This window comes from Hordeum vulgare, chromosome 7H (genome assembly GCF_904849725.1).
Source record: "Hordeum vulgare subsp. vulgare chromosome 7H, MorexV3_pseudomolecules_assembly, whole genome shotgun sequence".
In the NCBI taxonomy this organism is placed as follows: Eukaryota; Viridiplantae; Streptophyta; class Magnoliopsida; order Poales; family Poaceae; genus Hordeum; species Hordeum vulgare.
In genome coordinates, this window is record NC_058524.1 from 620,008,765 (window position 1) to 620,080,853 (window position 72,089).

The 72,089-nt window shown below is 43.8% G+C and overlaps 1 protein-coding gene across 1 annotated transcript; it reads right to left on the reverse strand.

The window, feature by feature from the left end:
- Window positions 1-7,956: 7,956 nt before the first annotated feature.
- LOC123406983 (GDSL esterase/lipase At5g03600-like) lies at window positions 7,957-9,614 on the reverse strand. Its single transcript, XM_045100004.1, has 5 exons — window positions 9,560-9,614; window positions 9,120-9,353; window positions 8,673-8,965; window positions 8,293-8,569; window positions 7,957-8,192 (listed from the first exon to the last, which is right to left on the reverse strand). The coding sequence occupies exons 1-5, from the start codon at window positions 9,612-9,614 to the stop codon at window positions 7,957-7,959; spliced, it is 1,095 nt and encodes a 364-aa protein (XP_044955939.1).
- Window positions 9,615-72,089: the final 62,475 nt, after the last annotated feature.

Below are 72,089 nucleotides of genomic sequence, written 5' to 3' on the forward strand. Positions count from 1 at the left end.
TTCTTATACATTTAAAAGTAAACTTTGACATATTATAAAACGAGGAATTGAGAGACTAGACTTGCTATGAACGATAAACTAAAATTGCCATTGTTACTTAGTTTTTTAACATTGTACAGACGCAATCGTTTATACATACGCGCATGCACTCACTTGATAAATTACTTAAATTTGCCATAATACATGCACTTAAATTTGTCATGGTTCATATAAAATATATTTTCCATGGGCAAAGTACTGGAATTGTCATGGTCAAAATACTAAAATTGTCAAGATCTATAAAATAAATTTGCCATGATGGATTACTAAAAATTATCCATGCATTAAATTTACCATGGTTAATGACTTAAGATCTTCATGATCAATTAATAAAAATTTCCTTCAAAAGTAATTGAAAATATATGGGTAGCTATAAATCTATGACAACTTCAGTGTAAACACTATTGCAACTACTCTCTAAACATCATGGCAACTTTTGGCCAAACAAAAATTTCATCGAAACATATCAACATGGATATAGTTTTGAAGATATCGTCGAGACAGATTTAATATTGAAAACATATTTTTACTTAGGATATAAAACATTTTTAACCAAAAAACCAAAAACATTTTCGCTGATGTCATCTATTTTAACGTGGCAAAATGGATGGTAATGAAAGCGTTTGGCCCATGTTACTTCGTGCCACACGTGTGGGCATTACCTTTTTCATATTTTTTTTCCTTTCATTTTACATTTTATTTTTCAACAAATCCATAGAAATTTAACAAATGTTGACATTTTAAAAACTTGGTTCACAAATTCCTGTTTCCAAATTCAGAAATTAGAATTTTTTAATTTTTTTTCCTGTTTTGAAATGAAGAAAATGTTCCTATTTTGAAATTTTGTTCACAAATTCCAAAGAAAATTGAGTTTGAAAATATGTATTTTCCAATTTGTAAGAAATTTTCGACAATTCAAAATATATAGCATTTCAAATTTAAAAAACTATTTGCATTTTCACTATAGTTCAAAAATTCAGATTTTTTTTGGGAATTTCAAAAGATGTACCCACTTCCAAAATTTGCTCGCCAATTCAAAAAATATTCATGTTTTCTAAATTTGTTCTCAAAATAACAGTATATTCCGTGGATCTCACAAATTTAAAAAATGTTTTATAATTTCACTTTGCAAATATGTTCACGAATAACAAACGCCGTGTTTTCCAAATGTTTTCATTAATTAAAAAGAATTTCAGGAGTTTTCACAAAATTTGAAATACTTGTCCATTTTCTTCGAAATAACTCAAAAAATTAAAACTTGTTCAACACATTCAAAAATTGATCAAAAATTCACGAAATTGTACGCATTTACAAAACTATTCGAAATTTTTGAAAATTTTAATATTGTCAAAATAAATTCAGAGTTCAAAATTGTTTTCAAGTTTTCCAGAAATTGTTTACAATTTAGAAAAATGATGAAATATCAAAATGGATTCAATTTCTTAATTAAGTTCATGTTTGCAAATTGATATTAAATTTCAAAAAATGTTCTTGCTTTAAAAATTGTTTCAAATTAAAAAAAAATCATTTTTGAACGTTTTTCATAAATTCAAAAAATGCTCTTGAATTTCCAAAAATGTTCTTGGTTTTTCAAAAAGTGTTGCAAATGCTGTTGCTTAAAATTTCATCAAACTGTTGAAAATCCTGGTCATAATAAATATTTTGCCCTTTTCATAAATTGTTCACAAATTGGAGTTCGAAAAAATGTTCCCTTTGTCACAAAAATTAAAACGTGCACAAATTATGAAATTTGGAAGTTTTTTTGGAAGACATGTACATTTTCAAAAATATGATTAAATTGAGAAAAAAATATTCCAGGCATTTTTTCTAAAGAAAGAACATATTTTGAAACTTGCGGAACATTTTATGAAAACGAACAAATTGCTGAAAATAGTGCACAAACACATGCTAAGTTTTCGAAAGTTCCTAAACAATTTTTAAACATGAATATTTTTTGAAACACGAACATTTTTCTAAACTTGTGAGAAAATTTGAAAAGAGGAATTGTTGCTAAATTTCTTGAACTTTTCTGAAACAAGAATAACTCTGAAATTTATGTAAAAATATTCAAAACAAATACATTTTCGAATATATTTTATAAATTTAAAACTAGAATTGATTTTGAAATTCCTAAAGTTTGTTAAAGCATGATTTTTTTTAAATTATTTAGTAAAAAATTATTATGATAAATATATATTTGAATTTGAAAATATTTGAAATTTTCGAACAGAAAAAATGGAAAACTGAAAAAGGAAAAAGGAAAGAACAAAAAATGTAAACAGAAAAGAAAAAGAAAAAATCATTGAGAAAAAACCCAGTTAAGGAAACCTTTCTAACTTTTTTTTTGGTTTTGGAAACATTCTAGAAGATTCCTGAACCAGTTTTTCTGTTTATACTTCTTTTCCCTTTTCTATTAACTAGCAAAAGGGCCCGTGCGTTGCAACGGGAGAAAAAATACCACACGCTTTTAGTTTTTTATAATTATTTTGATTTATTAAAATAATAAGCTAACTAACTAATGTAATCAGTCCTATCCTATTTTGTTGAGAAAATCAACCCATCCATTGTTAATTCCACCATGATGAGAAATTGAGCGGGACAAGCAAAGCAAAACAAAGAGGCTACATGAATTGATCAATGGACTGTTATCTTATTTCACTCATGGGGTAGAGAATGTGGGATCAGATGACAAACTGAAGGTGGTGTTTCATTCTCTGTCTCTACAACAATACAATCTTACATTCAATACATTCATTCATCAGCAAACAAATCCCCACAAAACAAAATTTCTTGCCGGTGCTTGGCACACGGTTGGAGGCATGGGGAGGGGATCTCACCAGATGATGAGTTCCTGCCGGAGGAGGGGATACGATGAGGGGAGCAAGGGTTAGGCGCCTCTATCTGGCCATAAGGAGTCACCGTTGCCGCACCATAATCTCGGAGTTCCCCGTGTGAGCCATGGAGGCCCGCCTCCACCTGCAAGTACTTCGCTCCGCCGCCGTTCTGCATCGAGCACACGCATCATCCCCAGTCACTGTAACTCTCGCGTTGATTTGATCCAGAAGCTGTGCTCGAGCGCCGAAACGGGGGCAGCAAGCGGGCAGAGGTACGGCCGCGGAGGCGGGTGGGTTGAGATCGACAACAATGGTGGTTGAGGTCGGCCGCGGCGGCGAGTGGTGTGGCAGCGGCCTGGGCACACGCCAGGGTGGACCAGGGTCGACGCGATGCGCTCGAGCGCCGCAACGGGGGCAGTGAGCGGGGAGAGGTACGGCCGCGGAGGCGGGTGGGTTGAGATCGGCAGCGGTGGCGGTTGAGGTCGGCCGCGGCGGCGAGTGGTGTGGCGGCGGCCTGGGCACAGGCCAGGGTGGCCCGGGGTCGACGGGAGGAGGCGATGCGTACGGGTATAATTTTTGCAGCAAATCGTTTTTTTCCTTTTGCGTTGCAGAAAAATGATGGAGCGTGGGTTGAATGACAAAAATTACACGGGCTTCCCTATAAAAATGACGCGGTGGGTTTTCCGACGGAAGCAATAGCCTCTTTATTATTAGGTATAGATTTTCATGTTCTTTTTCATTTCATCTTTCTTTTTATATATTTTTTCTTTCTTCTTGCCCTTTTCTTTTTGATTTTTTTCTATTTTCAACTAATGTTTCAGAATTTTTTTAAACATTAAATTGTATGTTTTCTTCGTTTTCTGGTAAAATGTTTGGATTTTCATGTTTTGGTTCATAAATTTCATCAAAGTTCAGAATTTGAAAAATTGTGCTCTTATTTTCAAATAATTTTTAATATTTCAAAACATATTCATCTTTTTAAATTTGTTCACAAACTAAAAAATGTTCGGTTCTTGGAAATATGTTCATGTTTTCAAATTTTGTTCAAAAATTGAAAACGTATTCATATTTCAAATTTTGTTCAAAATAGAAAAATTGTTCCCATTTTTAAATTTTATTCACGAATTCGAAACTGCATAGGAATTGTTGAAAATGTTCCCATCATCTAAAATTCTTCACAAAATTCCAAAAATGTTCCAATTTTCAAAATTTGTTTGCAATTCCAGAAAACTTTTGCATTTTTCAATTTTGTTCACATATAAAAAACTGGGATTTTAAGAAAATGTTCCTATATTCCAAATTACTCATATATTTCAGAAAATGTTGTCATTTTCAAATGTTCTCGCGCATACAATTTTTTGAAAAGTTGTAACTCTTTTCAAATTTTAATAGAAAATTATAAAATGTTTGATTTTTCAAAAAATGTTCTGAATTTTTTTCGTGTTTAAAAAATGTTTAAGGAAATGTTTGCATTTATATTATTTTCACATATATATAAAATCTTTGTCATTTTTAATTTTTTGCTCTGGTTGAAACTTTTGTTCTTCATTTCAAAAATTCTACCTATTTTTAAAATTAGTTCACCAATTAAAATATGTTTCTGTTTTCTAAAATTTGTTCACCAAGTTTTAAGAAAATTCATTCACGTTTTAGAAAAAATGATTCCATGTTCATTTTTTGTTCACGTGTACATAACAAATTATTCACGTTTTATTTGGAAAATGTTCGAAAAAAATGTTCGGGAATTTATTATTCGTATAGAAAATTGTTTCTGTTTTGGAGTTTAAATGTTCGGAAAAAAAATGCATATTATAGGTTGGTGGTTGTAAATTCTATGAATCGGCTGATCCAAAAATGCACGAGTTCTTGAAGCAGGACTTGATTGATTTGCATGGCATGGTGTGTTAGGTCAAAAGAGATAAGGATCGCTAAGTTCTTACTGAATTACAATCCTACAAAGCATGGAATCAAGAGTTGCTGCAGAAGAAGACTTGGACAGATAATTTGATCAAGAGGAAGGATATGCAAATTGAGGTGTAATTAAAGAAAGATGCTGAAAAGTTTTGTTGCTATTATTCAGTTTAGGGTTAGGCAGGAGAAAATGGAGGGGATATTTGGATGCAAGAAAGATTTGAAGTGGACCTCATATACCATGATATTTTCAATTCCTTAAATTTCCAATTTGTTGACACCAAATATCAAATGATTTGTATTGAAATTGGATATCATGTGAACGCCTTATATAAAGAAAGGGCATCTTTCGCGAGAAACTTCTACAAAACAAAGATGCATATCCGCTGACTAAATTCCATGGGGTTAAAAATATGTCACATCTTGACCAGATTCCATGGGTACAAACTTGCTCAATAACCCATCATATTTGGAGGTCTCTACATTATTTTATATCAATTTACCTTAACTACATATTAAATAGCTAGTAAAGAGATGACAACTATGATAAGTGCCACCATGTATCTGTTTTTCTTGTCCGCCTTCACTTCAAGTCCTTGTATGATTCTTTGTTTCTTGACTCTATCCATTGGCAGCTCCTCTACCACATGATCAAATATGGCTAGATCAGTCTCTAGTTTCAACTCATCGTTGCGAGAAGTTCTCCTTTCTCTTCCGCAATAGTACGCTTCAGCTCAACAATCAATTTGTTTTTACTAGCTAATTCACACTCAAATTAGCCACCGCCTCCTTTGATGCCATCTTATCGCTGATTGACTCATCTTGGTATGCAATATACCAAGGGTCATCAACCTTCATGTTAAACTGTAATAATGCATCCAAAAGTTCATAAAAACTATAAATTAATCAAGAGATCATCCAGATAGGCCGCGAGCACTAACTACGTAAACCTCCTCCGAATCTGGTGTAGGTGAGGGTGGCCAAGACATGATCGAATCTCCACCCTCGCCGTTGTAGCCGCTGCAGCGGGACATTTACCTCGATGGCACCTCTGAAATTGGGTGTTCAAATGAGATTAAGGGAAAGGGTCCAGAAGCGCATGAATAAGGAGGATCATGATCCAAAATCTTATTAAGAAATGCCACATGGCAGTCGGTGGCTATCCTTGACGCGAGAGAGCAAATCCAGTTGGTGGGGAGAGGGTGTGGGGTGGCGGCTCTATGTGCGGTATGTGGGTATGGAGGGACAATGCGGAAAGAGAAATAATGTTGGTGTCGTGGCGGACGTGCAATGTCACAGGCCACTCGTCGGCACCGGAATCAGATCCAGCGATGCGGGCAAGCTTCGGCCATGGCCATGGCTGCTCTGTGAGGAAGGTGTTCGGGGCTGTGCGTGGTCGGCCGTCGACAAATCACTGAAAGAATATACCCACTTGTCATATGCAACACCAGCCCACCTGTCATAAGCTGCATCAGCCCCACGTGTCATAAGTTGCCTTGGCCCCACCTACCATAAGCTGCCTCGGCCCCACAAGTCCGGATCTTAACGCTTTAGCACTGTGGGGAGATAGTGGCTAGACCCCACCTACCAGGGTTTTAAGCGGACCCACATATCTTATGTTGCCTCGACCCCACATGTCAGGATTCTACTGCATTGGCATTGTGATGAGAGAGAGTGGAGAAATCCTACATGTCAGGATTCTACAGTGTCAGCACTATGGTGAGAGAGAGTGGAGCGATCCCGCATGTCAGGATTGTACAGTGTGAACACTATGGTGAGAGAGAGTGGAGTGACCCCGCATGTTAGAATATCACGCGGCCCCATTAGTCAGAAGGTAACAGTCAAAGGCTTTGACCGGACGGAAGAGCTCCTTTGGGCCTTTGTGAGCAGCTGGTAGAGTAGGGAGGGCAAAATGAGCAACGTTAGTTGTCGGGGGCAAAACTAAGCATCATAAAGCAACAAGGGGCACGAAAATAGAAAGCCCAATTCTCCTTAATCAGTAGGTACATATTCTTGCAAGAAAGCGATCAATGTGGGGTTGAGGGTTGATACCAATCAGTTGGGAAAGGGCGTCACCATAATTGTGGGATATACAGAACTTTAAGTGAGATTTAAGAAAAACACGGAGACAAGATGTAGTTCATACAAAAGCAACACTAGTGCGTGTATAAACTAAATAGCTCAATCTAGCGTTTGCATGCATGGTGAAGATGTGCAGGCCGGTCCCTAGCAAACACATGAGCGAAGATCGATCATTTGGAAACGTTACATCTCAGTCTTTGAAACCTGAATATTTACCGGGACCTTGTGCTAGCTAGCAAACCATGTGCGCAAGGTCTACGCAAGTGGTCAATCAAACACCTTTCATCAACCTTCTTTTCTGGTTCATTGAGCAGTGTCCGGCGGCTTCGCCTCGACGGACATGCCCTTGGTTAACCCATGCACAGTGCCGTATAATAGCAACCCCAACATGCATGACGCCATGGGAAGACGAACGACCATGCGTACCGATTAGTAGAGTCTAAGAGGGTGTTTGGATACGTTTTAGTTCCATGATTAAAAGTAATGAGACTAAAACTTGCTAGCCTCATCCATGTTTGGATCCAAATACTAAAAAGACTAAAATCAAGTTAATGACCATTTATTATCCCCCAATCCCTTCAATCCAGAACTTGCATGATGAGTTAAATGAGGAGAGAGAGCACTAATGCATATTTTAGTAGGGGTACCCCTGACTAAAAGATTTTAACGTCAAGACTAGTTTTAGCCTCTCTTTAGTCAGGGGTGCTTGAAACTTTAGCCTCTTAAAGAGACTAGTTTTAGTCAGACTAGTTTGAGTCCCTTGGATCCAAGCACCCTCTAATCTTACTGACCCTATCATGTGCTCAGCTCAAACCCATGCATATGCATGCACGCTCTCATTTGCTGCTAGATATTCACCCAAATATACGACCAACTTTTCAATTTCAGCTAATATATAGAGGAGAAATCAATTTGCAAATTAACACCTGTTCATGTTTAATATGATATATACTAAAGAGTACTGTACTAGACTAAAACTCAATGAAAACACAAGGTAAAAAACTGACAATCTTCCTCCTAAACACGCATGCTATTTATAAAGCTAACCTAAAAGATATTGCACAAACTAGCTAGCCATCAAGGTGCTGCATCATGCAACGTATTCTTCATCGAGAAACTCCATCAAAGGCTGTTGCAGCGCCTTCATTACAGCCTCCCACCCAGCATCCGTCGGGTGTGTCTGGTCCCAATAGAACATCTTGTCAGGATTTCCGCATAGCTCGTACAAGCGCTTCCCTGAATGGCTACGCTCTCCACAGTACCCTCCATCATAGGTACTCTCACAGCACGGGGTCAGATTGAGCTTGAAATCCTTGGACCCTCCACCTGCATGCACATAAAAATGTATGTATAGTTACATAACCGAATTAGCATAATAGAAACCAGATTCGACTTGCAACATCCACAGAGATATTTGTGTATTTACCAGGGGCATGATTGACGATGTCAGTGAAGGCAGTGTAGAGGTCCAGTATGTGAACGTTGTCCCTATCTTCGAGCATTTGCTTTAGATACTTGTTGTGCACGGATGCACCGTAATTGCCGAGAAGGTCGCATGTGGTGTAGTTGCTCGAACTAGTATGCAAAGGCATGCAACCAATGGGATGCAAGTTGTTTACTAGCACCTTCCTCACACCAAGCTTCTGTAGTTGCGCCACATTATCTAGGATCTCAGTCGCCACGTTTCCAACGTAAGTATCGAGCTGCATGCACGCAGGAGAAGTTAATTAGCAAGGTGGAGATTGATATATTAATTGATGCTTTAATTAATATATATGTGTGAGTATGGTACTAGCTACAACTCACATCATCAAAGCTTGAGTAGAAGCCATTATTGGCGTCAGAGCCGCTCATGTAGTCATTGCCGGAGATGGCGATGAGCGCGACGGAGTGGTGAAGCTGCCGTGTTGGGATGACCCCATCGTTCACCAGACTCTTGAAAGCTTGTACCTGTGCAGCAAGGGTCGGCACTTTTCTCTTCGCTGTCACCTTGAAGACACCAGCGCCGCCAGAAGCGAATGTCATGCCAGATGAGTCACAAGATTGATCTGATGTGAGCGCATAGGCTGGAGGGGCTTCATGGAGACCCAACATCCTTGCTGCAAGGACAAGGCAATAGTTAGGAACGATTATATTGGATGCAACTAATAGATGTATACGTACATAGCACACTAGCACTAGCCTAAAACTAAAATTTGCAAGCTAGGTAAATACTTGAATAATACTCTAGCTATATGAGTAGAGCGTACGTACCGATAAAATCTGATTGCATCCTGTAGTTGGAGAAGCGTCCGGTCAAAACAGGAGACGTGGGATAATGAGAGTTGAGATAGGAGCCGTATGGGTAGCTCCATTGGCGCGATGTCTTTTCACCGGTGATGTTGGGACGGTTGCCGTTGTCCACAAAGTCGTCGCCGAAGACGAACATGCTGGACCATTGGTTCCTCGACCCCCGAGCAGGAGTGCCTCGGCCCTCCACACGAGCAGCTGCAAAATAGATCGATCATGTCAGTACGTGCGTGCGTGCATGCATGCATGCTGGAAGAACATGAAGAGCCCGACAGATTGAACTTCAAGTGACCGCAAGCAACAGATATGATATAAAAGGAACACATGGCGGCACTCTAGCAACAAGCATCCACAAGAAAGACATGCATGGTGGATGGTAGGAGTAGTATGTCACGCGTGCATACCATCAAAGAAGACGAGGACGAGGAGAAGACAGACAACAGCCGGAGGAAGCTTCATGGCTGCCGAGCCTGCGGGGGCAGCCGTCCGGCGCCCGGGGAGGAAGCAGATGATGGAGAGGGTGCCGCGGAGGGAGGAAGATGGGGATGGGATGGGATGGGATCATGGTGTGGACGTAGGGCTATATTTATAGGAGGGAGAATGGACGTGTCCTGCTCCTGTTAACTTTCATTCAACTTCTTACCTCGGATGATCAACTTGCAGGGTAAGGCGCTGGCGCATCTCTAGTAGATGTTCCATATGCATCCTCAAGATTCCGCCGTCCCTACGCTTCGCTTCCCCCTCCTCACGTACTCATCACGGTCTTCTTTTCTCCCGCGATACCAAATTTTCTGTCCAATTAATGTCCCTTAGGGATGGGAACTGGGTCCCATTTAATCCCATTTAAACCCATTTATTATCTAGTAGTTCAAAAAAAAATCAAGGAAAATGAATTATAAAGCTATAAAAAGCTAAATAAATGGGACTTGTGGCTGCCATTTATTTGTCATTTACATCCCTAATGTCCCGTCTAGATAGTCGCCCTCTTTGCAACAAACACGACGGGAGATGCCCTCGTCTAGGTTCTTGGCTGGCCCCAATTCATCCACAACCTTTTTTTTAAAGAAGGTTAAAACCCCTCACCTCTGCATAAATCGATGCATAAATAAGTTGCTTTCACCATTATCATCAAGTAAAGTATTTTCCAAGCAAGAGTCATAATTTCTTCAAAGGAAACAAAGAAACTTGCAGGTTGAAAATGACTTAGTTGCCTGTAGTGGGCAAAAGGGATTAACATCCACATAGTTGAAATGAACAGCAAGCTAAACATTGCCTACATGGTGAAGTTGAAAAAAAAACAAGATGAAATGTCTGAAACATATGCATGAATTAACTGCATGCATGCTTGACAAAAAGTAGTCTGAAACTAGGGGCTAGATTGCCCAAAAAACTGCCGTTCGCTATGCTATTAGTGGGCAGTAAAGTTCAATATTCTCATAGTTGAAAATGAACAACAGGTTAAAAAATGCCTAAATGGAGTTGAAAAGAAACAGGATCAAAACTTGGCATGGTATCATAATTTCACCCACATTGAATGGGCTAAAAAGTTAAGAGGGGTACGGCAAAAAATGGATGCACTTCGTGTACAAAGGTGACAGTTTGTTTCAAAGTATCACGGTTTCGGACGAAAACTCATCTATTACAAAGAGATTTCATTTTTTAACATATTTTAACTCCAAACTTTTTGTGCTTCAATATGCACCATTCAAAGCCACATCATCAATTCTCAACCCTTTTCTGACTTCATTTGTTATTTTTCATGCATTTAATGATTTTTTTAGCTAAATGACCCTGAAAATGAAAAGCACTACAAATGAACTCTACAAAGGTTGAAACTTGGCATGGTATCATAATTTCACCCACATAGCATCTGCTAAAAAGTTGAGACGGGTACGACAAAAACTGGATGCACTCCGTGTATAAACTGGACAATCTCTGTCGAAGTATGAGGGTTTGAGACGAAAACTCATCTATTACAAAGGGATTTCATTTTTTGACAAGTAACTGCAGTGATATTGTAGATCAAAGCTTGGATAATCTTATTGATTATTGCGCCGTAACCATGAATAATCTTCACCGTTTAATAGGATGCTTGGGTCAGCCTTCACTTAGAAGGGAGGAATTTCATGAAACTTTTCATAATATTTTGACATGTGTGTCTTGTCCTCCACTCTCACGATATTTCTTTTCCCTGAAAGAAATATGTGGCGCTTTGGCTCATTGTATGATGCATTCGCTTCCTTATCTTTTCTTTTTCTCGGTTTGGTAGACATGTCCTTCACATACAAAACTTGCACCACATCATTGGCTAGGACGAATGGTTCGTCTATGTATCCAAGATTGTTGAGATCCACTGTTGTCATCCCGTACTGCGGGTTTATCTATGCCCCGCCTCCTGATAGATTGACACATTTGCACCAAAATAAATGGACCTTAAAATCATGTCCATAGTCAAGTTCTCATATGTCCACTATGTAACCATAATATGTGTCCTTTTCCCTATTGATGTTTGCTGCATGAAAGCGTACACCACTGTTTTGGTTGGTGCTCTTTTTATCTTGGATGATCGTGTAAAATGTATTCTTATTTATATCGTACCCTTGGAAAGTCAAGACAGTCGAAGATGGTGTTCTGGCCAACAAGTACATGCCATCTCCAACAATGTTGTTACCCATGAGATGTGTTTGCAACCAACCGCCAAAAGTCCCGATGTGTTCACGTGTAATCCATTTGTCAGAATGCTCCGGGTGTTCGGAGCGTAGAATATGCTTGTGTTCATTGTATACGGGGTCACCAAGGTAGAATTATGTAGAATTGTGTAGTGTGCTTGCGTCCAAGAATGCGTGTCCCTACATATTGTTGAGTTTGGTCCTAGCATTCCTTTTCCACTCATTCACCCCTCATTTCGCGATTGTGGGACACCAATCGAATTAATGTTAGGAATAAAGTCAACAGAAAACCCAATGACCTCCTCTGTTTCATGGCCCTTGGAGATGCTTCCTTCTGGCCTAGCATGGATACAGACATATTTATTTAAGACTCCCATGAACCTCTCAAAGGGGAACATATTGTGTAGAAATACAGGATCCAGAATGGCAATCTCGTCGACTAGGTGAACGAGGACGTGCATCATAATATTGAAGAAGGATGGTGGAAACTCCAACTCGAAACTTACAAGACATTGGACCAAATCATTCTGTAACCTTGGTAGGATTTCTGGATCCTTCTAAGAAATTGAATTGAGGAATGCACATAGCTTCATAATAGCTAATCTAACATTTTCTGGTAGAAGCCGCCTCAATGCAACTAGAAGCACTTGCGCCATAATCACGTGACAATCATGAGACTTTAGGTTTAAACAAAAATTATCTGTCATATTTATTATTACCTTTATATTCGACGAGAAGCCAGACGAGACCTTGCATTCAAAAAAGATCTCCTTCTCTGCTTTGGTAAGAGCATAGCTGGCAGGACCTTGATACTGCTTTGGATGCATGTCGTCTTTTTGTTCATACGTTGTTGGTCCTCCCGTGCCTACGGTGTATATTTTGTCTTCCCATACACGCTCAAGAAGCCTAGCAGGTTCAAACAAACATTCTTTGTCACGTGCATCACGTCGATTGCAGAGCGTACCTCTAGGTATCTCCAATAAGGTAGGTCCCAAAATATAGGTTTCTTCTTCCACGTGGGTGCATGTCCCTCAGTTTCATTCGAAACAGATTGTACGCCAGGACCCTTTCCAAAGATTACTTGTAAATCCTTGACCATATCAAATATAACACCACCTGTACGAAGGACAGGCTTCTTCCAATGATATGCCTCACCTTTGAAATGCTTGCCTTTATTTCTTAAGTGATGCCTGCTCGGAAGAAATCGACGATCTCCCAGGTACACATTCTTCTTACATTTTTCCAAATATATACTTTCAGTCTCATCTAAACAGCGCGTGGATACGTTGTATCCCTTGTTTTTCTGTCCTGAAAGGTTACTAAGAGCAGGCCAATCATTGATGGTTACAAACAGCAACGCTCGTAGGTCAAATTCCTGTTGTTTTTGCTCATCTCACACACATACACCTTTTTTATCCCACAACTGTTAAAGTTCTTCAACTAATGACCTTAGGTATATGATACGTCTCCAACGTATCTATAATTTTTTATGGTTCCATGCTATTATCTTGTCAAACTTTGGATGTTTTGTATGCCTTTTATATATTTTTTGGGACTAACTTATTAACTCAGTGCCAAGTCCCAGTTCCTGTTTTTCCATGTTTTTGACCCCTTTCAGAGGATGATTTTGAACGGAGTCCAAACGGAATAAAACTTCCGAAAAGATTTTTTCCGGAACGGAAGAAGATCGGGAGACTTGAGAGCCAAGGCAGGGGGTCCTCAGGGACCCCACAAGCCCTCATGGCGCGGCTAGGGGGGAGCCCGCGCCGTCCAGGCTTGTGGGCTCCCTGGGCCACCTCTGCCCTAGGTTTTGCGCCTATATATTCCCTAAAATCCAAGAAAAAATCAGGAGATCATCGAAAGTACTTTTCTGCCGCCGCAAGCTTCTGTCTCCGCAAGATCCCATCCGGGGCACGTTCTGGTGCCCTGCCGGAGGGCGGATTTGGACACGGAGGAATTCTTCATCAACACCATGACCTCTCCGATGATGCGTGAGTAGTTCACCATAGACCTATGGGTCCATAGCTAGTAACTAGATGGCTTCTTCTCTCTCTTGGATCTTCAATACAAAGTTCTTCATGATCTTCATGGAGATCTATCCGATGTAATCTTCTTTTGCGGTGTGTCTATCGAGATACGATGAATTGTGGATTTATGATCAGATTATCTATGAATCTTGTTTGAGTTTCTTCTGATCTCTCTTATGCATGATTTCATATCCTTGTAATTCTCTTCGAGTTGTGGGTTTTGTCTGGCCAATTAGATCTATGATTCTTGCAATGGGAGAAGTGCTTGGTTTTGGGTTCATACCGTGCGATGACCTCACCTAGTGATAAAAGGGGTAGCGAGGCACGCATCGTGTTGTTTCCATCAAGGGTAAAAAGATGGGCTTTTCATCATTGGTTTGAGATTATCCCTCTACATCATGTCATCTTGCTTAAGGCGTTACTCTATTCGTCATGAACTCAATACACTAGATGCATGCTGGATAGCGGTCGATGTGTGGAGTAATAGTAGTAGATGCAGAAAGTATCGGTCTACTTGTCTCAGACGTGATGCCTATATGTATGATCATTGCCTTAGATATCGTCATTACTTTGCGCGGTTCTATCAATTGCTCGAAAGTAATTTGTTCACCCACCGTGATATTTGCTATTTTGAGAGAAGCCTCTAGTGAACACTATGGCCCCCGGGTCTACTCCACACCATATTTTCAGCCTTACACTTTTTACTTCGTTGCACTTTCCGCCTTTAGATCTCACTTTGCAATCAATCTTGAAGGAATTGACAACCCCTTTAAAGCGTTGGGTGCAAGCTCTTTTGTGTTTGCGCAGGTACTCTGGACTTGACGAGATTCTCCTACTGGATTGATACCTTGGTTCTCAAACTGAGGGAAATACTTACTGCTCCTGTGCTGCATCACCCTTTCCTCTTCAAGGGAAAAACCAACGCAAGCCCAGTCTCCATCAACGTGTCAATTTCTGGCGCTGTTGTCTGTTGTCGTAGTAGAAGAATTTCTGGCGCCGTTGCCGGGGAGGATCAAGTCAAGAACTCATCCAAGTAAGTGTCGCAAACTCATCTCTTGCATTTACTTTGTTTGCCACTTGCCTCTCGTTTTCCTCTCCCCCACTTCACCTATTTGCCTTTTTTCATTTGCCTTTTTCGTTCGCCCTTTTCTCTTGCTTGCTTTCTGTTCGCTTGTGTGCCATGTGCCTTCAATATGCTTGCATCTTCGCTTGCTGAAAATCTAGTGATATGGATCCTCATCCAATTATGTTGATCCAATTGCTAGTGAGTTGAGTGCACTTGACTATCTTTATGGAGTTTTGCTTGAGATGCGTGAATCTGAAAATTTTGAGGAAGAAATTTATGAAGTGATTCACGAGGGCTCCTTGGATGAAAAGCATGATTGCAATGGTTTCACTATAAATTCTATTAGTGACAATCATGCAAAAAATATGCAAAACCCTAAGCTTGGGGATGCTAGTTTTGCTATGTCCACTACTTGTTGCAATGATCATGAGTGGGGCGATGATTTTTCTTATGATCTTGAAAATTTGTTTAAGCTCATGATGAATATGATATTTGCAATATTATTGAAAGTGGGTTTGGAGAAGTCATGACTTTAGTTGATGACAATACCACTATTTTTGAAGAGCGTCAACTTTGCATGCATGTGCATCATGAAAAGAATATCCTATGTGATAGTTACATTGTTGAATTCGAATATGATCCCACATGTAATTATTATGAGAGAGGAAAATATGGTGGTAGAAACTTCCATATCACTAATTCACCTCTCGTTATGTTGAGTTGCTATTGTCTTTTTCTTATTCCTTGCATATGGTAACTATTGGTTGTCTTGACAATCTGTTTTCCTATAAAATTCCTATGCATAGGAAGTATGTTAGATTTAGATTCTATCGCTTTATGCCTAGCTAAGGGCTTTAAACAATAGCGCTTGTTGGGAGGCAACCCAATGAATTTATCTTTTTCTTTCTGTTTTGTTGCGTCCACACCATCATAATTCTGTTGTGATTGTGTTTTTTGTGTTTCTTTTTGTGTTTGAGCCAAGCAAAACCTTTATGACTAGTCTTGGTAATGGTTGTTTGATCCTGCTGGAAAAAGACAGAAACTTTTCGCTCACGAGATGATTTTTCATTTTTATTCAGAAAGAGCTTTTGAGTTGATTCTTTTTGCTTCTGGTTGATATGCCTTTTGCCCAGGCAGTTGTAAGTTTTCAGAATTGTTGAGGTACCAGAAGTATACAAAGTATACAGATTGCTACAGACTGGTCTGTTTTTTAACAGATTCTGTTTTTGTTGAGTTGGTTGCTTGTTTTGATGAAACTATGGTTAGTATCGGGGGGTATTAGCCATGGAAAAGTGAGAATACAATAGCCCAATACCAATATAGATAGAATTCAAGTTTGCTATGGTACCAAAAGAGGTGGTAGTTTGTTTTCTTGTGCTAATGATATCACGAGTTTCTGTTTAAGTTTTGTGTTGTGAAGTTTTCAAGTTTTGGGTGATGTTCTCATGGAAAAAGAGATAAGGAGTGGAAAGAGCTCAAGCTTGGGGATGCCCAAGGCATCCCAAACCAAATTCAAGGACACCAAAAAGCCTAAGCTTGGGGATGCCCCGGGAAGGCATCCCCTCTTTCGTCTTCAATCCATCGGTAACATTACTTGGAGCTATATTTTTATTCATCACATGATATATGTTTTGCTTGAAGCATCTTGTATCTTAGGAGTCTTTTTTTTGTTGTGTCACAATAATCCTTGCCGCACACCTTTTTGAGAGGGAGAGACATGCACTCATCGTGATTTTGCTAGAATGCTCATAGTGCTTCACTTATATCTTTTGAGCGAGATAATTTTGCTCTATGTGCTTCACTTATATATTTTAGAGCACGGCGGTGCGTGACTTGGTAGTTGGCTTATGCTATGAAAGTAGTTCCAAATGCGATAGGTACCCAAAGAGGATACAAAACCTCCATCTTCATGTGCATTGAGTAGAAAGAGAAGTTTCGATTCCTCTCAATTAGTTTTGAGACGTGGATTTGGTAATATTAAGAGTTATGTTAGTAAGGTGTTGTGAATCTAGAAATACTTGTGTTGAAGTTAGTGATTCCCGTAGCATGCACGTATGGTGAACCGCTATGTTAGGAAGTCGGAGCATGATTGATCTATTGATTGTCATCCTTTGTGTTGAGGTCGGGATCGTGCGATGGTTTACACCTACCAACCCTTCCCCCTGGAGTATGCGTTTAGCACTTTGTTTTAATTACTAATAAAAACTTTCGCAACAAGTATGTGAGTTCTTCATGACTAATGTGAGTCCATGGTATAGATGCACTTTCACCTTTCACTAGTGTCGCGCAATTCTCGCCGGTACACAAACCCACCAAATGCCTTCCTCAAAACAGCCACCATACCTACCTACTATGGCATTTTCATAGCCATTCCGAGATATATTGCCATGCAACTCCCACCGTTCCGTCTCATGACTTGTGCTGTCACTCTCATATTGCCATTGCATGATCGTAAGATATATCGCCTTTATCTTGGCTAACGTCATATGCTTGGGAAAGATCTATATTCATATGTCAACTTGGAAGTAAGTATTCATGAATTATTATTATTGATATTACCCTTGAGGTAAGCGGTTGGGAGGCAAAACTGTAAGCCCATATCTTTCTCTGTGTCCAGCTGAAACTTTGATCTCATGAGTACCACGTGACTTGTAGCAATTGTAGAGAACGAAAGAATGATTGAGTATGTGGATTTGCTTTACAAGCTCTTATTTGACTCTTTCTGATGTTGTGATAAATTGGAATTGCTTCAATGACTAAAGGCTATCGGTTGTTACTTCTCGGTAAGGTTCTTGATCCATGCTTTACTTTGTGAAGGAATTATCACTTTAGCATGAGAGATTATATGTTGGTATGGCTGTTCTGATCATGATCATGATGCATGCATGTTCGTATCTTGTTTTGTCGACACCTCTCTCCTTAAACATGTGGACATATTTATTGAGCTAGGCTTTCGCTTGAGGACAAGCGAGGCCTAAGCTTGGGGGAGTTGATATGTCTAGTTTGCATCATGCTTTCTTGTTGATATTTATCGCTTCTTGGGCTGTTATTTCACTTCACGGTATAATACTTATGCCATTTCTCTCTTATTTTGCAAGGTTTACATGAAGAGGGAGAATGCCGACAGCTGGAATTCTGGCCTGAAGAGGAGCAAAGTTGATATGCCTATTCTGCGCAACTCCAAACGCCGTAAAAATCAACGAGGATTTTTTTCCGTATTTATAAAAAATATTGGGCCAAAGAAGCACCAGAGGGGCGCCAGCAGGTGGCCACAAGCCTGCTTGGTGCGGCCACCCCCCTAGCCGCGCCAAGGGGGCTTGTGGGCAGCCTGCTGGCCCACTGGCCCCCCTCTTCTGCTATATGAAGGGTTTCGTCCAGAAAAAAAAATCAAGGAGGAGCTTTTTCGTGGATTCGCCGCCGCCACGAGGCGGAACTTGAGCAGAACCAATCTAGAGCTCCGGCAGGACGATCCTGTCGGGGAAACTTCCCTCCCGAAGGGGGAAATCATCACCATCGTCATCACCAACACTCCTCTCATCGGAGGGGACTCGTCACCATCAACATCTTCATCAACACCATCTCATCTCCAAACCCTAGTTCATCACTTGTAACCAATCTCCGTCTCGCGACTCGGATTGGTACTTGTAAGGTTGCTAGTAGTGTTGATTACTCTTTGTAGTTGATGCTAGTTGGATTACTTGGTGGAAGTGTTTATGTTCAGATCCTTGATGCTACTCATTACCTCTCTGGTCATGAATATGATTATGCTTTGTGAGTAGTTACTTTTGTTCCTAAGGACATGGGATAAGTCATGCTAATAGTAGTCATGTGAATTTGGTATTCGTTCGGTAATTTGATGTGTTGTATGTTGTTTTCCTCTAGTGGTGTTATGTGAACGTTGACTACATAACACTTCACCATTACTTGGGCCTAGAGGAAGGCATTGGGAAGTAGTAAGTAGATGATGGGTTGCTAGAGTGACAGAAGTTTAAACCCTAGTTTATGCGTTGCATCGTAAGGGGCTCATTTGGATACACTAGTTTAATGCTATGGTTAGACTTTATCTTAATTCTTCTTTCGTAGTTGCGGATGCTTGCGAGAGGGGTTAATCATAACTGGGATGCTTGTCCAAGTAAGGGCAGTACCCAAGCGCCGGTCCACCCACATATCAAACTATCAAAGTAACGAACGCGAATCATATGAACATGATGAAACTAGCATGATAGAAATTCCCGTGTGTCCTCGGGAGCGTTTTTCCTCCTATAAGACTTTGTCCAGGCTTGTCCCTTGCTACAAAAGGGATTGGGACACTTTGCTGCACCGTTGCTACTTCTGTTACTTGTTGCTTGCTACGAATCATCTCACCACACAATCACTTGTTACCGACAATTCCAGTGCCTGCAGATTTCACCTTGCCGAAAGCCACTTGTTAGTTCCTTCTGCTCCTCATTGGGTTCGACACTCTTACTTATCGAAAGGACTACGATTGATCCCCTATACTTGTGGGTCATCAAGCATCTATATACGTACAAAGCAATTAAGCACATAAGCATGTCGACAATCGATCAAGAGAGGAGAGGAGAGAGGCTCACCGGCGGCAGGGGATGTTGGATCAAGGAGGACGGCAGAGGCGGGGAGGAGCGCGACACCGGCGACGGGGAGGAAGGCGCACGAGGAGCGAGGTCCAGCGCCGGCGAGCAGGACGGAAGTAGGGCGTCGATGACGGGGAGGAGGGCGCGCGAGGAGGTCTGGCGCCGGCGAGGAGGACATCAGGGCGACGACGACGACGCGCAGCCTGGCGGCGTCGAGTAGTTCGACCGGTGCTGCAGGCGAGCGGGAGGAGGAAGAAAGATCGAACCGGCGATTTGGGTTGGAAATTTTCAACTCCCTCTTATATAGGCAGAGCTTTAGTCCCAGGTCGGGGCGCGAACCAGGAGTAAAGACCACCTTTAGTCCCGGGTGGAGCCCCGACCCGGGACTAAAGACCCTTTTTCGGCAGCCCAAAAGGCGGGAAGCACGGGCCTTTAGTCCCGGGTCGTGGCTCCACCCGGGACTAAAGGGTGTCTTTAGTCCCGGTTCGAGCCCCGACCCGGGACTAAAGGCTGGGCTTGCTCCGGCGTGGCGCAAGGCAATATTTAGTCCCACCTTGCCGAGCGAGGTGCGCTTGCACTGCTTTATAAGCACTCCCGCGCCAGCTCATTTGAGCTTCTCTCTATTGCAGGCCTATGGGCCTAACTCTCCTCTCGTTGCCTGTTGGGCCTATTGGGCCCGCGGGCCTGCATACTCACCCATTTGTCGGGTAGGGTTTCTAGTCGTATGCACGCCATGATGGCCCAATAGGCGGCATTTTTTTAATTCTTTGCTATTAAAGATTATTATTTTTAATTCTTTTCTATTAAATATTTTTTCTCTCTTTTATTTTAGTTTTCTATTTAAGATTTTAACAAAAAAACTTTATGAAGATTCTTTTGAGTTGATATTTTTTTGTTTCTTTTTAGTTAATGTTTTACTTGATTCTTTTTAACAAATAAAACACTTTGATAATTTTAGTTCATTCTTTTTAGTTAATGTTTTAGTTGATTCTTTTTAGTTGACATCACAAATTTTCAACAATTTCTAACCTCATTGGATATTTTTCGTGCATTTACTTATTAGTTTTTTAGCTAATTGACCCTAAAATTGAAAAGCACTACAAATGAACTCTGGAATGTTGAAAGTTGGCATGGTATCATCATTTCACCCACATATCATGTGCTAAAAAGTTGAGAGGGTTACGACAAAAACTGGATGCACCTCGTGTATAAAACGGACAATCTCTTTTGAAGTATCACGGTTTCGAACGAGAACTCATCTGTTACAAAGGGATTTCATTTTTTTGAACTTATTTGAACTCCATACTTTTTGTGTGTTCAAAATGCACCAAAGGCACATCACAAATTTTCAACAATTTCTGGCTTAATTTGGTATTTTTCGTGAATTTACTTGTTTGTTTTTGAGCTAATTGACCCTGAAATTGAAAAGCACTATAAATGAACTCTGAAAATGTTGAAAGTCGGCATGGTATGATCATTTCACCAACATAGCATGTGCTAAAAAGTAGAGGGTTAGGACAAAAACTGGATGCACTTTGTGTACAAAACGAACAATCTCTTTTGAAGTATGAGAGTTTTGAACGAGAACTCATCTGTTACAAAGGGATTTCATTTTTTTGAAATTATTTGAACTCCATACTTTTTGTGTGTTCAAAATGCACCATTCAAAGGCACATCACAATTTTTCAACAATTTCTGACTTAATTTGGTATTTTTCATCCATTTACTTATTTGTTTTTGAGCTTATTGACCCTGAAATAGAAAAGCACTACAAATGAACTCTGAAAATGTTGAAAGTTGGCATGGTATCATCATTTCACCCACATAGCATGTGCTAAAAAGTTTAGAGGGTTACGAGAAAGACCGGATGCACTTCGTGTACAAAACGGACAATGTCTTTCGAAGTATCACTATTTCGAACGAGAACTCATCTGCTACAAAGGGATTTCATTTTTTGAACATATTTGAACTCCATACTTTTTGTGTGTTAAAAATGCACCATTCAAAGGCACATCACAAATTTTCAACAATTTCCAACTTAATTTGGTATTTTTCGTGCATTTAGTTATTTGTTTTTGAGCTTATTGACCCTGAAATAAAAAAGCACTACAAATGAACTCTGAAAATGTTAAAAGTTGGCATGGTATGATCATTTCACCCACATAGCATGTTCTAAAAAGTTTAGAGGTTTACGAGAAAGACCAGATGCACTTCGTGTACAAAACGGACAATATCTTTCGAAGTATCACTGTTTCGAACGAGAACTCATCTGTTACAAAGGGATTTCATTTTTTGAACATATTTGAACTCCATACATTTTGTGTGTTAAAAATGCCAATTCAAAGGCACATCACAAATTTTTAACAATTTTTGACTTAACTTAGTATTTTTCGTGCATTTACTTATTTGTTTTTTAGCTAATTTACCCTGAAATTGAAAAGCACTACAAATGAACTCTCAAAATGTTGAAAGTTGGCATGGTATCATCATTTCACCCACATAGCATGTGCTAAAAAGTTGAGAGGGTTGCGACAAAAACTGGATGCACTTCGTGTACAAAACGGACAATCTCTTTCGAAGTATCATCTGTTACAAATGGATTTCATTTATTTGAACTTATTTGAAATCTATACTTTTTGTATGTTCAAAATGCACCATGCAAAGGCAGATCTCAAATTTTCAAAAATTTGTGACTTAATTTGGTATTTTTTGTGCATTTATTTATTTGTTTTTGAGCTAATTGACCCTGAAATTGAAAAGCACTACAAATGAACTCTCAAAATATTAAAAGTTGGCATGGTATCAGAATTTCACCCTTATATCATGTGCTAAAAAGTTGAGAGGGTTACGAAAAAAACGGGATGCCATTCGTATACAAAACGGACAATCTCTTTCGAAGTATTAGGGTTTCGAACGAGAACTCATGTGTTACAAGGAGATTTCATTTTTCTGAACTTATTTGAACTCCATACTTTTTGTGTGTTCAAAATGCACCATTAAAAGGCACATCACAAATTTTCAACAGTTTCTGACTTAATTTGGTATTTTTCATGCATTTACTTATTTGTTTTTGAGTTAATTGACCCTAAAATTGAAATGCACTACAAATGGACTCTGAAAATGTTAAAGTTGGCATGGTATCACCATTTCACACACATAGCATGTGCTAAAAAGTTGAAAGGGTTACGACAAAAACTGGATGCAGTTCGTTTACAAAACGGACAATCTCTTTCGAAGTATCACGGTTTCGAACGAGAACTCATGTGTTACAAAGGGATTTCATTTTTTTGAACTTATTTGAAATCCATAATTTTTGTGTGTTCACAATGCACCATTCAAAGGAACATCACAAATTTTCAACAATTTTTAACTTAATTTTTATTTTTCGTGCATTTACTTATTTATTTTTGAGCTATTTGACCCTGAAATTGGAAAGCACTACAAATGAACTATGAAAATGTTAAAAGTTGGCATGGTATCATCATTTCACCCACATAGCATGTGCTAAAAAGTTGAGAGTTACGACAAAAAATGGATGCACTTTGTGTACAAAATGGACAATCTTTTTCGAAGTATCACGGTTTCGAACGAGAACTCATCTGTTATAAAGGGATTTCATGTTTTTGAACTTATTTGAACTCCATACTTTTTGTGTGTTCAAAATGCACCATTAAAAGGCACATCACAAATTTTCAACAATTTCTGACTTAATTTGACATTTTTCGTGCATTTACTTATTTGTTTTTGAGCTAATTGACCCTGAAATTGAAAAGCACTACAAATGAACTCTGAAAATGTTGAAAGTTGGCATGGTATAATCATTTCACCCACATAGCATGTGCTAAAAAGTTGAGACGGTTACGCCAAAAACTGAATGCACTTCGTGTAAAAAACGGACAATCTTTTTCGAAGTATCAGGGTTTCGAACGAGAACTCATCTGTTACAAAGGGATTTCATTTATTTGAACTTATTTGAAATCCATACTTTTGTGTGTGTTCAAAATGCACCATGCAAAGGCACATCACAAATTTTCAAAAAAATGTGACTTAATTTGGTATTTTTTTGTGCATTTATTTATTTGTTTTTGAGCTAATTGACCCTGAAATTGAAAAGCACTACAAATGAACTCTGAAAATATTGAAAGTTGGCATGGTATCATAATTTCACCCACATAGCATGTGCTAAAAAGTTGAGAGGGTTACGACAAAACTGGATGCACTTCGTGTACAAAACGGACAATCTCTTTTGAAGTATGAGAGTTTCGAACGAGAACTCATTTGTTACAAAGGGATTTCATTTTTGTGAACTTATTTGAACTCCATACTTTTTGTGTGTTCAAAATGCATCGTTCAAAGGCACATGACAAATTTTCAACAATTTCTGACTTAATTTGGTATTTTTCGTGCATTTACTTATTTGTTTTTGAGCCAATTGACCCTAGAATTGAAAAACACTACAAATGAAATGTGAAAATGTTGATAGTTGGCATGGTATCATCATTTCACCCACATAGCATGTGCTAAAAAGTTGAGAGGGTTACGAGAAAAACTGGATGCACTTTGTGTACAAAACGGACAATCTCTTTCGAAGTATTAGGGTTTGGAACGTGAACTCATCTGTTACAAAGGGATTTCATTTTTTTTAACTTATTTGAACTCCATACTTTTGGTGTGTTCAAAATGCACCATTCAAAGGCACATCACAAATTTTCAACAATTTCTTACGGGATGATTGGTCGGAAGAAATTGACGACACCCGAGGTAGACAACCTTCTTAGTTTTTTTTTCAAATATCTACCTTTAGTCTCATCTAAACAACGCGTGCTTGCATTGTATCCCTTGTTTGACTATCTTGTAATATTACTAAGAGCAGGCGAATCACTGATGGTTACGAACAACAATGCTCGTAGGTCAAATTCTTGCTGTTTGAGCTCATCCCACACACGTACACCTGGTTTGGCCCACAACTGCAAAAGTTCATCAACTAATGGCCTTAGATACACATCAATGTCGTTGTCGGGTTGCTTCAGTCCTTGGATGAGCACTGACATCATAATGAACTTCCGCTTCATGCACAACCAAGGAGGAAAGTTGTAGATACATAGAGTCACGGGCCAGGTGTTGTGACTGCAGCTTTGCTCCCCAAAAGGATTCATGTCGTCTGTACTTAGACCAAGCCATAAGTTCCTTGGGGCATCTGCAAAAGTCCGGCCACTCCCTCTCGATTTTCCTCCACTACGACCCATCTGCGAGGTGTATCAACCTTTTCCCGTCTTTCTTACGCTCGTCTTTGTGCCATTGCATCAACTTGACATGCTCATTGTTTCTGAACAAACATTTCAACCGTGGTATTATAGGAGCATACCACATAACCTTAGCAGGAACCTTCTTCCTGAGGGGCTCGTCATCACCCTCAACATCACCAGGGTCATCTTGTCTGATCTTGTACCGACATGCAGTGCACACCGGGCATTTATCCATATTCTCGTACTTCTCACTGCGATACAAGATGCAATCATTAATGCATGCACGTATCTTCTGCACATCTAATCCGAGAGGGCAGATAGCCTTCTTTGCTTCGTACGTAGTCTCGGGCAATTTGTTATCCTTTGGAAGCTTCGGCTTCAGTATTTTCAGTAAGTTATCAAATCCCTTTTCAGATAAACCAGTTTCTGCCTTCCATTTCAACAGTTCCAGTGTGGTATCAAGCTTTGTGCTGCCATCTTCGCAATTTGGGTACAACAACTTTTTATGATCCTTTAGCATGCCTCCAACTTCAGCTTCTCCTTATCTGTATCGCATTCTCTCTTTGCATCAGAAATGACCCGACCAAGACCATCAGCGGGGCTCATCTGATGCCGGTTGTTCTTCACCTCCTTCTCCTTCATTGTCTTCCATTGCAGTATCACCGTATTCTTCACTGAACATAGGATAGTTGTCATCATCATCTTCTTCTTCATTGTCTTCCATCATAACCCCTCTTTCTCCGTGCATGGTCCAACAAATATATGTGGGCATGAAACCTCTCTGAAGCACGTGGCCTTTAATGGTTTTCGAGCTAGAGTACTCCTTCACGTTTCGACAGTCAACACATGGACAAGGCATAAAATTATCCACTTTATTTGCCTCAGCCACATCGATAAATTTATGCAGGCCTGCAATAAATACGGAACCGTGTCATTCGCCGTACATCCATCGCTTTCGTGCATCGATCTGCATCATACATGAATAGTGAAATGACCACCGTACATGGACACGTGCAATATTTTTGTATCAATTACAGATGAAAAGGATAATGATGCTAACCTCGGTCTAGGATACCATTTGGTGTGAACTTAAGTGTGACTCGGGCATTAGTCCCGGTTCATAATATACTCTGAAGTGCGTTGGTCACCATACATCCATTGGCGTTTCATATGTATTATGAAATTAAGTATATCAAAAAACCATTGCAGAACATCATGAATAGAGAAATGATCAAATTAATACAAGTTCATCATCACATTAAAACCAAAGCACAGTAGTGATCAAATGTTATTATTGCAAAAATAATTACATAAAGTTCTCTCATAAAACAACATACAACTATGTAAAACATTTAAATGCAACAACAAGTGCGATCAAAATCGCAACTAAGGTAACAATTGACCCAAGAGCATAATGATACCAAGCCTCTTTATCAGTGGCATATTTTCTAATATTCCTAATCTTCAAGCGCATTTCATCCATCTTCAAGCGCATTGCATCCATCTTCAACCGCCTCGCATCCATCTTCATCTTGCGATCATCGACGACATCGGCAACATGCAACTCCAGCTCCATATTCTTCTCCTTAATTATTTTCAATTTTTCTTCAAGTAATTGTTTTCTTTTTCAACCAAATTTAACTTATCGACCAGAATTTCTATGTGGGTTGGAATTTCCGGTTCACATACCTCCTAGATTAAAAAATATATGCCACATTAGTCGTCATAATTGTCATGAACACTAAATAAAACAAATAGTTATAAAAGATAATATATGCCACATACGAATCATAGACAGGACGAGGGCCGACGGAGGTGGATACCAAAACCATCGCACTATATAATAACAAAAAATAATGAAAGTAAGTAATTTATACAAGTATCTATCTAAATCATACAAGTAAGAAATGTTTTTTTCTTTTAAAAGAAGACAAGAACAAGAGGCTCACCACGGTGGTGCTCGCGACGAGATCGGCGCGGGCGATCGACAACGGTGAGGACGGGCACCGAACGGCATCCTACATATGTGCAGACTCTAAGAAGTTAATTTGAGCTCAAATTTTGCATCTAAATCAAAATAACTCCCACATACACTCTAGTGCGGCAACAGAAGTCCTTCCCTGACGCTTAGCAATTCTTCTTGTTACTTCTCTGGTTTGCGTCGGTTTTTCCCTTGAAGAGGAAAGGGTGATGCAACACAGGAGCAGTAAGTATTTTCCTCAGTTTGAGAACCAAGGTATCGATCCAGAAGGAGGGACTCGTCAAGTCCAAAGTTCATGCGCAAACACAAGAAAGCTTGCACCCAACGCTTCAAAGGGGTTGTCAATCCCTTCAAGATTGTTTGCAAAGTGAGATCTGAAGGCGGAAAGAGCAACGAAGTAAAAAGTGTAAGGCTGAAAATATGGTGTGGAGTAGACCCTAGGGGCCATAGTGTTCACTAGAGGCTTATCTCAAAATAGCAAGTATTACAGTGGGTGAACGAATTACTGTCGAGCAATTGATAGAACCGCGCAAAGTCATGATGATATCTAAGGCAATGATCATACATATAGGCATCACGTCCAAGACAAGTAGACTGATACTTTCTGCATCTACTACTATTACTCCACACATCGACCGCTATCCAACATGCATCTAGTGTATTGAGTTCATGACGAACACAGTAATGCTTTAAGCAAGATGACATGATGTAGAGGGATAATCTCAAACCAATGATGAAAACCCCATCTTTTTTACCCTTGATGGCAACAACACGATGCGTGCATCGCTACCCCTTCTGTCACTGGGTGAGGTCACCGCACGGTATGAACCCAAAGCCAAGCACTTCTCCCATTGCAAGAAGCATAGATCTAGTTGGCCAGACAAAACCCACAACTCGAAGAGAACTACAAGGATATGAAATCATGCATAAGGGAGATCAGAAGAAACTAAAATAAGATTCATAGATAATCTGATCATAAATCCACAATTCATCGGATCTCGACAAACACACCGCAAAAGAAGATTACACTTCAAGAAATATGTCAACTAACAACCTTTTGTCAGTGACGCTCGAAGGAATGGTCATAAATTTATGACCATTTGACATCATTTGGTCGTAAGCTGTCTGGAGGGGTCCTAGCCCCAAAAACCAACGACCATTTTCATCCGAAAGGTCATCACTTGCTTACTGGAAAATGTCATAAAGCGGACAGCACCTGGCACTGCCTTATTTCTAGGTGATAATGACCAATATGAATGGTCGTTACTAAATGGTTCGAATGCACTAGGATGGTTACGCAGCCACCTCAGCAGCCTCGCTTACTTGTCACTAAGGTAGGACCCATTTGACAGGCAGGTGAGGGGTCGGCGACCGAGCGGGGACATGCGCGAGCCTCGCTTAATTCCCGAAAAACAAACATGCGCGAGCCTCGCTTAATTCCCGTGGGACTCGAACCCACGACCGAGCGCTTCCGCTAAGTGTTTGCTACCGCTGGGCTAGAGAGGGACTGTTGCTCAGGTATCGGTATTTGGGGGTATATTATATTAAATTGCCGGTCTCTCGTATCATTGATAAGTGGGACCGACGGGGACGGCCAACACTTGGCCAATTTCCGACAGGGGCCAACACTTAGCCAATTTCCAATAAGGGACGAGCAAATCTATATCTCGGGGGCGGCGACGACCGACGGGGACGGGGCGGCGGCGATCGACGGGGATGGGGGCGGCGGCGACCGACGGGGATGGGGGCGGCGACCGACGGGGGCGGTGACCAGCGGTGGTGGTGTTGACGCCACGGCCACCTCACCCATCGGCAGTTGTTGCTATTGCTGTTGCTAACTACATCAGAGAGCTGTTGCTGTTGCTATCTACATCAGAGAGCTGAATTGAGATGTTACCTGTTGCTAACCAGTCGACCCACTCTTTATGATCAATGAAGCAAAATAGAAGCAGCTACCGTGATCGTTGCAACACATAAACTCATAATACACATTCCAACATCAAAGGTAGAACATTCCAACAGTTCACAACAACCTGCCATAACATTCCAATAGTTCACAACAACCTGTCATTTGCGCAAAAGTAAAACAGTTCACAACGACATCGATATACCGCGTAGGATCATGGAGGGTGACTAAATAGGACCTAGAGCCTTCAGGAGGGCTGCATGCACTGCCCTGGTCCTGATGTCTGCAGCACTCGTCGATAAACCGCGTGCATGCGACATAAGGTGTTCATAAATCCCATCCTTTGGCTTTGGCTTTGTGGTGCAGTATGGGCATCTGAACATTCCCCTCTTGAAGTACGCCGCCTTCCCCTTCTCCCTAATCTTCTGAGCTTCCTTCTCAATGAAGGACTCTTTGTTGCCGTCCTCCACGTCATCTCCAGAGTTATACTCCACACACAAATTAATTGCAGGAACACATTATGCATTCATACAGGCATTATGGAGCGAGAACACACACTTCTGATTCAGAATGATGCAATGAACAAACATCAGATAATTCTCATTTACCAAATTTTAATGAACAAACAAAGAAAAAAGTCATGTACAGTAATCGAATTAAACAAACAACATTAAAACACTCTCTACATCAATTTCATTAAAAAGCCCACCAACATGCATTCATATAGTGCTTACGCTGAACTAAAATAGTTGGGATTACCTCATACGGGTCGTCGTCGTCGTCGTAGTCAGAGTCATACGGGCTCTTGAACCCAGTCTTAGCGAGCTTCCTCTTCATGCCTGCAGCTTCCTTTTCCTACAATATAAGTAATTCAATTATTACAAACTATGTAACACAGTATTCAAAAGGTCAAGCATTCAACAATGTGCTTCTAATTACATTCATAGTGCTGCTGCATCAGCCATCCTATTCTCTGCACTGGGTCTGTCCTTTGTGCATTTCACTTATACAATCTTTCGATCCTTCATACAAAGATTTAAATTTCCTTTCAAAAAATCAAACTGTGGTTTGAAACTTGGATATCCAGCATAGGCATGAAAGAAAAACCCGTCAGACCTGGTTTGCCCCCGTCTTTATTTGATAAACCATTTAATGTAGTTATTGAAGCGCGGAAAACATCATTGGGTGCGATACTGTGAATTATATCTTCACATGAAGTGCCTTGGGTGTGTGAAATCTGCCATTGCTGTCAAAAGAAAATAACAAAGATACCTGGTAAAAGAAACAAGAGAGTGTGTATAATTTGTTTCTTAAAGAATGCCAGGAGAATATTGTGTTGGTCCAGAACACGCTGATTGCAATCAGTTACGGGATTTATCTGTACTCTGTAACTATATGTTATGTATACACTTATTTTGTCAGGACATGTGCTGGATGTCACAATGAAATTGGCCATGGACGTTTTCTTAGTTGCATGGGAGCTGTTTGGCATCCAGAGTGCTTTTGCTGCCATGCTTGTAATCAGCCAATATATGACTATGAGGTAGCTCTTTGTTGTTTTGTGTACTAATTAAGCAGTTGCATTGGTATTGACTTTACCAACAAAAACATGCAGTTCTCCATGTCAGGAAACCATCCATACCATAAAACTTGTTAAAAGGAGCGCTTTCATCCAAAATGTGATGTCTGCAAGCAATTTGTAAGTATCACTTCATTATCTTTTCTTATCTGTTTGCATAAGACGATTCTCTTTGTTCTGCATTTTATATAGCAAAACATTGCACAATTGGGCTGCTCAGCCCCTGCTGTGCCCCGATGAGGGGATAACCACAACAAATCTATCAACATATCTGGCACATAATAAAATCTAAGCACATGCAGCAATCAAGATCCCAATTCAAAACCTAACTCTTATTAAATCCTTATTAATAATCCCAATAAAATGCAAGAGAGGGGGCAGACCTAGGCGAAATTTAGGAATGGGTGTTCGTATATATCGAACACATGACCTAGGTGAAATCTTTACTAATAAGAGAAAGATTCCGTTGATTCAAGCCAACAAAATGCAAAAGTTCGCCAACACATGCAAAAGCAGAGTGTGTTCTGCTCTCTGAATATATGCTAAATCTCCTGCTTATCAACAATAACTATGAAAGCAGGGGAACGGAAAGCATTACCACATCCACATGCACAAATCAAGATTGAAATTAAAGAAATCCAAGTCTCAATAAATCTATGTAGCATTCAAGCACGAATCAACTATAAAAAAACAGAAAACCTCATCTGAAAAACCCACCTCATCGTTGTGAGCCTGCGCAGCACCGCTCGAGGTCGTGTCCTCCTGCTTCGGCACCTCCTTCTCAAGATCCACAACGGCGAAAGCGGTTGCGGTCGTGTCCTCCTGTTTCGGCACCTCCTTCTCAAGTTATGCAGCAGCGACAACGGTTGCGGTCGTGTCCTCCTGCTTCGACACCTCCTTCTCAAGTTCCGCAGCGACGACAGTGGTTGTGGTCGTGTCCTCCTGCTTCGGCACCTCAAGATCCGCAACGGCGACGACGAGATGACCCTCCATTAGGTATGGGAGACGAGGCGAGGAGGGAGACGGTGCAACGGGAGAGAGCGAGAAGACGAAGTGGGAGGAGTGGGAGACGAGGCGACGAGGGAGACGACGGAGACGACGGAGACGAAGTGACAGTTCCCTCTTTATACGATGTGACAGTTCCTGCAAAGTCCCGTCCGCCACGTGCCGTCTGGGACATCTTACAAAAAAACAAATGGCATAGACACCTTAAAAAAACAAATGGCTCGCTCGAACCTTGTCGGCACAAACCGGTTCGGTCGGTCTTTGTGTCTCGCTCGAACCTGGTCGACCGAGCCAGTCTACTCTACTCGCGCTCTGCCCCTCTCATCGCCGAAGCTCGTCGGCCGCCACCACCTCCGCCACGCCATGGTTTACGAGGATGAGAGTAGAAATGGCCTATCGAGCCTGGACATCAGCTCTTCCTTGGACGGCATGATGTACCGGGTAATTTGTAGAGCTAGGGTTAGGTTTAGGGTTTCAGTTTCTTCACATTGGGGATTTATCTCTGTTTCTTGGTTCTTCTTTAGATCCCTACTAGCATCGGCAACGAAGACTACATGGGCATCGAGAATTCTGCCCTGGATGTTTGCTTGGAGCATGGGCTGCCGCCTGAGCGTCGCGTAGCATTCGAAGGATTTGAGACAGGGAGAAGATTTTTAGTGTGTGCTCAGCTGGTTAGTTTTATCTTCTTTAGTGTTAGACATGCATGAAGTTTCTTCTGTTTTTTCTATCTGGTTGTTCCCTGGAATTTTGTTTGTTTAGCTCAAAATATTTCGACTGTCATTGTTTGTTTAGCTCAAAAGATTCAGAAGGTCATTGTTTGTTTAGCTGAAAAGATTCAGACTGTCAGTGTTTACTACATCACTGTCATTGTTTGTTTAGCTAAAATATTCAGACTATCATTGTTTGTTTAGCTCAAAAGATTCATACTGTCAGTGTTTACTACATCACTGTCATTGTTTGTTTAGCTCAAATATTCAGACTTTCATTGTTTATTACAACACTGTCATTGCTAGTTTAGCTAACAGATTCTGGCTTGTTACAACACTTTCATTGCTTGTTTATTACAGCACTGTCATTGCATGTTTATTACAGAATTCTGGCTTGTTAGTTTCTGGTTATTTTGTATTGCTGAAGTACTGGTTATTTTGTATTGCAGCCACCTCAAACTGTGGTTTTGTTGGTTGGGTAGACCAAGAGTGGCCTCCCACAATGCAAAATGCATTGTTAAAACTGTGGGAAATGTTGGAAGACAACAAGAGTGCTAGGAGGGATGATAATTTGGAGAATTCACTGAAAATTCACCACCTCACAGAGGAGAAAAGAAATCTTCATGCAAACTATGACAAACTAGTAGAAGATGTGAATCAACTGCTCAACCTTGCAGAAGCTCAAGGCGGGGTCATTAGGACCTAGAAGGCATATCATTTGAAGGAGAAGGACAAACTTAATGATGAAATTGTGGTGCTCAACCTTCACATTGATGGTCTGAAGAAAGGAATTGAGAATCTGATTAAACGCAGGGATGAGCTGAAGATCCAGATTGCTGATCAGTTGAAGGCATTGGAGAAGAACCAAGAGAAGTTGAAGATGATCAGGGACATTTTGGATGGATGAGCTGATCAGATGAAGATGAAGTCCACTATGCTATGGTTGATGTGTTGCTGTGTTGCTGTTTTGTACCAATGTTGTAATGCAAGATGATCAGAATCTCTATATTATGTATGATTAAGTGACTCCACTATGCTATGTTTGTAACTGTACTATGCTATTGTTGGTGTGTTGCTCTTTTGTAGCAATGTCGTAATGCAAGATGAGAAGAATCTCTTAATTATGTATGATTAAGTAACTTTACCTTTGTTCAACCCAAGTATGTTGATAGATTGGTTGATCTTACTTGTTGTATCTTATTTGTTCATAGATTGGTTTAAGTGACTTCTTATTTGTTGCAAATGTCTTTCAAGCCACACAAATGAGCTATCATGTGTGAAGATTCATGGCTTTCAAGCCACATGATCAATCTCATGGCCATATTCATGACATAGTTTGTTGAAATGGTCTCATATTTTGCATAATGGTGCATGTTGGAATGACAAACAATGTTGATTAAGGAAGTTTTCATCTTCCTTGTATGAAAAATTCATTTTTCATTTTTCAAGTGCCCGAAATGAGTTTTTTTGTGAAGGCCCTACCATATATTTGTTTCAAAATTGGTCCAAATCATTTTTCTAACATACTAGGCCATATTTAATGTACAATTGACGAAATGGTTGGTTTTCAAAAGCTTTTATCCATCTCTCGTGAAAAAGACAAATCTATGTCGAATCAGTTGGAAGCGGGTCAAATTTGAATTGCGGCTGCCTTATAGTTTGCTCTTTATTTTTTCCAAAAATCATTTCTAGATACACAAGTATCTATTTAATCATAGAAACACCAAAAGGTTTCCAAGATTCAACCACTAGGTAGGAACGGTCATGCGTGCCGTTTCGACCGCATTCTGAAACGGACATGAAAAATTCAAAAAAAATCAAAAAAATGGGAAACCTTTGCATTATGTCATCATATGTTATAAAGTTACCATGTAAAATAATAAACTTATAATACGACAATTATTTTTAAAAAGTGTTCACACAAATAAGCTATCATATCTGAAGATTCAAGGCTTTCAAACCACGTGATCAATCTCATGGCCATATTCATGTCATAGTTTGTTGAAATGGTCTCATATTTTGCATAATTCTGCATTTTGGAATGACAAACAATGTTGATTAAGGAAGTTTTCATCTTCCTTGTATGAAAAATTCATTTTTCATTTTTCAAGTGCCCGAAATGAGTTTTTTTTTTGTGAAGGACCTACCATATATTTGTTTCAAAATTAGTCCAAATAATTTTTCTAACATACTAGGCCATATTTAATGTACAATTCACAAAATGGTTGGGTGTCAAAAAGCTTTTATCCATCTTTCGTGAAAAAGACAAATCTATGTCGAATCAACTGGAAGCGGGTCAAATTTGAACTGCGGCTGCCTTATAGTTTACTCTTTATTTTTTTCCAAAAATCATTTCTAGGCACACAAGTATCTATTTAATAATAAAAACACCAAAGTGTTTCCAATATTCAACCACTAGATAGGAACGGTCATGCGTGCCGTTCCGACCCCATTTTGAAACGGGTATGAAAAATTAAAAAAAATTAAAAAAATGGGAAACCTTTGCATTATGTCATCATATGTGATAAAGTTACCATGTAAAATAATAAACTTGTAATACGACAATTATTTTTAAAAAGTGTTCACACAAATTAGTTATCATGTGTGAAGATTCATGGCTTTCAAGCCACATGATCAATCTCATGGTCATATTCATGTCATAGTTTGTTGAAATGGTCTCATATTTTGCATAATGGTGCATTTTGGAATGAAAAACAATGTTGATTAAGGAAGTTTTCATCTTCCTTGTATGAAAAATTCATTTTTCATTTTTCAAGTGCCCGAAATGAGTTTTTTTTTGTGAAGGACCTACCATATATTTGTTTCAAAATTAGTCCAAATAATTTTTCTAACATACTAGGCCATATTTAATGTACAATTCACAAAATGGTTGGGTGTCAAAAAGCTTTTATCCATCTTTCATGAAAAAGACAAATCTATGTCGAATCAACTGGAAGCGGGTCAAATTTGAACTGCGACTGCCTTATAGTTTACTCTTTATTTTTTTCCAAAAATCATTTCTAGGTACACAAGTATCTATTTAATAATAAAAACACGAAAGTGTTTCCAAGATTCAACCACTAGATAGGAACGGTCATGCGTGCCGTTCCGACCCCATTTTGAAACGGGTATGAAAAATAAAAAAAAAATAAAAAAAATGGGAAACCTTTGCATTATGTCATCATATGTGATAAAGTTACCATGTAAAATAATAAACTTGTAATACGACAATTATTTTTAAAAAGTCTTCACAGAAATGAGCTATCATGTGTGAAGATTCATGGCTTTCAAGCCACATGATCAATCTCATGGCCATATTCATGGAATAGTTTGTTGAAATGGTCTCGTATTTTGCATAATGATGCATGTTGGAATGACAAACAATGTTTATTAACGAAGTTTTCATCGTCCTTGTATGAAAAAAAATCAATTTTCATTTTTCAAGTGCCCGAAATAAGTTTTTTGTGAAGGACCTACCATATATTTGTTTCAAAATTGGTCCAAATCATTTTTCTAACATACTAGGCCATATTTAATGTACAATTCACAAAATGGTTGGGTGTCAAAAGTTTTTATCCATCTCTCGTGAAAAAGACAAATCTATGTCGAATCAACTATAAGCGGGTCAAATTTGAACTGCGGCTGCCTTATAGTTTGCTCTTTATTTTTTCCAAAAATCATTTCTAGGTACACAAGTATCTATTTAATCATAGAAACACCGAAAGGTTTCCAAGATTGAACCACTAGGTAGGAACGGTCATGCATGTCGTTTCGACCGCATTTTGGAACGGGCATGAAAAATTCAAAAACAGATTAAAAAAATAGGAAACATTTGCATTATGTCATCATATGTGATAAAGTTACCATGTAAAATAATAAACTTGTAATACGACAATTATTTTTAAAAAGTCTTCACACAAATGAGCTATCATGTGTGAAGATTCATGGCTTTCAAGCCACATGATCAATCTCATGACCATATTCATGGAATAGTTTGTTGAAATGGTCTCATATTTTGCATAATTGTGCATGTTCAAATCACAAACAATGTTGATTAAGGAAGTTTTCATCTTCCTTGTATGAAAAATTCATTTTTCATTTTTCAAGTGCCGAAATGAGTTTTTTTGTGAAGGACCTACCATATATTTGTTTCAAAATTGGTCCAAATCATTTTTCTAACATACTAGGTCATATTTAATGTAAAATTGACAAAATGGTTGTGTGTCAAAAGCTTTTATCCATCTCTCGTGAAAAAGACAAATCTATGTCGAATCAGTTGGAAGCGGGTCAAATTTGAACTGTGGCTGCCTTATAGTTTGCTCTTTATTTTTTCCAAAAATCATTTCTAGATACACAAGTATCTATTTAATAATAGAAACTCCAAAAGGTTTCCAAGATTCAACCACTAGGTAGGAACGGTCATGCCCGCCGTTTCGACCGTATTTTGAAATGGCCATGAAAAATTGAAAAAAAAATCAAAAAAATGGGAAACCTTCTTGTCGCATTGATACGTCTCAAACGTACATATAATTTTTGATGGTTTCACGCTGTTATCTTTTCATCTTTGGATGTTTTATGTACCTTTTATATCTTTTTTGGGACTAACTTATTAATTCAGTGCCAAGTGCGAGTTCCTGTTTTTTTATGTTTTTGACTCTTTTCAAATCTGATTTTGGAACGGAGTCCAAACGGAATAAAAACTCCGAAATGATTTTTTCCCGAACGGAAGAAGATCAGGGGGCCTCTGGGCCAAGCCAGGTGGGCTCTAGGGAGCACACAAGCTCCCACTCCGCCACCAGGGGGAGGCGGCGGTGTGAGGGCTTGTGGCCTGCCTGGCCGCCCCCTGACCTAGATCCTTGGCCTATATATTCCCAAAAATTCAGCAAAAAATCAGGGGAGCCTCGAAAATACTTTTCCGCCGCCGCAAGCTTCTGTTTCCGTGAGATCTTATTTGGAGACCCTTCCCGGCGCCCTGCCGGAGGGGACTTTGGAGTTGGAGGGCTTCTTCATCATCATCATCGCCCCTCCAATGACCCGTGAGTAGTTCACTTCAGACCTACGGGTCCGTAGTTAGTAGCTAGATGGCTTCTTCTCTCTCTTAGATCTTCAATACAAAGTTCTCCATGATCTTCATGGAGATCTATCCGATGTAATCTTCTTTGGCGGTGTGTTTGTCGAGATCCGATGAATTGTGGTTTTGTGATCAGATTATCTGTGATATATATTTGAGTCTTTGTTGATTTCTTATATGCATGATCTGATATCCTTGTAAGCCTCTCCGAGTCTTGGGTTTTGTTTGGCCAACTAGATCTATGATTCTTGCAATGGGAGAAGTGCTTGGTTTTGGGTTCTACCATGTGGTGACCTTTCCAAGTGACAGCAGGGGCAGCAAGGCACACATCAAGTAGTTGCCATCAAGGGTAAAAAGATGGGGTTTTCTTCATTGCTTTGAGATTATATCTCTACATCATGTCATCTTGGTTAAGGCGTTACTCTGTTCTTATGGACTTAATACACTAGATGCATGCTGGATAGCGGTCGACGTGTGGAGTAATAGTAGTAGATGCAGAAAGTATCAGTCTACTTGTTTTGTACGTGATGCCTATAGATATAATCATTGCCATAGATATCGTCACGACTTTGCGCGGTTCTATCAATTGCTCGACAATAATTTGTTCACCCACCGTCTACTTGATTTCATGAGAGAAGCCACTAGTAAACACTACGGCCCCCGGGTCTATTCACATCCATCATTTACACCTCCGCTTTTACTTTGCTTTGTTACTTTGTTGCTTTCAAATCTCACTTGGCAAACAATCTATAAGGGATTGACAACCCCTTCATAGCGTTGGGAGCAAGATCTTTGTGTTTGTGCAGGCTCTTGTGATACTCCTCCACTGGATCGATACCTTGGTTCTCAAACTGAGGGAAATACTTACCACCGCTACGCTACATCACCCTTTCTGCTTCGAGGGAACACCAACGCAAGGCTCCAAGGCCACAGGGGAATCCTTTGCATACTTGCCTAGGAAGTCCCTTAAGGCGTAGCCGTAGTAGAAGATTCCTGGTGTCGTCAACGTGCAAATTTCTGGCGCCGTTGGAAAGTCTTTTGTTGCAGTAGCAGAAGTATTTCTGGCGCCGTTTCCGGGGAGGAGAAATCAAGATCTATCTGTCATGGGTATAAGTCTGACAGTAGATGTGTAGGGTACGAAAGGATGGGCAGAGCCTTAGCTACGGCGAGGTTGTATGAGTTCAGGCCCCTCTGCGGTGGAGGTAATAGCCCTACGTCTCAGTTCTATGGGAGCTTGTTGTCGAGTGGAATATAGAATACAGTGAATTGCTAACCCCTGCACCAGTGGGGGAGGGTGGCTTATATAGAGTGCGCTGCCCTTCACAACGGTTCGGTGCATAGGGGTGGAGTAGTGGCGAATAAATGCATACGTTACAGGTAACGTACGTCTTAAATGCTAATAAAGGCACATGGAAACGTATGACCGTTTCCCTCCTCGGGGGGTTACGATGCACAGAGTGGAATCCAGTCGGTTAGTTTGATATACTCCGAATGCTAGTCTCCGACTGGATGGTCGAGGATCGGTTACCGACTGGATGATGGGAACTCCTTAGTTCAGTCGGAACTGACTAAGGGCCTTGTCCCTTATGAGGGGTAGTCCTTGGGTAGGACCCACAGGGCAGGCCTATGACCCTACCCTAGGACTATAACCCCATCATTAGTCCCCGAATGGATTGGGGTTGGAACGACGAAGCGATGCTTGAAGTTTGGATCCGACTGGTACGGATGTGACTTTGGCGTTGCTTGCCTCGATCCATTTTATCTTTTCTGACCAACGATCCGAGTGGAAGTATTTGTGAAACAAACTGTCGGAAACCAAGTGCTTCCGTGGTATCTTCTGATGTGACCAGTCAACTCACAGCGGCGTATTTTCCGGGATCCTCAAATTTCGGTTACCGCGCGCTCAGCGGGGATGACGACATCGCGCTCAAGTAGCGCCTGACACCTCGATTCCCGTGCCTTCATCTTCTCCACTGATATCGCCGCGGTCGGTCGGGGGATAAGATTTTGGGGCCACTTGCCAGTGACCCAGTCGGAACCTTACTTAAACCTCAGCGGCGAGGGTTTTTTCATTACGCTCGCCGGATATCTCGCCTTTGCTCCGCTTCCTTCGCCATCCTCTGCGCACCCCGAGCTTCTTCCTTCTCCTCCTCCCTCGCGAATCCGTAGCTTCCGCCATGACAAAGGGGCAGACTAGCAAGCTAGAGGCGCGGAAGAAGAGGGGGAAGGCGGCGGCTCCTGCGCGGAAGCAGCGAACGCTACCGGCAGGGTGGATCCAGGGGGACTTGCTCCCCTCCACGGTGACGGAGGAGGACCTGCTGGAGCTGGTGGAGCACAGTATGATCGTGCACAAGTCGTGGAGGTTGCCGGCGGAGGGCGAGACCGAGCCGGCGCCCCGGGAGGGGGAGCGCATCCCGCTGCTCAGCCACGTGCATCGAGGTTTCTCCCTGCCCCCACATCCTTTCTTCAAAGGCATAATGAACCACTTCGGGGCGCAGCTCCACCACTTTCCCCCGAATGCCATAGCTCATCTCTCTGCTTTCGTAGTCTTGTGCGAGTGCTTCATCGGCTGTCCTCCCCATTGGGGGCTTTTCAAACATATCTTCTCTGCTAGATCCCAAACTATCAAACGACTTAATCAGTCGGATGATAAGACTCACCTTCTCCAGCTCTGCGGAGGCTTAGGCTTCCAAAAGAAGAGCAAAAGTAGTTATCCTGCTCTTCAGCTGAGTGAATCGGTTAGGAATTGGCAGTCGACATGGTTCTATTGCTAGGACGTTGCTAGCCCGAATGCCACGACAGGGTTGCCTCCTTTTAGCTTAGATCGACCAGCTCCGCCTAAGCAGCTCGCGCTCACGAAGGCGGAGAAGATCGATATCCAGCCTCTGGTCGACGCACTCGTAGATGTCGTCAGGAGGGGAGTCACCGGCATAGATTTGCTGGAGGTTTTCCTCGGTCGGCGCATCCAACCACTGCAGGCCCGAGACCATGCCATGTGGCACTACACGGGGCCCGACGACTCCACTTGGACCAATGTCGTGTGCGTGACCGGGGAGACGGTGGCGTCGTGGGTGCTCCAGATCACAGGCGCCTGCGAGAACCCCAGAGGGTCCCGACGAGTGAGGGCTTTCTGTGCGGACAACCCTCCTCCGAACGAGGTGAGTACAACTTGTCGAGTGCACATAACTGTCTTAGTTTTATCGCTTTCTTGAATCTCTGTCTGACGTCCGATGTCGTCGACTGTATTTTATGCAGAAGTGGACCAACTGGTTCTCCCCTGTCTCGAACGGGAACCCGGCCGAGGAGGAGGAGGAGGGGAGCCAGGAGGGCAGCATGGAGAGCATCGAGTATGTCTCCGATAGTGGGGAGACGGAGGAGGAGTCTGGTGAAGAGGAGGAGGAAGAGAGCAGAACTCGCCACCCCCGCCGCCAGAGCATCGAACCAAGCGCCGACATGAACCTGCAGCTCTCTTGGCCCCTCCAACATCCTCGAGTGCTCCGCCAACTGCTCCTACGGTTCCGAGCGCCCCGTCAACTGTTCCCGTGGTTCCGAGTGCTCGGAGCACCAAGAGGACCAGAGACGCTGCTGCTGAGCCTGCGGGTCAACCTTCCAAGGTGGCCAAACCGAGCGGATCTAAACCTCAGAAGGCTTTGCCGCGGATGAGGGTCATCGTTCCCGTCACCTCAACGTAAGTGCATTGTTCTTCTAACTTCTTCTGATATTCGATTGAACTCCTGTTTATTGGTCGAATGAATTTCACTCGACAGAGTTGCTACCTCTGCCACCTCTCCGGCACGCCAGGGGGATGATCCCATGGACATGGACAATGTCCTCTCGTCCCAGCCAGGAGCGTCGTAGCGATTCCGAGAGTTTACATTATTGCATCACGAATTCTGTCTTCGGTCTTGCCCTTTTTATTTCTGTGATCTCACGCCGTTCGGTCGGGTTTCTCTCAGGGGTGATTTGTGTGGATGAGGGTGACCAGGGAAGGTCTGAGCAAGCTGCGGTGCCTGTCCTTAAGGCTGTTCCGCCAGTTACTGCTCTCGCCGCGGACGTGCCGCCGACTGAGGCGATGTCGTCGACTGAAACGACGCTGGTTGCTGCTGAGTCGACTGGAGCGGGCCTTGGGATGCCCAAGGAGCCTCCAACGATGCCAGGCCCGTCGAATGTCGAGTACAACGTCCAACGCCTCCCGGAAGATCAGGTGGGAGCGGCCAAGGGGGCCATGGTGCAGGCGGAGCTAATGGCGGGAGAGGCCAAGAAGGCGTTCGACTCCATCGCGTCCCTGTACCAACGAAGATTGGAACTGCGGGATGATATCCGAGTAAGTGGGCTAGTAAGTATTTACTTTTCTCTTGTAACCCACTGGGTGTGCTCGGATATCGTATGATTTTTGCAGTGGGTTCACTCTTAGTGAACCCAGTGGGTGTAGTCCCCGAGACTTCTGTCGAGTGCTTGCACCGGCAGTTGTCTTTATACACATTGTCTTTGACTTGATCAGATCAAAAATTAATCTGTTCGAATGCTAACAGTTGGGGCACTCGGAGTGCACCTACTGGATGAGTCCCCGAGAGTAATTTTACTCAGGTCGGGTAGTAGTAGTCTCATAGGCCTAGGTGTTGTCACGTAGCTCAATAGGGCGGACCTGTTTGAGTTTCATGCTAGTGGGGTCACTCTCAGTGAACCCACTGGGTGTAGTCCCCGAGACCGCTGTCGACTGCTTGTGTCGGCAGGGGTCTGAAGAACTTAGACTTTTTATTGTTGGAGTTGTCTGATCGTCTCTTGGCGCTGGCTGGCAGAAAACTTGCGAGATGGGGACAGTGTACGAGACTCTTAGAGCTAAAAAGGTTCAGTTTGCTGGTGAGCTGGATGCGGCAATGGTTGCAATGGCTGGTATGAAGGATGTTCTGGCGGAACGAGAGAAGTCCTTGGAGCAGGCCGTGAAGCAAACAAGGCATTGACTGCTGAAGTGGAGAAAATGAAGGCGCATAGGTCCGAGCTGATGGGCCAAATGAAAGTGCTGAACAGGCGGTGTATAGCGTAGGAAAAATACGTCAGTGACTGGGCCCGGCAGATGATAATGCTTCTGGGTGGTAAGTCCTGTTTTCCCGAGTGCTTGTGGTATGTGCATTTCACTCGGCGCTTATTGTTTGCTCGTCCTGTCTTTGCAGATTTTTGCATGGACGGTGAGGCTCAAGCAGCTGACGTTGAGTGGTCGATGCTCCAGAACATTCCACTCGGCGAGGACGTCAATCAAGATCTGCTCCGAGCGCACATTCGCCTGGGCAAAGTTGGGCCTTTCATCGGTCGACTGAGAGAAGTCGTCGGCCGGATCGACAAGGAGCTTTTGCCTGAGGACGAGTCTCGGCATGAGATGGAAGGCTTGATGACTCGGCTGAAGGAGGTCCCAAACCGAGTGCAGTCGTGGAAGAAGTCTGCGGCTCGCTGTGGTGCGGACGTTGCTCTGTCTCTGGTCCGAGTGCATTGCAAGGAGGTGCGCGAAGAGAAGCTGAAAGCGTTGCAGGTCGCCAACACGAAGAAACTTCGATTCGAAGACTTCATGGAAACCTTCCTTGAGAGCGCCACCCGCATCGCCGACGGGATCGACCTGGACACATTCGTAGAGCCCGCCAGTCCTAGCGCCAGTTCGGACGACGCGTAAGAAAACTTTTACCTCGGTATGCCGAGTGTTGGTTGTAAGAAACTTTGGCCACTGTTGTTGGCCGTCACATTCTTGGCTCGGTGCGGGTAAGCTTGATCCACACCGAGCCAACTATCTTTGGCTGAACTTTGAATTTGAATCAAATCTTTTGCTCTTCTCTTGCCAAAGAGTTGTTGATACGATTTTGGCTCGAGTTTTTGTTTGGCTTTTCTTGGTGAAGCCAATGGCAAACATGCGAAGTATGTAATTGTCAGTTGTCTTGACATCTGCATGAGCCTCCCTGAGGGTCTGCTGATTCTCCGAGTGGATCTGTAGGGTACACTCGAAGTCAATAGAGTACTTAGGCGATTCATTATCGCGGCTAAGTCTTCGAGTGCGACTGTCAGGCCGCACTCGAATTGAGTTGTTACTCATGTAATTGTCAGTAGTGTTGACATCTACATGAGCCTCAATGAGGTTCTGCTACTCATGTAATTGTCAGTGGTCTTGACATCTACATGAGTCTCAATGAGGTTCTGTTGAGTCCCCGAGTGTATCTGTGGGATACAGTCGAATGCATCTGAGTAGTTAGGCGATTCATGATCGCAGCTAAATCCTCGAGTGCGAGTGTAAGGTCGTACTCGGAGCGGGTTGTTACTCATGTAATTGTCAGTGGTCTTGACATCCACATGAGCCTCAATGAGGGTCTGCTACTCATGTAATTGTCAGTGGTCTTGACATCCACATGAGCCTCAATGAGGGTCTGCTGAGTCCCCGAGTGTATCTGTAGGATACAGTCGCAGGAAGCTTTCTCATTTAAGCGATTCTTGATCGCAATTAAGTCTTCGAGTGTGACGAGTAGTGCACGCTCGGAGAAAATTTGTACTGAGGCGATTCTTGATCGCAACTCAGTCCCCGAGTGCCATGTTTAGTGCACACTCGGAGAAAGTTATTACTTAGGCGATTCTTGATCGCAGCTAAGTCCCCGAGTGCGACGTTTAGTGCACACTCGGAGAAAGTTAGTACTTAGGCGATTCTTGATCGCAGCTAAGTCCCTGAGTGCGACGTTTAGTGCACACTCGGAGAAAGTCAGTACTTAGGCGATTCTTGATCGCAGCTAAGTCCCCGAGTGCGACGTTTAGTACACACTCGGAGAAAGTTAGTACTTAGGTGATTCTTGATCGCAGCTAAGTCCCCGAGTGCGACGTTTAGTACACACTCGGAGAAAGTTAGTACTTAGGCGATTCTTGATCGCAGCTAAGTCCCCGAGTGTGACGTGTAGTACACACTCGGAGAAAGTTAGTGCTTAGGCGATTCTTGATCGCAGCTAAGTCCCCGAGTGCGACGTTTAGTGCACACTCGGAGAAAGTCAATGCTTAGGCGATTCTTTATCGCAGCTAAGTCCCCGAGTGCGATGTTTAGTGCACACTCGGAGAAAGTCAGTACTTAGGCGATTCTTGATCGCAACTAAGTTTTTTTTTTGAGACCGGAGTCTGCGACCGCGGAAGAATTTTGAATTTGCAAAAGCTCAATATGCTTTATATTATTTCACCAATACTTGTTCTTTACATTGCTTCAGTCGACGGTCACGTGTAGAAGCGCTTCAGGAGATCTCCGTTCCATGCTCGCGGCTCATCTGTCTCCCTGTCGATGTTGTAGAGTCTGTATGCTCCGTTGTTCAGCACCTTGGAGATGATGAAGGGTCCTTCCCAGGCAGGAGCCAACTTGTGAGGTCTTTGCTGATTCACTCGGAGCACCAGGTCGCCTGCTTGGAATGTGCGACTCCTGACGTGTCGTGCGTGAAAGCGCCGCAGATCTTGTTGATAAATGGTTGAGCGAGTCAGTGCCATCTCGCGCTCCTCCTCTAGAAGGTCCACTCCGTCTTGCCTTGCTTGTTCTGCTTCAGCTTCGGAGAAGAGTTCGACTCGTGGAGCATTGTGAAGCAAGTCACTCGGAAGGACTGCTTCTGCTCCGTAAACGAGGAAGAACGATGATCGCCCTGTAGATCTGTTCGGGGTTGTGCGGAGACCCCAAAGCACTGAAGGTAGCTTGGTGACCCATGCGCCAGCGGCATGTCCCACCTCTCACAGGAGTCGGGGCTTCAAGCCTTGCAGAATAAGTCCGTTCACTCGCTCTGCTTGTCCGTTTGATTGAGGATGCGGCACGGATGCATAATCCACTCGGATACCTTGGCTTGCACAGAAACCTTTGAATCTGTCTGAGTCAAAGTTTGTCCCGTTGTCCGTGATTATGCTGTGAGGTACCCCGAATCTGGAGATGATGTCCCTGACAAACTTGATGGCTGTTAGTGCGTCGAGCTTCTTGATGGGCTTGGCTTCAATCCATTTTGTGAACTTGTCGACTGCCACCAACAGATGTGTGTATCCTCCTTGGCCTGTCCTGAATGGACCGACTGTATCTAATCCCCATACTGCAAATGGCCACACAAGAGGGATTGTCTTCAACGTAGATGTTGGCTTGTGTGACTTGTTGGAGTAGAACTGACAGCCTTCACATCGGTCGACCATATCTTTAACCATTTCGTTTGCCTGTAGCCAGAAGAAGCCAACTCTGAATGCTTTGGCGACGATTGCTCTCGAAGAGGCGTGATGACCGCAGGTTCCTGAGTGAATTTCTTCCAGGATTAACTGTCCCTCCTCTGGGGAGATGCATCGTTGAAGAACGCCTGAAACACTTTCCTTGTACAACTGACCATCAATGACAGTGAACGACTTCGACCTGCGGACTATCTGCCTGGCTTGTACTTCGTCTTCTAGTAATTCCTGCCTCAGGATATATGCAATGATCGACACAGTCCAATCGGGGATGACAGCAAGAATCTCCATGATCAGATCAACCACAGCAGGTACGTCGACTTTAGTCGGATCTGTCGAGCTCTTTGGTTGTACTGGTTCCTCTGTGAAAGGATCTCTTTGACTGAGGGAAGGTGGAGGTGCTCGAGGCGGACGTCACTCGGGACTGGTCTCCGAGTGGATCCGAGTTTTGCCAACTCATCAGCTGCTTGGTTCTTCAGTCGCGGAACATGGTGGAGCTCTAGACCTTCAAACTTCTTCTCGAGCTTCCTCACTGCATTGCAGTATGTGGTCATGGTGGGATTCCTGACGTCCCACTCTTTCATCACTTGATTAACCACCAAATCCGAATCGCCATAGACCATCAGGCGACGGACGCCGAGTGCGATGGCCATGCCTAGTCCATAAAGGAGAGCTTCATACTCTGCCTCATTGTTGGAGGAATCAAAGTGTATCTGCAGCACATACTTGAGTTTGTCGCCCTTTGGCGATATGATCACAACGCCAGCGCCGGAGCCATTCAACATCTTGGACCCATCAAAGAACATTGTCCAATGAGCCGAGTAGATGTGGGTCGGTTGCTGTTGTTCTACCCATTCAGCTATGAAATCAGCCAGAGCTTGAGACTTTATAGCTTTCTTGGCCTCGAACTTGATATCGCAGTACAACATCTCCATTGCCCACTTCGCCACTCGGCCCGATGCGTCCCGATTGTGGAGGATTTCCGACAACGGAGCATCATAAATGACAGACACCGAGTGGTCTTGGAAATAATAAGCCACCTTCTTCGCAGTCGTGTAAATCCTGTAGATAAGTTTTTGATAGTGGGGATACCTTTGCTTGGAAGGAGTCAGGACTTCGGAGACGTAATACACTGGCCGCTGAACTTTGTATGATTTGCCTTCTTCTTCTCGTTCGACTGTAAGAACAGTGCCGACGACTTGATTTGTAGCTGCGATATACAGAAGAAGGGGCTCTTTACTGAGCGGAGCAGTAAGAACCGGCTGGGTGGAAAGTAGGACTTTGAGGTCGTCGAATGCAACTTGAGCTTCATCTGTCCACTCGAAAGTATCTGATTTCTTCATGAGTCGGTACAGAGGAAGTGCTTTCTCGCCGAGTCGACTGATAAACCTGCTCAAAGCCGCTAGGCAACCTATGAGCCATTGAACATCGTGTATTCTGACCGGCCTCTCCATTCGGACGATGGTCCCGATCTTTTCAGGGTTGACATCGATCCCTCGTTCGGAAACGAAGAAACCGAGTAACTTTCCGCTGGGAACGCCAAATGTACACTTGGTGGGGTTGAGCTTGATATCGTACCTACGAAGGTTGGCGAATGTTTCTGCCAAGTCAGTCAGCAGGTCAGAACCTTTGCGTGACTTGACTACGATATCATCCATATACGCCTCCACATTCCGACCGATCTGGTCGAGGATGCATTTTTGGATCATGCGCATAAAGGTAGCTCCTGCATTCTTCAAACCGAATGGCATAGTGATGTAGCAGAAGCACCCGAATGGGGTGATGAAGGCTGTTTTAATTTCATCGGGGCCATACAGACGGATCTGATGATAGCCCGAGTAGGCATCAAGAAATGACAAATGCTCTCAACCCGCAGTCGAATCGACAATTTGATCGATGCGGGGGAGCGGAAAATGGTCTTTCGGGCAGACCTTATTGAGATGCTTGAAGTCGATGCACATTCGGAGCGACTTGTCCTTTTTGGGCACCATGACAACATTGGCGAGCCACTCGGAGTGGTGAACCTCGCGAATGAAGTTGGCTGCCAAAAGCTTGGCCATCTCTTCCCCGATTGCCTTCCTCTTGTGCGCGGCGGATCGACGCAGACGTTCTCGGACAGGCCGAGCGGTGGGATCCACATGCAGTCGGTGCTCAGCCAACTCCCTGGGTACACCTCGCATGTCAGAGGGTTTCCATGCGAAGATGTCCCAGTTCTCACGGAGGAATTGGGTGAGCTCGGCTTCCTATTTAGGATCGAGGGTGGTAGAGATGTTCGTCGGGGCAGAGGTGTCGTCCGTCGGGTGGATGCTGACTTTCTTCGTCTCTCCCGCCGACTGGAATGCGGACTCCAAAGCTGGCTTCTTCGAACGCGTCAAGTCAGCAGGGTTGACTGTTTTCTTGTACTCGTCAAGCTCGAGGACGGCCATCTGCTGGTCGGCGATTCTTTATCCCTGCTGCAGACACTCTTCGGCCCGCTGTCGATTGCCTGTGATGGTGATCACACCCTTCGGACCTGGCATCTTCAGCTTCAGGTATACGTAACATGGACGGGCCATGAAACGCGCATATGCTGGGCGGCCCAGAATTGCGTGGTAAGCGCTCTGGAAGTCCACCACCTCGAACGTCAGCTTTTCCTTGCGGAAGTTCTTGTCGGAGCCGAAAACGACATCCAACGCGATCTGGCCGAGTGACTTGGCCTTTCGTCCAGGGACGACTCCATGGAATTGCATGCTGCTCTCGCAGAGTTTGGACATCGGAATGTCCATCCCCTTGAGAGTGTCGGCGTACATGATGTTCAAGCCACTGCCGCCGTCCATGAGGACTTTGCGCAGTCGGACTCCTTCCACCACCGGATCGACGACCAGAGTCTGTCTCCCTGGGGTGGGTACGTGTGCCGGATGATCCGACTGGTCAAAGGTGATCGCAGTCTGAGACCATTTGAGGAACTTGGGGTTGGTAGGGGTGGCCATATTCACCTCCCTGTTCACCAGCTTCAGTCGACTCTTGCTCTCGACGTCAGCAAAAATCATCAGTGTTGCATGGACTTGGGGGAACGGATCCTCCTTATCCTCCTCATCCTGTTCATTGTCCTTTTCACTCGGTTGCCCTTTGCCGAACCCCTGGACCAGGAGGCGACACTGTCGAGTGGTATGTTTCGGATATATGGGGTTGCCCTCTTCATCCCTCTTCGTATGAATCGGACATGGCTGGTCCAGGATGGGATTATTGAACTGCTTCTTCTTGGGGGTGAACTGAGCCTTCCCTTTGCCCTTGAACTTGGCATTGGTTACAGTTGCGGCTTCTGCCTGCGGAGTGGACGAAGCTTTCTGCTTCTGCTTCCGAGTGTTACTCCCATCTCCATCGGCGACTGCCTTGTGCTTGCCGCTTCGGATGCGGTCCTCTTCTTCGCCATTTGCATAGCGTGCTGCTATCTCCATCATCTTGCTCATGGAGATGTCGCCTGTTCGGCCGAACTTCAGGTACAGATCCCTGTACCGCACGCCTGCCTTGAAGGCGCAGACTGCATGATGCTTTGTGACGTTCTCCACTATGTGGTAGAGGGTTTTCCAACGCTGAATGAAATCACGCAGGGCCTCATTCTGCTTCTGGACGCAATGCTGGAGCTCCACGAGGCCAGCAGGGCGCTTGCACGTCCCTTCGAAGGTCCTGATGAACACTCGGGCCAGATCTGCCCAGCTGTAGATGCTTGAGGGGGCCAACTGGTTCAGCCACGCTCGCGTCGAGCCGTCGAGCATCAGAGGGGGGTGCTTCATGGCGACATGGTCGTCCCCTCCTCCGATCTGGACTGCCACTCGGTAATCATCCAACCACGTTTCTGGCTTGGACTCTCCTGTAAACTTGCTGATTCCCGTCGCCAATCGAAAGTTGGGAGGGACGTCAGCCGAACGGATGGCTCGACTGAAACACTCGGGACCAGAAACGATGGTCCTGCTTCCACTCGGACGGTCAATATCGTAACCATCGCGGTGGGCTCGGCCCTTGTCGACCCTCCGCTGGGCGATATGCTCTCTCGCGTCGGGCCTTGGGTCGTAAGTGTCACCGACTGAACACCGATCATCATGATGTCGGGGGCCGTAGGGCTCACCCCGCAGAGGGGTGCGTGAACGGCGACGATCTTCGGGATTTATGGAACGGCTGCCTCCCCTGTGTCGCTGATGAGAACCAGGGCTGTGAACTGACCGATGCGTGTTCGCATGAATAGAACTATTGTGGATCCTGTTGTGCGACTGGGAGACCGCCGAATTTTGCTGCTGCGCCGTGTGCAACAGGGCGCGGATTTTCTCGATCCCTCTGCCAGCCTATGAATCAGTCGGCTGAAGGGAATCGGCTATCTTGGCAGCCGCAGCCAAGTTGAGGATGGGTGTGCGGAACAACTCCACGTTGCTTCGCCGAGTGTGCCGACTGGCAGAACGGCGAGGCGGACGACGCGCGCCGTATGTTTCACCGATCTCGTGCTCGTTCCGGCCAGCTTGACGGGGATCTTCATGGGAGTTGGCCATGCGTACTTCTACTGCAGGCCCGCGACCCGCATACTCGGAAGGAAACTCAGTCGGAACTGAGTCTGAGCGCTGGGACGGCGGGGCAACCACAACCGACTCTAGGACCGCCACTTGTGAAGACGCGTTCTGGCGCGCCTAGGCGTGTTGCACCCGACGCTGGAGCCGCGGACGGTGGGACCGCTTGTTGCGGCGCGTGACGACGGTGTAGGTCGACACCGGAGCCGACTGCTGGAGAAGAAGAATGCCACGGGTGCCGGCACGGAAGTGCGTAGCCCCGCGGCGGGGAAGGGCCTCGATGTTGAGAGGAGCGTCCCGAAGCCATGCCGAATCATCGACGATGAAGGAGAGAGCGCCGAAGAGGATCTCGTGACCCATGCTCGAATCTCCACCGGACGACATGACGAAACGATGTAGTCACAAACTCGCCGGAAGTCGCTTAGACGCCTGCCCCACGGTGGGCGCCAACTGTCGTGGGTATAAGTCTGACAGTAGATGTGTAGGGTACGAAAGGATGGGCAGAGCCTTAGCTACGGCGAGGTTGTATGAGTTCAGGCCCCTCTGCAGTGGAGGTAATAGCCCGACGTCTCAGTGCTCTGGGAGCTTGTTGTCGAGTGGAATATGGAATGCAGTGAATTGCTAACCCCTGCACTAGTGGGGGAGGGTGGCTTATATAGAGTGCGCCAACTGTCGTGGGTATAAGTCTGACAGTAGATGTGTAGGGTACGAAAGGATAGGCAGAGCCTTAGCTACGGCGAGGTTGTATGAGTTCAGGCCCCTCTGCGGTGGAGGTAATAGCCCTACGTCTCAGTGCTATGGGATCTTGTTGTCGAGTGGAATATAGAATACAGTGAATTGCTAACCCCTGCACCAGTGGGGGAGGGTGGCTTATATAGAGTGCGCTGCCCTTCACAACGGTTCGGTGCACGGGGGTGGAGTAGTGGCGAATAAATGCATACGTTACAGGTAACGTACGTCTTAAATGCTAATAAAGGCACATGGAAACGTATGACCGTTTCCCTCCTCGGGGGGTTACGATGCATAGAGTGGAATCCAGTCGGTTAGTTTGATGTACTCCGAATGCTAGTCTCCGACTGGATGGTCGAGGATCGGTTACCGACTGGATGATGGGAACTCCTTAGTTCAGTCGGAACTGACTAAGGGCCTTGTCCCTTATGAGGGGTAGTCCTTGGGTAGGACCCACAGGGCAGGCCTATGACCCTACCCTAGGACTATAACCCCATCACTATCCAAGTAGGTCTCACAATCTCTTCTCTTGCATTTACTTTTGTTGCCAGTTGCCTCTCGTTTTCCGCTCCCTCACTTCACATTTGCCGTTTCCATTTACCTTTCTCCTTCGCCGTTTTCTTTTGCCCGTTTCGCTCTCTCTTCCTGCTCGTTTGTGTGTGAGATAGTCCATCCATGGCTAGACCCACCACTCCAAGCGACACCCCTGAAAATGAAGTTCTCAATTTCTGGCAAAATGAGGAAGAAAATTTGAAGGACGCTTGGTACAGGATTTGCAATGCTCAAAGTAGATCTACTCCTAAGCAATCCACTACCGTCCTCCTTCGCAGTTTCTATGTTGAAATTTCTCCTTGGAATAGGTATATCCTTGATACCATTGTAGGCGGGAACTTTTTGGGGAGCCATACTGTTGACTCCTATAGAGCTATCATGAATTTGGTAGGCTCACCCCCGCTCATGGTTAATGGAACTATCTTGACCTTGGAACACGTGATGCAAAGGCTTGACGCTATTGAAAACAAAATTGCCACAGTTGAACTTATTGAGGGTTTGGATAGAAAGATCCACAATCAAATTACTCAGTACGGATCTAGAGTGGGAAACTTTTTGAAAAATTTAAAGGAGAAGGAACTTATAGTTAATGATTCTTCTAGAATTGGCAAATTAGAAGATGTCATAACCAACTTGGGTTCCGCTTTTGACGTTGTGCAAAATACTCCAAATCTTACTCTCAAAAAGACCGTCAAGCTTGTTTTTATTCCTAAAGCTAGTGGTGAGTCATCCAATAAAGATGAAAATCTTAACATGATAAATGATCACACTACCTATGGTTTGAGCACCAAAGATGACTATATGTGATTCCATCACTTTTTGCCTAGCTAAGGGCGTTAAACAAAAGCGCTTGTTGGGAGGCAACCCAACGAATCTATCCTTTTTCTTTCTGTTTTGTGTTTTCCACAGTTCCATAATTCTGTTATGATTGTGTTTTTTGTGATTCTTTTTGTGTTTGTGCCAAGCAAAACCGTTATGATTAGTCTTGGGGATGATCGTTTGGTCATGCTGGAAAAGACAGAAACTTTCTGCTCACGAAAAGAATTTTCATTTTTTCTGTAAGAGATTTTGAGTTGATTCTTTTTGCTGCTGATTGCTACGCAAATTCTTCAGACTGTCGTAATTTGTCAGAATTTTTGAAGTATCAGAGATATACGAAATATACAGATTGCTACAGACTGGTTTGCTGTTAACAGATTATGTTTTTGCTGTGTTGGTTGCTTATTTTGATGAAACTATGCATAGTATCGGGGGGTATTAGCCATGGAAGATTGAAAGTACAGTAACCCAACATCAGTACAAGTAGAATTTAAGTTTGCTACAGTACCAAAGGAAGTGGTGGTTTGCTTTCTTGTACTAATGTTATCACGAGTTTCTGTTTAAGTTTCGTGTTGTGAAGTTTTCAAGTTTTTGGTGAAGTTTTTATGGACAAAGAGATAAAGAGTGGCAAGAGCTCAAGCTTGGGGATTCCCAAGGCACCCCAAGAGATTCAAGGATGCCGTAAAATCCTAAGCTTGGGGATGCCCCGGGAAGGCATCCCCTCTCTCGTCTTCAATCCATCGGTAACGTTACTTGGGGCTATATTTTTATTCACCACATGTTATGTGTTTTTGCTTGGAGCATCTTGTACCGTAGGAGTCTTTTATTTTTGTTGTGATACAATCATCCTTGCTGCACACCTAGAGAGATAGACATGCACACACCGTCATTTTGTCGAGCTTCACTTATATCTTTTGGTAGACAATTCAGCTCACATGTGCTTCACTTATATCTTTTGAGCTAGATACTTTTGCTCTATGTGCTTCACTTATATATTTGAGAGCGCAGTGGTGCATGGCTTGGTAGTTGATCTATGATTTGAAAGTAGTCTCAAGATGGGTAGTTATCCAAAGGGATACGAAAACTTCCACCTTCATGTGCATTGAATAGTTAGAGAAGTTTGATTCATCTTAATTAGTTTTGAGTTGTGGTTATGGTAATATTGAAGTCATGCTAGTAAGGTGTTGTGGATCTAGAAATACTTGTGTTGAAGTTAGTGATTCCCGTAGCATGCACGTATGGTGAACCGCTATGTGATGAAATCTGAGCATGATTAGTATATTGATTGTCATCCTTTGCGTGGCGGTCGGGATCGCGCGATGGTTTATACCTACCAACCCTTCCCCTAGGAGTATGCGTTGAATGCTTTGTTTCTATTACTAATAAAACTTTTGCAACAAGTATATGAGTTCTCATGACTAATGTTGAGTCCATGGTTTAGATGCACTTTCACCTACCACCATCACTATCTTCTTAGTGTCGTGCAACTTTCGCTGGTGCACAAAACCCACCATTAGCCTCCCTCAAAACGGCCACCATACCTACCTACTATGACTTTTTCAAAGTCATTCCGGGATATATTGCCATGCAACTACCACCATGACATGTGCCACCACGTCTACATTGCCATTGCATGATCGTAAGATAGCTAGCATGATGTTTCCATTGATGTCTATGCCATGCTAGATCATTGCCACAGTACACTACCGAAGGCATTCCATATAGAGTCATAGTTGCTCTAAGTTTTGAGTTGAAAGTGTGATGATCATCATTAATGGAGCATTGTCCCATGTGAGGAAATATAAGAGGCCAAATAAGCCTACCAAAAAAACAAAAAAAGAGTCCAAAGAGCCCACCAAAAAAATAAAAAAATGAGAGAAAAACAGAGAAGGGACAATGCTACCACTTTTTCCACACTTGTGCGTATTAAGCACCATGATCTTCATGATTGAGAGTCTCTCGTTTTGTCACCACCATATAGCTAGTGAGAAATTTTCATTATATAACTTGGCTTGTATATTCCAATGATAGGCTTCCTCAAAATTGCCTTAGGTCTCCGTGAGCAAGCAAGTTGGATGCACACCCACTAGTTTTCTTTAAGAGCTTTCACATACTCTTAGCTCTAGTGCATCATTTGTATGGCAATCCCTACTCATTCACATTGATATCTATTGATGAGCATCTCCACAGCTCATTGATATGCCTAGTTAATGTGACTATCTTCTCCTTTTTTGTCTTGCAACCTCCACCACATTCCACACCATCTATAGTGCTATAACCATGGCTCACGCTCATGTATTGCGTGAGAGTTGAAAAGGTTTGAGAAAGTAAAGGTGTGAAACAGTTACTTGGCCAATGCCGGGGTTGTGCATGATTTAAATTCGTTGTGCAATGATGATAGAGCACAGCCAGACTATATGCTTTTGTAGGGATAACTTTCTTTTGGCCTAGTTACTTTGAAAGTTCATGATTACCTTGCTAGTTTGCTTGAATTATTATTGTTTCCACGTCAATAGCAAACTACTATTTTGAATCTAATGGATCTGAACATTCACGTCACATAACAGGAATTATAAAGGACACCTATGCTAGGTAGCATGAAAGCATCAAAAATTCATTCTTTATCACTTCCCTACTCGAGGACGATTAGGAGTTAAGCTTGGGGATGCTTGATACGTCTCAAACGTATCTATAATTTTTGATGGTTTCACGTTGTTATCTTGTCATCTTTGGATGTTTTATGTACCTTTTATATATTTTTTGGGACTAACTTATTAATTCAGTGCCAAGTGCCAGTTCCTGTTTTTTCTGTGTTTTTGACTCTTTTCAGATCTGATTTCGGAACGGAGTCCAAACGGAATAAAAACCCTGAAATGATTTTTTCCCGAACGGAAGATCATGGGGCCTCTGGGCAAACCAGGTGGGCTCTAGGGAGTCCACAAGCTCCCACTCCGCCACCAGGGGGAGGCGGTGGTGTCAGGGCTTGTGGCCTCCCTGACCACCCCCTGACCTAGATCCTTGGCCTATATATTCCCAAAAATTCAGCAAAAAATCAGGGGAGCCTCGAAAATACTTTTCCGCCGCCGCAAGCTTCCGTTTCCGTGAGATCTCATCTGGAGACCCTTCCTGGCGCCCTGCCGGAGGGGACTTTGGAGTTGGAGGGCTTCTTCATCATCATCATCGCTCCTCCAATGACTCGTGAGTAGTTCACTTCAGACCTACGGGTTCGTAGTTAGTAGCTAGATGGCTTCTTCTCTCTCTTAGATCTTCAATACAAAGTTATCCATGATCTTCATGGAGATTTATCCGATGTAATCTTCTTTGGCGGTGTGTTTGTCGAGATCCGATGAATTGTGGATTTGTGATCAGATTATCTATGATATATATTTGAGTCTTTGCTGATTTCTTATATGCATGATTTGATATCCTTGTAAGCCTCTCCGAGTCTTGGGTTTTGTTTGGCTAACTAGATCTATGATTCTTGCAATGGGAGAAGTGCTTGGTTTTGGGTTCTACCATGTGATGACCTTTCCAAGTGACAGCAGGGGCAGCAAGGCACACATCAAGTAGTTGCCATCAAGGGTAAAAAGATGGGGTTTTCATCATTGGTTTGAGATTATCCCTCTACATCATGTCATCTTGCTTAAGGTGTTACTCTGTTCTTATGGACTTAATACACTAGATGCATGCTGGATAGCGGTCGACGTGTGGAGTAATAGTAGTAGATGCAGAAAGTATCGGTCTACTTGTTTTGGACGTGATGCCTATAGATATAATCATTGCCATAGATATCGTCACGACTTTGTGCGGTTCTATCAATTGGTCGACAGTAATTTGTTCACCCACCGTCTACTTGATTTCATGAGAGAAGCCACTAGTAAACACTACGGCCCCGGGCCTATTCACATCCATCGTTTACACCTCCGCTTTTACTTTGCTTTGTTACTTTGTTGCTTTCAAATCTCACTTGGCAAACAATCTATAAGGGATTGACAACCCCTTCCTAGCGTTGGGAGCAAGCTTTTTGTGTTTGTGCAGGCTCTTGTGATACTCCTCCACTCGATCGATACCTTGGTTCTCAAACTGAGGGAAATACTTACCACCGCTATGCTACATCACCCTTTCCGCTTCGAGGGAACACCAACGCAAGGCTCCAAGGCCACGGGGGAAATCCTTTGCATACTTGCCTAGGAAGTCCCTTAAGGCGTAGCCGCAGCAGAAGGATTCCTGGTGTCATCAACGTGCAAATTTCTGGCACCGTTGGAAGGTCTTTTGTTGCAGTAGCACGCATCATCACATGTGACCTGCCAACTAGAAAAGATATATAAATTTGTGTACCGATGTCTTCTTGAACTATTCGGTATGATCTTAACCATTATTTCTACAATGTTTATAAAAAAGAAAAAGAAAAAGTCTGCCTCCAAACCCCAAAAAACTAGTGAAAATTTTCCCTCCCACCCCACGAAAGTTTCCCTCTCACCCCACCAAAATTTCCCTCCACTCCCTCTCCCACTACCACGCGGGACCCACCACTCCCTCTCCCACTCCCCTCTCCATTCCACTCCCCACTACCCACACGGGATCCATTCCACTCCGCACTCCGCCACCCCTCCCCTGCTCTACGCCGCCCCGTCGCCCCTCCCGTGCTCCGCGCCGCCCCTCTCCCCTCTCCCCGACGACTACATCAACGACGTCGACGGCTACATCTACATAATCAACAGTCGACGATGATAGGTACCTCTCCCCTCGACCCATCTCCCGTTGATAGATCCCCTCATGTGTTCTTCTACTAGATCTTCTAGGGTTTGATAGACCCTCCTCATGTCTTCTTCAAGGGTTCATGGGGCTGGATCAATTGGGATGGTTCGGTACATTCATGGGGTTAGGGTTAGGGTTCATGGGGTAAATATGTCCACTGACGTGGTTCTGTAGATTCATGGGGTTAGAGTTGTAGTTGTCATGGGGCTGGATCATGGGGTCCTGCATTTGTGATGGGTAACAAATGGGGGGTACATCCCCCACCTGGTCGATCTAGGGTTAGGATTTAGTCAATCTAGGAGCTCGTGGAGGTTCTTGTTCATGTTCATGGGATTTATTCCTAGTGGTTCGTTCTATCCCCCTCTGGTAGTCTACTTCATGGGGTTCATGTTCATGTTGCTTGACTACTATGGCTTGCTTGCTTGCTAGCATACATGGTTAATTAGAGTTTCCATTAGCAATACTTGCTTGTATCAGTAGCACTTGGAGAAGAAGCTACTAGGGTTGGTATCAATAGTACTTGCTTGCTTGCTCCTCTTCAATTTTCTTCCTTGCTTGCTTGTTTCTATCAGTAGCACTATGCTTGTTTCTATCAGCGGCACTTCTTTTGCTTGCTTGCTTGTATTAGTAGCACTTATGCACTTTGCTTGCTTGCTTGCTTGTATTAGTAGCACTTATGCACTTTTCTTGCTTGCTTGCACACTGCTTGCTTCTTTATTCACCAAATGTTGGGCAACCAGTTGCTATGAATGCATATGTTTGCCTCCATTAGGGATACAGTTGATTAATTACTTTGCTTATAGATGATTGCAGGTACATGGATAAAATTGCAAGTTAAAACATAAAAGTAATTGTTGTAAATAGTTAATGCATTGCTTCACATATATATTTTTCTTCAACTATTAGTTTAGTACATTACTACCTCCTGTTTCACATGTTTTAATACTGATGCATTGCTACACTTGTATGTGCATGCTAGTCCAAGTGCTTCAATTTAGTTGCTTGCTTCAACTGTCAGTTTAGTACTGATGCATTAACTGTATGTGCATTGCTACACGTGTATGTGCATGCTGGTCCAAGTGTTCTACATGTATTAGTACTGATGCATTAACTACATCACTATATTGTTGATCCAACAAGTTTGCTTCACATGTATTACATGTATGTGCATGCTCGTCTAAATGCTTTCCTTTATTGATATAAGTGCATCATTTTACTTTATCCCTGTTGTATCTGATTGTTGTTTATTCTATTTTGCAAGCACCACCTCAAGATCATCCATGTCAAGGATGACAAGGTCAAACCCGAGGCGAACGAGTGGTATGAAAGTTGCTCCTTGTGGTTATACTGTTAGATTTATAAAATGTGTCTTAATATGCTAAGTGAAATGTAATATGCCAAGCAAAATATCTTGGAGGCTGGTGATGTAAAATACTGTCAGATTTTATTATGCAAATGTATTGCTGTAATCTGAATTAGCTTGCTTAGTTGTGCATGTGCTGTTACTCTTCCTTAGCTGAATAAGTAGGATTAAATGATAATAAAATATCATAAGATATGTTTGGCTGTTTGTCCATGCATTCCAACAATTAACCTAATAATTATGTTTACTTTGCCTTGCAAAGATGAGCATCCTCTCACCGAGTACGAGAAGGTTAGGGCTAGAAATGTGATGATGAACAATCGGATATTCCAATCCCTTGGCATTGATGCAATAGCATCATTGATTAGGAAAACAAATGATGTACAAGAAGGTACAACTAATGGGGTTCAAGCAGGTAGTGGAGTTATCAGTGATGACCCAGAGTACAATCCTAAGGAGGATGAAGTTGTAGTGCACAAGACTGTTAAGGTGCAAACTCTGTCTTGCTTGGAGGGTTCGGGTTCTTGTATGCTCTGTGTTTCCTTGTGCTCACATATTTATCTTGTGATCTAATTTTTTTGTGCTCCTTATACAAGGAACTGAAGGAATCTAGAATGAAGAGGCATGGTGTTAAGAAGACAACCAGCAAGAAAAGGAAGAGCTCAGAAGCATCTGCTGCAATGCCTCCAGGAAGGGTGATGGCCCCACTGTTGGGTAACGTAGCATAAATTCAAAATTTTCCTACGCCATATTCAGATCTTCCTATGGAGAGACCAGCAACGAGAGAGGGGTGAGTGCATCTTCATACCTTTGAAGATCGCTAAGCGGAAGTGTTACTAGAACGCGGTTGATGGAGTCGTACTCGCGGCGATTCAGATCGCGGTGTGATTCCGATCTAGTGCCGAACTACGGCACCTCCGCGTTCAACACACGTGCAGCCCGGTGACGTCTCCCGCACATTGATCCAGCAAGGAGGAGGGAGAGATTGGGGAAGATATCCATCAGCACGACGGCGTGGTGTCGATGGAGAGACGAGGTCTCCCGGCAGGGCTTCGCCAAGCACCGGCAGAGAGGAGGAGAAAGAAGAGCAGGGCTGCGCCGAGGGAGAGGGAAAACCGTGTCTCCAAAAGCCCAAAAGTTCCCACTATATATAGGGGGGGGAGGGGCTGCACCCCCTTGAGGGTTTCCCTCTCCTGCGAGGGGCGACAGCCCTAGATGGGGGGGAGGTGCGGCGGCCAAGGGGGGAGGAGGGGTGGCGCACCCTTCTGGTGGGCCTTAGGCCCACCTGCGCTAGGGTTCCCCCCTCTCCCTTCTTCTTGTGCCATGGGCTGAGTGGGGGGGGGGGGGGGCGCACCAGCCCACCTAGGGGCTGGTTCCCTCCCGCACTTGGCCCATCTAGCCTCCCGGGGTCGTTGCCCCCTTCCGGTGGACCCCCGGGGCCACCTCCGATGGTCCCGGTGGTCCCGATACGTTACCGGTGACGCCCGAAACACTTCCAGTGTCCGAAACCATCCGCCCTATATATCAATATTTACCTCCGTACCATTCCGGAGCTCCTCGTGACGTCCGGGATCTCATCCGGGACTCTGAACAACTTTCGATAACCTCGTATAACAATTCCCTATAACCCTAGCGTCATCGAACCTTAAGTGTGTAGACCCTACGGGTTCGGGAGACAGGTAGACATGACCAAGACACCTCTCCGGCCAATAACCATCAGCGGGGTCTGGATACCCATGGTGGCTCCCACTTGCTCCACGATGATCTCATCGGATGAACCACGATGTCAAGGATTCAATCAATCTCGTATACAATTCCCTTTGTCTGTCGGTATAGAACTTGCCCGAGATTCGATCGGCGGTATACTTATACATTGTTCAATCTCGTTACCGGTAAATCTCTTTACTCGTTTCGTAGCACGTCATCGTGTGACTAACTCCTTAGTCACATTGAGCTCATGATGATGTTCTACTGAGTGGGCCCAGAGATACCTCTCCGTCACGTGGAGTGACAAATGCCGATCTCGATTCATACCAACCCAACAGACACTTTCAGAAGTACCCGTAGTGCACCTTTATAGTCACCCAATTACGTTGTGACGTTTGATACACCCAAAGCACTCCTACGGTATCCGGGAGTTGCACAATCTCACGGTCGAAGGAAAAGACACTTGACATTAGAAAAGCTTTAGCATACGAACAATACGATCTAGTGCTATGCTTAGGATTGGGTCTTGTCCATCACATCATTCTCCCAATGATGTGATCCCGTTATCAATGACATCTAATGCCCATGACCAGGAAATCATGATCATCTATTGACTAACGAGCTAGCCAACTAGAGGCTTTCTAGGGACACATTGTGATCTATTTATTCACACATGTATTACTGTTTCCTGTTAATACAATTATAGCATGAACAGTAGACGATCATGAACATGGAAATATGATAATAACCATTTTATTATTGCCTCTAGGGCATATTTCCAACAGTCTCCCACTTGCACTAGAGTCAATAATCTAGTTACATTGTGATGTATCGAACACCCATAGCATTATGGTGTTCATCATGTTTTGCTCGTGGAAGAGGTTTAGTCAACGGGTCTGCAATGTTCAGATCTGTGTGTACTTTACAAATCTCTATTACTCCACTCTGGACATGGTCCTCGATGGAGTTGTAGTGGCGTTTGATGTGCTTCGTCTTCCGGTGAAACCTGGGCTCCTTGGCTATGGCAATGGCCCCAGTGTTATCACAGAAGAGTGTCATTGGACCCGACGAGCTTGGAACCACTCCAAGGTCGGTGATGAGCTCCTTCATCCAAATTCCTTCATGAGCTGCTTCTGAAGCAGCTATGTACTCCGCTTCACATGTAGATGCTGCCACGACTTCTTGCTTGCTGCTGCACCAGCTCACTGCCCCACCATTCAAAACATATATGTATCCACTCTGTGACTTAGAGTTATCCGGATATGTGTCGAAGCTAGCGTCGATGTAACCCTTTACGATGAGCTCTTTGTCACCTCCATAAACGAGAAACATTTCCTTAACCCTTTTCAGGTACTTAAGGATATTCTTGACCGTTGTCCAGTGTTCCATACCGGGATCACTTTGGTACCTCCCTACCAAACTTATGGCAAGGTTTATATCATGTCTGGTACACAGCATGTCATACATTAGAGAGCCTATGGCTGAAGCGTAGGGGACAATACTCATCTTCTCTCTATGTGCTGCCGTGGTCAGTGACTGAGTCTTGCTCGATCTCATACCTTGCAAAACTGGCAAGAACCCTTTCTTTGAGTTTTCCATATTAAACTTCTTCAATATCTTGTCAAGGTATGTACTTTCCGAAAGACCTATGAGGCGTCTCGATCTATCTCTATAGATCTTGATGCCTAATATGTATGCAGCTTCTCCAAGGTCCTTCATTGAAAAACTCTTGTTCAAATAGGCCTTTATGCTCTCCAACATCTCTATATTATTCCCCATCAATAATATGTCATCCACATACAGTATGAGGAAAGCTATAGAGCTCCCCCTCACTTTCTTGTACAGACAGGCTTCTCCGTAAACCTGTATGAACCCAAACGCTTTAATCACCTCATTAAAGCGAATGTTCCAACTCCGAGATGCTTGCACCAGCCCATAGATGGAGCGTTGGAGCTTGCACACTTTGTTAGCACCCTTAGGGTCGACAAAACCTTCTGGTTGCATTTCCTGTTAAGGAACGCTGTTTTGACATCCATTTGCCAAATTTCATAATCATAAAAGGCGGAAATTGCTAACATGATTCGGACTAATTTCAGCTTCGCTACGGGAGATAAAGTCTCTTCGTAGTCAATTCCTTGAATTTGTCGAAAACCCTTTGCGACAAGTCGAGCTTTATAAACGGTTACATTACCGTTTGCATCAGTCTTCTTCTTGAAGATCCATTTATTTTCTATGGCTCGCCGGTCATCGGGCAAGTCCACCAAAGTCCATACTTTGTTCTCATACATGGATCCTATCTCGGATTTCATAGCTTCAAGCCATTTGTTGGAATCCGGGCCCGCCATCGCTTCTTCATAGTTCGAAGGTTCACCGTTGTCTAACAACATAATTTCCATTACAGGGTTGCCGTACCACTGTGGTGCAGAGCGTACCCTTGTGGACCTTCGAGGTTCAGTAGTAACTTGATCCGAAGCTTCATGATCATTATCATTAACTACCTCTTCAGTTGGTGTAGGCGCCAGAGGAACAACTTCCCACGCTGCGCTACTATCCTGTTCGAGAGGGGGTGTGATTACCTCATCAAGTTCTACCTTCCTCCCACTTACTTCTTTCGAGAGAAACTCATTCTCTAGAAAGGACCTGTTCTTGGCAACAAAGGTTTTACCTTCGGATCTAAGATAGAAGGTATACCCAATAGTTTCCTTAGGGTATCCTATGAATACGCATTTCTCTGCTTTGGGTTCGAGCTTTTCTGGTTGAAATTTCTTCACATAAGCATCGCAGCCCCAAACTTTAAGAAACGACAACTTAGGTTTCTTGCCAAACCATAGTTCATACGGTGTCGTGTCAACGGATTTAGACGGTGCCCTATTTAAAGTGAATGCTGCAGTTTCTAATGCGTATCCCCAAAATGATAGCGGTAAGTCGGTAAGAGACATCATAGATCGTACCATATCTAATAAAGTGCGATTACGACGTTCAGACACTCCGTTGCGTTGCGGTGTGCCAGGCGGCGTCAGTTGTGAAACGATTCCACACTTCCTTAGGTGTGTGCCAAATTCGTGACTCAAATATTCTCCTCCACGATCAGATCGTAGACACTTAATTTTTCTGTCACGTTGATTCTCGACCTCACTCTGAAATTCCTTGAACTTTTCAAACGTCTCAGATTTGTGCTTCATCAAGTAGATATACCCATACCTACTCAAATCATCGGTGAGAGTGAGAACATAACGATAGCCACCGTGAGCTTCAACGTTCATTGGACCACACACATCAGTATGTATTATTTCCAGTAAGTCGGTTGCTCTCTCCATTATTTCTGAGAATGGAGTCTTAGTCATCTTGCCCATGAGGCACGGTTCGCATGTGTCTAATGATTCAAAGTCAAGAGACTCTAATAGTCCATCAGTATGGAGCTTCTTCATGCGCTTAACACCAATATGACCAAGGCGGCAGTGCCACAAGTATGTGGGACTATCTTTATCAACTTTACATCTTTTGGTACTCACACTATGAATATGCGTAACATCACGATCGAGATTCATCAAGAATAAACCATTCACCAGCGGAGCATGACCATAAAACATATCACTCATATAAATAGAATAACCATTATTCTCTGACTTAAATGAGTAGCCGTCTCGCATTAAGCAAGACCCTGATACAATATTCATGCTCAAAGCTGGTACTAAATAACAATTATTAAGGTTTAAAACTAATCCCGACGGTAGATGTAGAGGTAGCGTGCCGACGGTGATCACATCGACCTTGGAGCCATTCCCGACGCGCATGGTCACCTCGTCCTTGGCCAGTCTCCGCTTATTCCGCAGTTCCTGCTTTGAGTTGCAAATGTGAGCAACATCACCGGTATCAAATACCCAGGAGCTACTATGAGCGTTGGTAAGGTACACATCAATAACATGTATATCACATATACCTTTAACGTTGCCGGCCTTCTTGTCTGCTAAGTATTTGGGGCAGTTCCACTTCCAGTGGCCTTTTCCCTTGCAACAGAAGCACTCAGTCTCAGGCTTGGGTCCATTCTTTTTCTTCTTCCCAGTATCTGGCTTACCGGGTGCGGCAACGACTTTGCCGTCTTTCTTGAAGTTCATCTTACCCTTGCCCTTCTTGAAACTAGTGGTCTTGTTGACCATCAACACTTGATGCTCTTTCTTGATTTCTACTTTTGCAGACTTGAGCATCGAGTACAACTTGGGAATGGTTTTCTCCATCCCTTGCATGTTGTAGTTCAGCACAAAACCTTTGTAGCTTGGTGGGAGAGACTGGAGGATTAAGTTCGACTTCAAGCGAAGTCAGACGACCGTGTAACCCAGACATTTTGAGTATGTGCTCACTGACAAAACTGTTCTCCTCCATCTTACAGCTAAAGAACTTGTCGGAGACTTCATATCTCTCGACACGGGCATGAGCTTGAAAAACTAGCTTCAGCTCTTGGAACATCTCATGTGCACCGTGTTGCTCAAAACGCCTTTGGAGCCCCGTTTCCAAACTGTATAACATGCCACACCTAACCAGAGAGTAGTCATCACTCCACGTTTGCCAGACGTTCAGAATGTCCTAGGCTGCTGCGGGAGTGGGAGGGTCACCTAGCGGCGCATCAAGGACATAATCCTTTTTAGCTGCTTCAAGGATGAGCTTCAAGTTGCGAACCCAGTCCGCATAGTTGCTACCATCATCTTTCAGCTTGTTTTTCTCTAGGAATGCGTTGAAATTGAGGTTGACGTTGGCCATCTACAATATTTATAAAGACAACTTTTAGACTAAGTTCATGACAATTAAGTTCATTTAATCAAATTAAGTATGAACTCCCACTTAAATCGACATCCCTCTAGTCATCTAAGTGATACATGATCCATGTTGACTAACCCGTGTCCGATCATCACGTGAGACGGACTAGTCACCATGGTGAGCAACTTCATGCTGATCGTATTCAACCATACGACTCATGTTCGACCTTTCGGTCTCTTGTATTCGAGGTCATGTTTGTACATGCTAAGCTCGTCGAGTCAACCTAGGTGTTTTGCGTGTGCAAATCTGGCTTACACCCGTTGTATGCGAACGTTAGAATCTATCACACCCGATCATCATGTGGTGCTTCGAGACAACGATCCTTCACAAAGGTTCACAAATTTTAAGAGGGATCATCTTATTATGCTACCGTCGTTCTAAGCAATAAGATGAAAAACATGATAAACATCACAATGCAATCATATAGTGACATGATATGGCCATTATCATCTTTGCTCTTTTGATCTCCATCTTCAGGCATCGCATGATCATCATCGTCACCGGCGTGACACCATGATCTCCATCATCATGATATCTATCAACGTGTCTCCGTGAAGTCATCACGCCAACTACTACTATCACTACTACTATAGCTAACCGTTAGCAATGAAGTAAAAGTAGTAAGCACATGGCATTGCATCTCATACAATAAATTAAGACAACTCCTATGGCTCCTGCCGGTTGTCATACTCATCGACATGCAAGTCGTGAAACCTATTACAATAACATGATCATCTCATACATCATACATGCAACATCACAACTTTGGCCATATCACATCACATGTCAAACCCTGCAAAAACAAGTTAGACGTCCTCTAATTGTTGTTGCAAGTTTTACGTGGCTGATTTGGGTTTCTAGCAAGAACGCTTTCTTACCTACGTGACAGCCACAACGATGATATGCCAAAGCTATTTACCCTTCATAAGGACCCTTTTCATCAAATCCAATCCGACTAGAGTAGGAGAGACAGACACCCGCTAGCCACCTTTATGCACGGTGTGCACGTCTGTCGGTGGAACTAGTCTCACGTAAGCGTACGTGTAATGTCGGTCCGGGCTGCTTCATCCCACAATACTGCCGGAAAAGAATAAGACTAGTAGTGTCAAGCAATTGACAAATCATCGCCCACAACCTTTTGTGTTCTACTCGTGCATAGAATCTACCCATAGAAAACCTGGCTCGGATACCACTATTGGGTAACGTAGCATAAATTCAAAATTTACCTACGCCATATTCAGATCTTCCTATGGAGAGACCAGCAACGAGAGAGGGGTGAGTGCATCTTCATACCTTTGAAGATCGCTAAGCGGAAGCATTACTAGAACGCGGTTGATGGAGTCATACTCGCGGCGATTCAGATCGCGGTGTGATCCCGATCTAGTACCGAACTACGGCACCTTCCCGTTCAACACACGTGCAGCCCGGTGACGTCTCCCGCACCTTGATCCAGCAGGGAGGAGGGAGAGATTGGGGAAGATCTCCAGCAGCACGACGGTGTGGTGTCGATGGAGAGACGAGGTCTCTTGGCAGGGCTTCGCCAAGCACCGACACATAGGAGAAAGAAGAGCAGGGCTGCGCCGAGGGAGAGGGAAAATGTGACAGCCCGATGCCGACGTTCCAGAAGCTTCCCCTTTTCTTTCCGTTTTCGTCGTGTGGGTATTTTCAGTTGCCGCATCATCATCGCATCATGCGCATCATCTGCATTACATCGGCGTCTCCGTTGCTGCCCGTTTTTCAAAAACTTGCATCCGCTAGTAGTTGCCGGTCCTCGTCGTTGTCCGTTCTGAGTCCGACCGCACCCGCACGCGCCGGCGGCACCGTCGAAACCCTATTTTTAAAGCGTGTGTAAAACTTTCTCTAATCGGGTCGAGATTTGACTTGCGGTCTTATTTTAATATGGCTAGGCCGCCTGTCGAATTTCGTCGCGATCGGAGACCGTCTGGTACCCGAACGGTCGCCCGTAGCGGCACCGTATTCGGTCTACCGTCGGACGTTTGCCGGTGTTTTAAAAATCATTGCCGCGCCGCCCGTTCTCCCTCTCGTCTCCGTATAACCATCCTACACGGCCACGTACCCGTACCCGCGTTTAGAATCATCCGAATCCGACCCCGCGGTTGGATCCGGAGCGCGATTCCGGTTAACCTAGCCCCCCCATTTGTTATAAATAGGCCTCCTCCTTAATTTTAGGGAACCAACCCCTCTCCACCTCGGGATCCGCGCCGTCCCGAAACCCTAGCCGCCCCCACAGCCTCTCCTCCTTCGTCCTGCCAGCCGCCAGGGCCCGCGAGCCCGAGGCAGGCCCGCCCGAGCCGCCGCCGCCCCCGATCTGCCCCGGATCTCCCCGCGTCTCCAGCGCCGCCGCCGTCAACCGCTAGCTCGAGGGGAGGAGCCCCGAGCCCACGCGTGCCGGCACCCCCGCCGCCAGCTCCTCCCTCGCCCGCCGTCGCCTCCCGTAGCCGCAGACCCGCGGATCCTCGTCGGCTCGTCGCCGCGCCTCTTCACCGGCGAGCCGCCGCCCGGATCCGGCCGCCGCGCCCTCGCCGGACCCGCCGCTGCCACGCCGGTCTCCTGCGGGAGGCTCCTCCTCGTCCGACGGCAGGCATCGGCGCTGCCATGGTCGGTGCCCTCGGGCACAACGGGAACGACGAGGAGCTTCCTCTCCCCGACCGACGCCCCTCGGCCTCGCCGCCCTGGGCCTCGCTCGTGGCCCAGTGTGCCCCTGCAGCCCCGTGGGCCTTCGCCCCGGTCCAGCAGCAGCAGGAGTCGGGTCGCCCCGAGCCGGCCCAGACCTCGGCCGGCCTCCTCTCCACCGACCTGGCCCATGGCCCCATGGTAAGCCTCGCCCCAGCCCTTTTTAGTTATGTTGCGGCTCAGTCTGGCCCATTAGACAAATAGGATTTTTTCGGATTTATTAATAATCCCAGTAAATAGTCGGATATTATAACCCCGTAACTTATATTCCGTAAGTCGGATTGAGGTGATGTTTATATCGTTTTGGTGTAGAATTTCGTGTAGAATACGATTTAGCACCTTGCATATTTATTTGACGTCGTTAACGCGCCGTAAGCCTAGAATAGTGTGCTGCCTATATTGTTTTTGCCCGTAGTTTATTTTTTCGCGCGTATCCGGTTTGCCTGAATGCCGTTTTAGAAAAGTCCACGTTTTAGGATTCATTTTTGCATGTATCTTAGAATGGTCACTGGTATTTTTGCGTGTAGGGAATTCCCTCTAGTTTATTTTTCCGTATATAGGTTATTTTCCCGCATTAATGTGTGACATTATTTTGTGTTGCAAACCCCACATATTTTATATGTTTCCGGGGTGATTTTTCTGTGCAATTAGTTTTAGCTTTTGAGTAAGTTAATTCGCGCGATATTTTGCCGTGATGCCCTTTTGTTTAATTCGTAGGTTTTATTCCGGGCCTCGTTTGAATAAGTTGTCAACTAGGAAATTCTTCTTAGATGTTTTGTTTAGCCCCTGGTATTTTTGGTTGCAATAGAAATGCATGTTTAGGTGTGTTTTGATTGTCCTCAAGTTGCTATAAATAGTGCTGTTTTGGAGGAGCTGAAATATTTCTAAGTCTGGAATCTGTTATATTTTGTTGTTGTCTTGTCTTGCTTGCATCTTGTGATCTGTAGCTCTTTTGGGGTTGGTCCAATGGAGTTAGTTGTACCCCTTATGTTTCTCTAGCATGCTGTTAAGTTTCATGTTATTTGGAGACCTGTAGCTTAGGTTTTTGCTGCTGTCAATATAGCTTCAGGCTGAAAACTGCACTTTCAGGAGGTGTTATTTTCACTAAGTCTGAAATAGTGTGTGAGATGCCGTTTTGTGTCTTCTTTTCCTAGTGCTCCTTGCTGCCATGCTAGTTGTTGTTAGTTGTTCGTAGTAGTGCTTCTTGCCCTCTTCCGTGCCATGATTTGCTTGGGCATATCGGAGTTGTGTAGCCGTAGTTGTGGGGCGTAGAAGATCCTATGTGGCTGATTTTGGCAGATTGTAGTGTTTTCTTGTTTTGCTTGTAGATGTTGAACCGTAGCTCCGATTTGATCGTGTCCTATATGAAACTTGCTTAGAATCTCATGTAGTTTCATTTTCCCTTGCTGGTTGGATGTTTTGAAGTGCTCGTAGCCGCCGTTGCACGCATTTTGCATTCATGCCATCATATCTTGCGGTGCTTGTATCTTTTGATCCGTAGCTCCGTTGGAGATGTTCTTTATGTGTAGATTGCTTGCCTTATCGCGTAGAATCACGTGAACCTATTTTTTTTTGCTGTTTAACAACTAATTAAAGCTGTTAATTCAGATCTGGACAGAATTGTAAACTAACATGTGAGGTCGTTTCGGAGGTGCTATATGTCATTTCCGACCTCATTTAAAATGCCTAGATAGGTAGTTTAATTTACGCTTCACCTCTTGCATGTTTGACAACATTAATATTGCCGCGTAGATAACCGGGAGTGAACTAAATAATTAACGTTGAGTTTCGTCAATATGCAACTCGTGCATAATGAACTTCACTTAATGTGTAGTGTTTGATTGTGTGTTTTGCCATGCCGTGACTTGCATGTATTCAGTAGCTCATGCATCATATGTGTTGTGCATCGTGTGGTGAATTTCGTGTGTTGATTTGTGTTTCCGGTTTGCTTCGTCTCGATAGAGTTCCGCAACGTGCCAGATTGTGAGGACCCGTTCGACTACGTCGGTTCGTCTGCTTCACGGAGGCATTCTTCTTCCATGCGGGATCTCAGGCAAGATGATCATTTCCCCAGATACCATTACTATCATTGCCATGCTAGTTTTACCGTTGCTACCGTTTATGTCTCGTTGCCTACCACATGTTAAATATCAGCCTCTCAACCATGCCATGTTAACCTTCAACCTGTTCGACCTAGCAAACCACTGATTGGCCATGTTACCGCTTGCTTAACCCTGTGTTAGCGTTGCTAGTTGCAGGTGCATTGCTTCCATGTGAAAACATGGGTTCCTTGTTATATCACCATATTTAATGCTATTTAATTTAATGCACCTATATACTTGGTAAAAGGTGGAAGGCTCGGCCTTTCTAGCCTGGTGTTTTGTTCCACCTTTGCCACCTTTAGTTACCGGCTACCGGTGTTATGTTCCATAAATGAGCGCTCCTAACACGATCGGGGTTGTTATGGGGACCCCCTTGATAATTCGTTTTAGATTAAAGCTGGTCTGGCAAGGCCCGACTTTGGTACTACATTTGCCTAATAACCTAATTATAATGCATAGGGACCCGCCGGCACCCGCGGACTATTTTTAATCAACCCCCGGGCCAGTGCTCCTCATGAGTGTTGGTCCAAAACAGAGCAGCTTATTAACGCTACCCGGGGCAACTCGGCGTTTGGGGTGGTAACCATAGCTCATCTGTCGTGTCCTGAGAACGAGGTACGCGACTCCTATCGGGATCGTCGACACGTCGGGCGGCCTTGCTCGATTAGTTTTACCTTTGACGAGATATCTTGTGCATCGGGATTCCGGTGATGCTTTGGGTAATCTCAGAGTTGAGGTTTTCCACTAGGGAATCCGACGAGATCGCGAGCTTCGTGATTGAGGATTTCTATGCGGCTTGTGGTAATTTGTGATGGACTAGTTGGAGCACCCCTGCAGGGTTAAATCTTTTCGGAAAGCCGTGCCCGCGGTTATGTGGCAACGTGGATACTTTGTTTAACACTGGTTCTAGATAACCTGAAGTTAACTTAATTAAAATATACCAACTGTGTGCGTAACCGTGATTGTCTCTTTCGTGAGTTCCTTCTCCGATCGAGGACACGGTGGGGTTATGTCTGACGTAGGTAGGTGTTCAGGATCATTCATTTGATCAACAGTAGTTCATGTCCGCTATGCGTAGATCTTCCCCCTCTTATTTCTTGTACTCGTAAGTTAGCCACCAAATATATGCCTAGTCGCTGCTGCAACCTCACCCCTTAACCATACCTCACCCATTAAGCTTTGCTAGTCTTGATACCTTTGGAAATGAGATTGCTGAGTCCCCTGTGGCTCACAGATTACTTCAACACCAGTTGCAGGTGCAGGCAAGGGTTACTTGACGCGAGCGCGTTGATTGTTCATTTGGAGTTGCTTCTTCTTCTTCTTCTTCATCGATCTAGGATGGGTTCCAGGCTGGCAGCCTGGGATAGCAAGGATGGACGTCGTTCTTCTTTTGTCGTTTATTTTCGTCCGTAGTCGGACCCTGCTCTTACTCTTGATGAATATGTAATGTACTGATGTGACTCTGATGTAGCTAGTGGCGAGTGTAAGCCAACTCTTTATATATCTCTTCTTTTCAGTACATGTACTTGTAACGATATCCATTCTTGCGACAGGACGAGATGCGCTTCTATCCCGGACGAGGCCTTCGTGCCAAATTGAGGATAGGGTCGCATCTTGGGCGTGACAAGTTGGTATCAGAGCAAGGACCGACCTAGGAGCCCCCTTGATTGATCGAACTTGGCCGAGTCGAGTCTAGTGAAAACTATTTGAGTCTTAGTTATATATCGGAGAGTAGGATTCTTTTTTCTCCTCTTCTGTGCTCTGGTGAGGAATCTTGACGTAATTATTTATTCTACTCCTCTTCCCACTCAAATTTTTTTTAGGATCACGCGGATATTCTTGGGATCTATATGATGCCGATGTGACGGAGTTCTGTCTTGGTGCCTCCTGTCTGACTTGATCTTCTTCCGGGGAGTTGAGCTCCAGGGGATTCTCGAGCACATCGTTATCATTCAGATTTCTTAGTATCTCAGAACGAAGGATGTCCGTAATTGCTTCAATACTAGTAGTGGCGAGATAACCCCGATGTCCCCAGTACTGGTGCAGATTGTTCGGGGGTACTGCCATACTTTGTACCGTTGTGATCACGAGGGTCTGTTGTAGATGAAGGTCCGAGATTCTGGTCGTGTGTTGACGGATGTGATACAAGTGACGGGTTAGTATAGGTTGTGTGATATTACTCCTTGTATCCGTGTATCAGATTGCATGACCAGATATTTCGGGAATTCATAGGTGGGAATTCAAGTAGTTGCTTATAGGACAATCTTCCAACAAATGAATGATGTTAGGTTGGGGTTCAACATCTAGTGGATTCGTTTGTTCACGGTCGACTTACAGCGGTACACGTTGTGTCTTAAATAGTCCTTGTAGCTTGCTACGACTCGGGGATGCTTCGTATGTCAGGTGCACTGCCTTGCACTTGATGGCTTCTGTAAATCGTGCCCGTGCGATCGTGTCCACGAAAATATCGAACGGAAATCTTTCTCATGAGTTTGTTCTGGCTAATTGCAAGCCGCGCCCTTTGTTTTGTTGGATTATGATAATTCAGTCGCTTCGATGTCAAGTGGTGATTTCAGATCTTTCCAAGAGGTGTTCTCATAGTTTTTATGTGAGAATGCAAATTCTTTTGTTCGTTCAATTCTTATGTCAATTCTTGTCAACCGGAGTCGTCATGTAAATTCTTTTCCAACCGGTGTGCTTCTCCTCTAGTGAATTCTATCCTCTCCAATTTTTGTAGATCTTCCTCTCATTTATTCCGGAGTTCATCTCATCTTTCCCGAGTTGTCTTTGTTTTTCCCCGCCCTCCCACCCTTTTCTT

Coding starts and splice junctions, on each gene's coding strand:
- LOC123406983 (XM_045100004.1), bottom strand. CDS start 9,614: ATGAAGCTTCCTCCGGCTGTTGTCTGTCTTCTCCTCGTCCTCGTCTTC. Junction 8,966..9,119: donor GATGCAATCAGATTTTATCG/GTACGTACGCTC, acceptor TTGTCCTTGCAG/CAAGGATGTTGGGTCTCCAT. Junction 8,570..8,672: donor TCTACTCAAGCTTTGATGAT/GTGAGTTGTAGC, acceptor GCGTGCATGCAG/CTCGATACTTACGTTGGAAA.